Source organism: Armigeres subalbatus, chromosome 2 (genome assembly GCF_024139115.2).
Source record: "Armigeres subalbatus isolate Guangzhou_Male chromosome 2, GZ_Asu_2, whole genome shotgun sequence".
NCBI classification, from domain to species: domain Eukaryota; kingdom Metazoa; phylum Arthropoda; class Insecta; order Diptera; family Culicidae; genus Armigeres; species Armigeres subalbatus.
The window spans coordinates 137,394,683-137,466,771 of record NC_085140.1 but is presented as its reverse complement, the minus strand read 5'-3'; the positions used below and the strand labels follow the sequence as shown (position 1 = coordinate 137,466,771).

The 72,089-nt window shown below is 41.4% G+C and overlaps 2 protein-coding genes across 2 annotated transcripts; both read left to right on the top strand.

Annotated features, from left to right (window-relative positions):
- The first annotated feature begins 2,208 nt into the window (after positions 1-2,208).
- LOC134215172 (solute carrier organic anion transporter family member 74D-like) lies at positions 2,209-4,835 on the top strand. The gene is made up of 5 exons (XM_062694413.1): positions 2,209-3,163; positions 3,220-3,487; positions 3,547-3,744; positions 3,803-3,944; positions 4,003-4,835. Exons 1-5 carry the CDS (start codon positions 2,293-2,295, stop codon positions 4,648-4,650), a joined length of 2,127 nt encoding a protein of 708 aa, XP_062550397.1. The 5' UTR covers positions 2,209-2,292; the 3' UTR covers positions 4,651-4,835.
- An 8,638-nt stretch (positions 4,836-13,473) lies between these two features.
- Positions 13,474-45,547, top strand: LOC134215171 (protein G12-like). Its single transcript, XM_062694412.1, has 3 exons — positions 13,474-14,302; positions 44,195-44,367; positions 45,405-45,547. The coding sequence occupies exons 1-3, from the start codon at positions 13,846-13,848 to the stop codon at positions 45,510-45,512; spliced, it is 738 nt and encodes a 245-aa protein (XP_062550396.1). The 5' UTR covers positions 13,474-13,845; the 3' UTR covers positions 45,513-45,547.
- The last annotated feature ends 26,542 nt before the right edge of the window (positions 45,548-72,089 follow it).

The window sequence follows — 72,089 nt, the reverse complement described above, 5'->3', positions numbered from 1 at the left end:
CATTTTAATATTTATTTTACCTTGACCTTTCGGAGACCAGTAGGTCAAAATGTTAATTAAATATTTGTAACGGCCTAATTACCTGGTATACATTCGACGTAAACATAGTTACCAGTTCTATGGGCACTACATTTCAATTGGAACTTAGCCTCATTTTCAACTTCTATTAGCATTTCTTCAGTTATTAATTGAAATCTTTTCTATGCCCGGCCATTTGCATAAGTATGTATTTTGTGTGGTAAGTACAATAGATACACTATGCCCAGGGTGTCGAGAAAGTTTCCAACCCGAAGACATCCTAAGCCTGACCGAGAATCGAACTCGTCATCTCCGGATTGGCAATCCTACGCCTTTACTCGCAAGGCTAACTGGACACCTCGAGAAATAGTTGTTTATCCAAAATAAGTAAAATTGGAACTATGATCCGTTAACTATCATGAACATTTTATTGGGGTGAATGTTATAATAAGTTAATCTATGGATTGTGACAGCTATGTCGGCCCTCTGTTTGGATCACACTTTGACAACTCCATATACTTCTCATTGTAGGATCACTAATTTTGACCTCTTGTGAGCAGAAATACCGATAGGTAAATTAATAAGGGGTTTTCACTTGAAAGCCATATTTCTGAAATCTTCTAAATTTCGGGCAAAAAAAGGTGCAGTTGAATATTCAAATTGTTCTCTTATTGACACGATTTTCATATTTGTAAATGACGATTTCTTATCTACATATTGTAAACATTCATATTTCTTATCATTGTCCAAGCGCAATTTTTTGTTGTTGAATATTTTACATCTCCACTTTGGATTCTTGTTCCAAACACAAGTATTCATTAATCTCAAGGTCTGCTAAATTTGCTGGATTGCTGCCTCGGATAGTGATAATTTTCTTCAACGATTATGCCTTTTTGTTTATGAAATTTGCTAAAATTTGGAGCCAAATGGATGTAAATATACCAAACGTTGATGATGTTTAGTGATGTAATGTTTAGAGCTCTTAATCAAACATCAAACATGTATTCACCACACGTTCATTGAAAGAAACTTGCCAAATAATAAATAACACAAAACATTCAAGCTCCATGCAGTATACCATTCCAGTGTACCGCGCAAACAGCATTCTTATCGTTCATTTTGGAACAATTTTGTTAATATGTCGATCACTGCAACTGTTTTATGACTAAGGTGGTAAACCTTCGTTTACCGCACCTCAACTGTTGATCGAGACGAGACTCTGTCAAAAAATATAAATGCGGTCAAAATTTTTCTGCGCTTACGGATTTTATTGAAATTTTGGGTTGACTTTTAAAATAGCATTTGCTGGTTATATCACTTTAGATAAAATTTTCACAACTTTTCAAAAACTCGAAAAATGTTTTGTAAAATCTGAAGTCCTTAATCAACCAAAAACAAACCGTGCCGTCTACTAACCTGATTAGCGCAAACGATAGCAAAATGTGCGCAGTCAACTCTCATCGCGCCACCTTCAAACGATTGCCAATTGTGTTTTTCATGATGAGCTACCAGCTGAAATATGTCTTATCTATATGGCTCTACATGTGCGATTTTGTATGTGTATTGTACAATAAGTGAGCCTTCCCAGCTTTATATGAAATATAGTAAACTAAACTGTCTGTACTACCAAAAGTGAATTGAATCATTTCTATTGCAAAATGGCGTGGAGCGTTTTTGCGTGCTGTGTAATTTATCCCAACACATTTCAATTACCGATTTCAAAAATGAAAATTATGTAGATCGAAATAGAACTTTGAAGCGCGAAGAACTTTTTTATCTCTCAAAAAACACTTTTCTAAATTTACTTATCGAAAGATAAATTTTAAATTTTAGCTAATCACTCGTTTTCAGAACCTTTACTAAACCGTTGAAGATTATGTTCAGCATATAGCTCCAATTTCACTTGTCATGCTTACCGATCTATTTCACAATTATGGGTTTTATCCTCTTTCCCTTTGTTTTTCTTTAGCGCCAGATATTGCCACCGGATACCCATCATCACCAGATGCGCTATCAAAGAGCAAATCCAATCTCTCTACCGTGTTGCTGTACAATGACGAACTGATTTTAAGATTCTCATAAAAGGAAACACCAGATTGCACAAGTCACAATCAAGATTTATGCGCCAAGATAGCGCCACTGATAAACGAACGATGGTAATGATCTTCACCTGTCCAGGCCAGAGATCGCAGGATCAGTTCATCTTTTGATGTCACTCGAGGCGGAGGTGAACTCGAATGGTGGCTTAGCCGTTAGCAAAATAATATTGACAAAATGTTCGGCAGTGGAATCCTGGATACCGGGATAAACCAGGAAGAGGAGAGCCCGAAAAGGCCTACATTAGAGCGATCCGTTTCAGATTACAGTGAACGTGATGTGCAGTGCGGGTTTTGGATTTGCCGCGGGCGAATATGGCAGAAGCTGGCGAGTAAAAAGCTATACGTGTTCTTATTCGGGATAGTTGGATGTTTGTTCGGTTCCACGACAGCATATTTCTACGGTACTTTGACCACCGTCGAGAAGAGTATCCAAATTTCTTCCAAGAATGCAGGAATCATTACGGCCGGATCGGATCTGTCTTTTGTGTTGTCATCGTTCTTTCTGTCGTATTATGCGTCCAACAAGAGGAAGCCTCTGTGGATAGCGATGGGAATAACTAGTATGGGACTGTCGTGCTTCGTGAACGCGCTGCCGCATTTCATGTATGGACCCAGCATTGATGATCTTATGCAGCATAGTGGCAACACTACAGTGGGTGTGTCGAGAACGGCAGATAACTTGTGCAGCATGGATCGGCTGCCACCCGACTGCTCAACTGATATGGGAAACTTGAGACCGCAGCTGCTTCTGTTTTTGGGAAGCTTCCTCTCCGGTCTTGGAAGTTCACTGTATTTTACGTTGGGATTAACCTACCTGGATGACAATGTGAGGAAAGAGAAAGTTCCATTCTTGTCCAGCCTGTCGGCTTTCGGCAGGAGGCTGGGACCAATGTTGGGTTATTCGATGGCTGCTCTGTGTTTGAGGTATTTCGTGTTTCCAAACATTGATCCAGGTTATGGATCATCGGATCCAAGATGGATTGGTGCATGGTGGACGGGTTGGATTGCGCTTGGCGTATCATTACTCTTGGTGGCTCCTATTTTCGGTGAGCTATCCAATGGCAGCAAGATGAACCGTGAAAATAATTTTATGATATTTCAGCTGGATTCCCAAAGATTCTTCCGCGCGCTGCCGAGCGAAAGTCTTTGTCACGACAGGCTAGTCGAATAAGTGGAGCGACCGTCGAAGAACTCGAACCGGAAACATCATTCTCAGATCTTTTACTCACTGTAAAGCGGTTGATTACCAACAAAGCTTACGTGTTCAACAATACGGCGAGTATTTTCTACTTCTTTGGGTACATGCCGTATTTTTTGTTCCAAGCTAAATATATTGAAATTCAATACAGGCTAACCCCATCCGAAGCTAAGTAAGTTATTTTAAGTGATGATATGAATGTAGAGAATAATATTTGGATATTGATTCCAGCATGGTAACCGGAAGTACATCTTTGGTTTTCTCTGCTTTGGGAATTTTAATCGCTGGAGCAGTAATCCAAAAGATCAAACCAACGTCCAGGCAATTGACGGGGTGGAATATTTTCACCAGCATTTGCTCAGCAGGACTAATAGTAATGTACTCCGTGTTTGGTTGCAATGATATAAATAATTCATCAATTGTTAGCAAGTGAGTAATATATTCCTCGTGACTAAATAAACATTTTGAATAAATATTTTGATTTCAGCTCACAAGGAGTCAGCTGTAGCGTTGGATGCAACTGTGATTTTGTCAAATATGCCCCAATCTGTGGGAGTGATGGGAACACATATATGTCACCATGCCATGCTGGCTGTAAAGAACAAATTAAACAGCTCAATGGGACAATTGTAATTATTTCCTATCATAAGTCATATTCATAATTTGACATATCTCAATTCGTTGCAGCTATATTCAGATTGCTCCTGTATAGAAGGTTCCTTAAATTCTTCGTACGCTTTTCTAACATCAATGGATTTTGACAACAATACCTCATTCGACCCATCAGCCTTGGAAGGAACGGCAATTTCCGGAAGCTGTCCCGTAAACTGCATGACTCCGTTCTACATGTTCATAGTGATGGTCTGTCTGAACAAATTCATCGGTGGCACGGAATCGGCTGCCAACTTTTTGGTTGGTCTACGCTGCGTTGAAGAACGCGACAAGGCTATTTCGCTGGGTCTTTCGATGGCTATCAATACATTGTTTTCCTTCCTACCGGCACCGATCATATTCGGAATGATCATCGATCGGACGTGCGTTCTCTGGGGACGAACATGTTCCAGTCAAGGCAACTGCTGGTTGTATGACGGACAAACGCTGCGGACGTCTATGAACTACACATCGGCCGCACTGGTCATGGTGGGAACGTGCTTCGACCTTGGCACCTGGTGGCATTCCAAAAATTTCCGAATATTCGACGATAAGGAACAGAAAGAGAGCGATGAAAAACAAACGGACGCTCCGGATGCGGAAGCGGCAGAGCCGTTCGTAAAAAATGGAGTTGAGCAATCCGAAATGGTTGTTTTGATGAAAGAACAAACCGAGAGCAAATAAGATGTTGAACACGTTTTAGCTGTTAACGTAATGTAAAAAGGTATAATAAACCAGTTTTATTACAGTCGACGTCAAGGTTAGAATAGCTGTGCTTATCACAACGCACCATGGCGGATAATTTACATATTTGCTTTGATGGGATGTCCAAATTCAGTTATCTTTACAAAATAAAGTCTAGCCTACTATTTGAATTTTCAAATGCATGAGAAATTTCCCTTTCAATGTACACAATCATAATATTAAATATTAACACTAATATCAACGCATTTTATTATGTATGCAATTATTTCATAGTACCTGGAATTGACAAAATAAATATTCATCGACATATTCACATAAGCATCAGAAAACTAGTAGAACAGAGCTGGCTATGGTAGAAGTAGAGCTCATCAAAGTTTACGCTAGACCTGTACGCCGGTCACATCATCGGCGCCGGCGTCACGGCGCACAGTAGGACCAATCTTCAAAAAACGGTCAAAACCACTTTTTGAAATTGATATAAATTAATAACTTGGGTCACGGGTCGTTAGTAGAATACTTCAAGGTGATGCTAACACAGATTTGAGTCATATTAATCGGATGGATCTTACGTTTACAGTCAATACCAGTTGAGCATGTTGTCGATGTTTAATTCTGTCAAATCTTGTAACATGTATATTACTGATTCAATATAGTGGCCACAACATATACGTCACCCAAACCTATTATATTTGGCACCATTACAAAATGTAGTCCTAAAACTAATAAAGCCACACGTATCCAGTATTTTGCGCTCGATAATGGCGGCCGAATGGGTGCCTTTTTGACATTCAAGAGGTAGACAATATTTACATATTTTAATCAATGTAGGTCTTGATTCATTGAAAAACATTAGCACTCATCTGTCAACAAATATATGTCAAATGTGTTCCATTATTTAAGGAATTGGTAATTCTTCTATGGATTTTTGTTAAAAACATTATTTTATTTTCTAGCATAACTGCAAATTTACATGCATGTTTCTGCTTTATAAACCTACTTTAGCAGAACTTCGAACCTTCTGATTCACGTGAACGAGTCAACGGGGAGGAAGGTGATGTGGATATGATTCCGTATCGACGGCCATCAAATAATGCCGTAGGACGGAGGGCTCGATCGGTAATTCACTGGTGTCTATTTATGTTACTAGCCGCGGGGCTTTGTAAGCGTCGGGGCTTGTACATCGCAAATGGGAAGAACAAAGGTTCCTTGTGATGGCGTCTATTTGCGATGAAAATGGTGGCCGCATCGATGTTAGAAGGATAAATACGTTCAGCTGGGACTCGTGGCAGCAGATTTGATAATATCGGAGTGCATATGATTACGAACATGGAGGCGGTTCAGATCGTAGACTTCCGGGGGCTCCGTTTGATTGACCAACGTAGCTAGATACACCGTTCAAAGACACGTGAATGACTACGGAATGGCAACCTCCGGATACGCGTCCACTATAACCGTTTACCTATATACTTCAGCTGCACGGAAAAACTCGAGGCTAGTTTGGCATCAATAGTTCCGTTTTGAAACTTCCGAAACTTTCCAGTTGCTAATTTGGGAAAATAAAACCCACTACTGCTCAACTTAATCTTCACCGATATGTGCTTTTCTAAGTTAAAAAATGCCCATTCTACTATTTTGATGCTTCTCGATTCGCAGGTTCACATCATCTGTCTCACCAAGCATCCACCAACACCTTCCCGCTCAAACCAACAATTGCTTTTCTCTACTTGCATCCTTGAACTGGATCAAAGGATCTCGCCACCCACTCGGCAATCAAATAATGTAATCGAACATGGTTCGCCTGGCGCATATATCTACTGAACCATGCTCATCAATTGAAAACGATCGTTGGAGTTAACCAACTTTACAAGATGATATCTGTTGGGAATAGTCAACGACCTTCCCAACGTATTCTTTACTTCACCTTTATCAAAGTTAGCATTAGCATTGTTACGGTGTAATTCGTAGATTGGATACTAGTGATACTCATGTTTTACTTTTGAGATCCTTATCTAGAATGCTATCAGAAATCAAGAAGGGGAGTGGCCCTTGATTCCAGTCTTAGACAAACATAATAAAAGCATGAGGATTACTACTCCTGGCCACGTATATCTTCACCGTAACTAGGGAGAGGAAGGAAGTGTTGATGTGGTACTTACTTAATGCGAGAGTTGGATAATGAGGAAGGAATTCGTTGGGTCAGGATTTGCCTGTAGCTGGCAATGTAACTGGTAGATCTTACCCCGTAACACACCACGTAAAGGTGTCTACCCAGCGTTACGGGTCCCAGTCTTTACCAGTGTCTTTTTAAAATCATAAACTAAGTTCAACACAGGACTGAAAGAATTTCGGAAAGAACTCATGAAGGCATTTTCGAGGGAATTCCTGCAGGAAGCTCTGGAAGAATTCCCGGAGAATGTTTTAAAGTAATCGCTGGAAGAAGTTCTGAAGAAATTCCTTAGGGAAATTTAGAATAAATCTTTTATGCAATATCTGGAAGAACTTATTGAGGGAATTCATGGGATAATTGCCGAAGAAATTTCATAAGGAGAAATTTCCAAAGGAATTCTTAAAGAAATTTTCGAGGACATTGCTTAAAAAAATTAAAAAAAAACTCCTAATAGAATTTCTTGAGGAATTCCTTTGGAAATCCTGAGGAATTGCTAAAAAAACTTCCGAAGGAATTCCGTTAGGAATCTCCGAAGGAATTCCTAACGAAATTGTCCTAAAAAAAAAAATCATTCCATAAGCAATTTCCGAAAGAAAATCGTAAAGGATTTTCTGAAGAAATCCGTAATGGAAAATCTGAAGGAATTTTCGGAGAAATTTTGTAAGAAATTTCGGAAGAATTCCTAAAGTAAAGAGCTGATTCTGCTCCCATGGGAAAACTGACAAAACGTACGCAAACATATCTATTCTGTGCAGTTCCTAACTTTCTGTGATTTTGCTTAAGGAAAGGAGGAATAACTGGAGGAATTTACAAGGAAATATACCAAGTAGTCATATTCAAAAATTGTTTTCAAAATAAAAACTAGTTAGGGTAGATGTACTTTATTTCACCACCTTTTTTGACCCTTCCTTCGGAAGTGTCTATAATTTCACTTTGTATGCGTTACGCAGGCGTGTTGTGTATTAATCTATCAAAAAACCTCTTGGATTATGGAATAAAATGTATGGCAATTGAAACAAATTCACTTTAATATTGAAAATATAATTACAACAAGTGATATGATATGAAAATATGCTTATTTTTCGGATTTGTTTCAAGGAAACAATTGATTTTAATTGAGGAACAGATAGAAGCATGTACCACAAAACCTTCTCAGAAAAGCAAAAACGTAAAAATTTGAAGGGATTTCAAAAATTTCTTTAGTGGAAGCTAGGTAACAAATGTGAGCATGTTTTGAGATACTAATAGACAGGGTAGAAATATTTCACAGTCAATGCAGTGAAAAACATGGATCTCAGTATAATCTGAAGTCGCCTGCATCGCCGCCGTGGTGAGTGCGACTGGGTGCAGCCGAAAAATCATTTCCAACACCGACCATTCAATTTCGCATTCAGCCACTCACAAGTCGCTCTGACAGGCTGCTCAGTTTGCGCCTTACCGTATGACTGTGAGTGCCCCATTTAAACGCGTGGTGAATTTTTTCAATTTGCTGGGTGAATGTGTACATTTTGCTGTGGTAAACTTCATCTTCGCGGCGCAGTGGGTGATGTGAGTTCTGTTGTTTACTTTTCTGCCTCTCCGAGAATGTGAGGTTGATTTCAAAGCAGGAAGAAAATAGAAAAATGATATAAAAAACATCACCATCATCCAGTGCTGCCGAATATTTACAACCCTGCTAATAGACCACTTATATGCATGTATGTGTGCGTATGAGTGCAAATTCCAAAATTTACTACCATATAAATCTCGCTCATTTTTAATGTATTAAACATCATTAATTTTACAAAATTAGGCAGCCATATGGCAAAATATATGTTATTATTGAACGCTATTGAGTTTCGTTCAGATCAATGACTGATTAAATTAGTTCTGGATTAATTAATATCATGGTTTTTGGAAATTACGAGTATACATGCTGCCAGCGTTACGATAGTATCTAACCAACCATGTTACCACATGTTACAAGAGCTATTCAATCCGACGAGCGCCTGATAGATAGACAACCTGACGTAAGTACGGAATCATTTGTTTTGTTGTCACTCAACCCATGGAATCCGCCTTTTGGTAGGCAATTAATTTGTTTTACACTTTCAATCGCCGTGGGAGGTTGAGTAGTTTTATCTCGTTTTAATTGCAGGAGTCTGAAAATATTTCCTTTTATTTAAGGAAGGGTCAAAATTTCACTGTAGGTGGATTAATCTGGGTATGCTGCAGAACAATTTCACAGAACATTGCATGATGATTAAATGAACTTTTATATAGTTTTCGGCTGATTTATTAGGAGCTGATTTGTGTATTTTTGGATTTTTTGATCGAATCGCATCAGCCGAAACCTAAATAAAAGTTCATTTAATCATCATACAATGTTCTGTGAAATTGTTCTGTAGCATACCAGCTGCCGTTTTTGCAATTCTGAGGTCAATCGAGCAATCAGAACCAATTTCCAGATCGAATGAGTGACGGAGGTGTATTTTCCTATACATTTTGGCTGAAATCCCCATACAAACTTCAAATCAAATGCGCCAGCTTATGCAACAAGCGATTAAGCTGAAATTTTCAGAGATTGATTTTCTCACCCAAAGACGCAATCCTGGGGGGTGCCCCGTGGAATTACACAACTTTTTGTTTCCTGGGCCAGTCTAATGTACAGTGAGATGGAGATCGGAACAGTTACCCTAGATAAAGCCTCATTCAAGCTCACAAACTTATCACTCAACCTATTCATTACCCAAGACAATGTATGTTACCACACTGACTTAGAGACACCATCACTTGAGGAAGATTTGAAATTGAATTCTATCGCGTTCCACCTTAACAACATTTATGAACTATAATAAGACGATTTTAGTACTTTTCCAATTAAAGACCAGATCATTTAGAAATGGGGCACTTTTGAAAGCGTGTATTTTTTAGTTTGATCGAAAAACTTTCTAAGAATGGGACAAAAGTCATATTATTTTATTTCATATGAATGGCTGAAACGAACCATGCATCGTTTTTTCGAAGAAATTCTCGCAGTTTCCTGTTGATGCCGCTTGTCAGTCGGCGCACACCTTCTCTAGTCATAATTTTAGCTAGCTGATTCCACCAATTCTTCATAGGCCAATAATGTCAGTGGTGACTACTCCCTTCATCTTCAGTTTCTGGTTAATAATCACCCAAAATTACTCGATTGTATGGAACTAAGGACAATTTTATGGATTCAGATTTTTTGGGATGAACTGGACTCCAATATTGTAGTACCATTGTAGCACTTCCTTGCGTAAATGGGTCATCATGGGACTGAATGTAGGGTGAAATCCGGCTTTGACGAAGATTGATTTTGCAGGACTGTGCAGAATTATTTATCGTTTCTCTTCCTGAATGGTGAATATTTTGAAACCACGTTACATAGTTTCAAACTGTAAAAAATAGAATGGTATAGTAATTACGAAACGCTGTGAAAAACTTGCATATCAGACCACTAGGAACGCCACTGTCTCTGAAATAAAGTGCCCCATTTCTAAATGATCTAGGTTTTAGTTCCAACCACGTTGTATTGCTTTACAGATCCGTATTTCGTTCTCAACTGTAAGGCCTTCTTAGGTGTTTCATAATTTACTGGACTCGACTCAAGTTTTTTTTTGTTTTACTGCGATGAACCATCGTCGTGGCAAACTGACTGGCGACGGCGGCGCGGCGCTGTGAAGTGAAGATGGGTCGATACTTTGTCAACTCTTTTGTTCTCCGACAAAATAGTTTGCAGGAAGCTGGCTTTGATGAGCATGCAATCAACATTTTTGATTATCAACATCTTCTCAGAAAAAGTGCAGATCCCAACGCAAATAACGAACAGTCGCACTATACCAAATCATCCAAGAATATTAAGGCTCCATTTTTTTTAAACTTGGCAGTCAAGCTCCACTATTTGCACATTTCCTAGCACTGGCATTCAATCAATGGCGTTGAATAATCTATTTCCCTCACCCTGAAAGTCACCGAAACTCATCCTTATTCGGAAGGCTGGAAAGGATCCTGCTTTTTCTAGAAGCTACCGTCCCATCAGCTTTCTCTCAGGGTTAACCACGCGTTTTGAAAAGCAATCAAATCTTCTGCTGTGGAATCGCCTGACAACGTTTGGCATTAATGGGCTGGTGCACAAACTTCACTGCTATCTATCGAATATTACCAAAAACTATCTGTCGGCAAGTACATTCGAGGTCTGGGAAGAGCAACACCTCCATTATTCACTGCGGAAAAAAATATTTAGATCAATAAAAAAAGCTCCAACGGGACCTGTGTGCATTACTTCACCAGCTGGAAGGTTTGTAACAACAACGACGCGAATACAACACTCCTATAATAGAAGTCTTAATGCATTTCAAGGGACCCTCCTTAGCCGTGCGGTAAGACGCAGACGGTTAGAAATAGTCTCGACTTCCCTGGACATAAAAGTATCATCGTGCTAGCCTCATCACATACGAATACAAAAATGGTAACCTGGCTTAGAAACCACGCAGTAAATAACTGTGGAAGTGCTTAATGAACACTAAGCTGCGAGGCGGCTCTGTCCCAGTGTGAGGATGTAATGCCAATAAGAAGAAGAGGAGAATGCATTTCACTGTTCTCATAGACAAATATCTTCACACGTGAAAGTAATCAAAATTTTCCAAAAAGTCGGTCGGTCCACAATTCCGTTCCTGATTTATGAAAATCTGGTCACACACATGATCGATGTGAAGCAACAAAACTAAATTGAAAACGATGACCAGTTATAATACCTTCAGTCAGAAAACGCTTCGACGGCGTTGGCCAATTTAATTGCTCTCCTGTCGTTATCTCACATTGTGACGACGACAACACATGCCAGACAGAAAGTTCAGTAGGGCCTACCCAATGTAGTTGCATTTCCGTACCCCCCTTCTGTGCGATGCTGGGATCCCAGGCATCCCAAAAGTAATCCAATTAGGAAGTACTTTCAATTAGCACTGGCGATGAATTCTGTAGATTTGATTGCCCTTCGAAATTGCAGTCGGCCCAGTACAGAGGGCATGTTTCCGCTATTTATTTACACTCGGTAAGACACATAACTGCAACATCCGTACCCCCAAATTGCTACTTCTCATAAATTGGATAATCGAATCATCACGTCGTTGGTTGTCGTCGTCGCCGTCGACGTCATTGGTCGGTTGGGACGTAGTAGCGAGTGTCTATCCACCGACAACTATTCATTCAGTCCCTGTCGACGGTAACGTCTCGGTTACGACTTATTTACAAATTTAGCAGCCCGAGTGGATCACGCAGATCCAGACTATATCCGACCTGGGACCAATTTAAATTCAATCAACGACGCACTTGAGAGCGACAGGGTCCATTATGAATCATGTGGCAAGGGCACACTGGGGCAGATACAAGTTTTATTTGCCTCAAACGTTTGCACTTCCGAAGGGGTTATTAACCAATTGTATATCTGTATAAATTTCAGCCAAATCCATAAATATTTACTCCAATTATTTAGTTATTTAGTCTTCTTTACTCCAATCTGTTGCTATCATGGATCACACCGATGACAGTGCTTATTCTATGACTTTTTATTAACTAATTCAAGTTGATTTTTTTTGTTTGGAGAGATCTTTAGAGTCTATGAAGACTTTTCGTCAATAGCATTTAGTAACATTTGGACAGAAGGACATTATTTCGAATGGACATCTAGTCGAATATGAATGTTTAGTCCAGTCCAGAGACGTAGAACATTTAATCCTACGGACATTTAGTCGAAAACAGATTTTTAATTGTATCGTGATACATTTCATCGAATGACATTTCGTTGAATGAATATTTGAAAATAAGAAACTAGTAAATAATAATTAAAAACTAAATGATGCATGAATATCTCCAGAAGATTCTGTTTGTTCAATTGAAAAATCCTCATTAGCTCCCATATTTGTTTCTTCCGCTGCTGATTAAACTTTCACACGTCCTTGAATTCTTCCAATCAATTCGTCCATGTATCTTGGGATTATTTAATCGAGTTTATACGAAAATCTATTTGTCATAAAGCTAGTTAAAACTTAAATTCTAATTTAATTTGCTAGGTTTATAGTATTAGCAGAAAACAGTTTCTTCAATTCGAGTCAAGTTCGAGATACCGAAGACGATCAAAATACGTATCTGTAAAGTTACTATCAAGTGGTGGAATTAAATGGGATAGTACTAACTCGTCTTATGACAAGTGAAGAAATTCCACTAAAAACCTTAAAATAATTATCTACACACATTAAAAATCCATTGACCAATTATTCATTTTACTAAATTACCTATCATGCTAAAGTTTACTTTCAATATTTGACTAAATGTCCATTCAACTAAATATTCATTCGACAAAATGTCCTTTCGACTAAATGTACATTCGCCCAATTGTCCGTTCGACTATCTGTCCATTCGACTAAATGTCCCTTCGACTAAATATCCTTTCGCTTAAATGACATTTGACTAAACGCCATTCAATCAACTGTCCCAAAGCCATCCTACGCTATAGAAAGTTCACATTTTTCTTCGTTCTAAAAAGTGTTCTAACCCACTGTGAAGCGCAAATTTTGTATCAGATCCAATAAACTCTCGCGAGGGGGAATTTTCAGTCCGTTGATGGAGTCGTTCGCGAGAAGTTTATTTGATTTCAGGAGAAAGCGTTTTGAGCGGTGTGAAAATTCGTCCAAGTCCAGGTGTAGTCCTGCTTTAGTCGGACTGTGTTGAAAGATCAAATGAAATTGCAGTTTGGTGCTGTTTTCCTGGAGTTCACGCGGGTGTCCTGAAGGGTGACACCGAAGAAATAATCATTCTTAATCGACACTTGTTTTTATACTATGATCATCTCTAGTCAAGTTTGACAGACAGTGCAAACATGAATGACACGTGATTTCGTTAACCAAAGTATATTTTGAGAAAAGACCATCATCTCCAACGCCGCCAATTTCCACGAGTCTCAATTAGGGGACACGGCCTGTGTAAATTAATTACCCGAACTAATCATGAAGAGAAGGAGCACGTTCCTATCAACGGCCAGAACTTCATCGACCGTAGTGGTTGCAGCGCTCGCAACGCTATTGTCCTTCCTATCATCGTTGCCGGCAACGATGCAAATATTTGGCTATCAGTTGCCGACGATTCGGCACATCGAGGAGCAACCGCCGCACCACCTGCAGCAAGATATAATGGACTTTATCGACCTGATTCCGTTTGACGACGTGCAAACGCTGATGCAGTACTACTACCACTACGATGTTGAGGTGGAGAACGCCTTTGACTATGTTTCCAGCGAAGATTACTCGCAAATAAAGCTGGAAATTATGAACCTGAGCGAGGTGCAAAGTTTCCATCGGTATCTGGGCAGCATTGGTTTCAGCGCGGAACAAGTGTGGAAAGACCTGTGCCTGCGCTTCGACGTGGAGGATGTGTTTGTCGAACCGGATGACACTATACGCAATTGTGAGTAGCTACTATAGTAAAACATAGGTATTCCGCGTCCTTCTGTCGAAATGAAGTCCCTCTCCATAGATGCAATCAAATGTTCTATCAACAATACATTTTGATGAATTTAAAATTCTTTCAGTGAGAACATTCTCTTTTTGAAGAAAGTGTTAATAACCTGGCTCAAATATACTGAATGGATTTTTTTGCCTTTCTCGTATACAAAGTATACGTAAAGGCTATATGATCACTCCAAAACCAAACTTTTGATAGAAAGCTCGGAGACCCATAGTGTTATATACCAATCGACTCAGTTCGACGAATTGAGGTGATGTCTGTTTGTGTGTATGTGTACAAAATTTTGTAGACACACTTTTTGGAACTTAGCATTGGCTCGAAACAAGTTCCATTCGACTGAGAATCCTGTCCCAATGGTTGCTATTGAAAATTGGCCAGATTGGACTATGGGATCAGAAGTTAGGGCCAAAATACTATTTTCTATGCGCAAAACACGCTAAAAAACACTCACTCATATTTTTTAGTATTATTTTTACACGAGAAAGGCACCAACACCACTAGGTGGATTAATCAGGGTTTTTTTTTTTAATTATTGTTACGTTTCTAAGGTTGTTAAGTGTTGGGTTAGTAATGTTAATAAAATAAAAAAAAATGTTAGTAGCGTTAGTTTTTTTTTTGTAAATTTGAACTGTATAACAGTAGTGTGGGTACAAAGAGGAGACATGTTGAACATTAATGGGTGCAACAACACGACATGCAGGCGCGCGCAAATCGAGGAACAAAAGGGGGTGGTAATAAAAGAAAAATCCCATCTTGGGAGTGATTGAGGCGCAATCAGATTCCGCCATCCCTGACTTTAGTTCTGGCGTTCGTGTGCTTCGGATCGAAAGAAGTAAATTGTTAAAGTGTCCAAGTGATTAAGTGAGTGGTAGAAATATACGGGTGTGAGATTAAGTTCAATCAGTACGGCATTTGTTAAACGTTTTCCCCGGTACCCTAACAGGACCTTTTGTGGTACCTCACGGTACAACTCCATTTTGTGTGCCAGCCTACGGTTGGCGAAGCACACGATCGGCCTAGTGGTCCCTAGCTGGCCACTACGCCTTAACCGTAAAGCTATTAATTTCGACTCTAGTTTAATGCCTCGGAGATGGCTTTTCAGTCTTGACAAAATTAAAACACTGTTATTTAATCTTGTCCAACGTTTCGGTCCGTTTGGGACCTTCCTCAGGGACTCAATTCTGACAGGTTTATCCTCAACTGTGGTTCTGCTCAACCAATCAAACCTGTAAGAATTAAGTCCCTGAGGAAGGTCCCAACCGGACCGAAACGTTGGACAAGATTAAATAACAGTGTTTTGATATTGTCAAGACTGAAAAGACATCTCTGAAGCATTAAACCGTAAAGGACATCAAAACGTCGTGCGCGGCTATAATTCATCAAAGAGCGATTCCTCGTGCCCGAATCGGTGCCCTAACCGTAAAAGAGGACCCCTCTCGCCAGAGTCATTATGGTATCGTCCTGGGCTCTGTCGATGTAAGCCAAAGTGGGAAGACGCTTGCGTGAGAAGCAGATCGTACCGTCAAGCCAAGACGATCTGCTATCCGATCCACCAGATTCTCCTTCCGACTACTACCACCACCCCGCCGTATATTTAATAAACCCATAATTTTCATCCACAATAGAATTCATTTTCAACTAACACGAGAAAGGTGCCAATAAACTGCACGTTATTCGCGAAGCCCCTCCGATTGCCCAGTAGTAAGCCGGCCTTGAGACCCAGTTGGAGGGGTCACCTGCTATTGAAAAGTTTACCGCGAGCTAGAGAAGGGTAAAAATGTTTGTACCTGAAATAGGTGGTCTGGGTGATACTGCAGCGACCGAACGAGCAGCTGCAGCTCTCCCAGTGCTGGAAGAAGCACATGGATCAGGATTACCTAATCTAAAAGCTGTCGAATTTCCGAAAGTTCGGGTACCGTCGTGCAGGGCTTCTTTTGATTCCGGGGATTTTGGATTTTTGATTTTTTGAAAAAAATAAACGGAAAAAATACCAAATTTGAAACAGAAAGTTGCCATCCAACTATCAACAAGACACCCGATTCGTTAAAATTCTTGTTTTAAAATGTCCAAAGTAGCCCCTGATTTTTCAAAAGAAGCCCCGCACGACGGTATACGATGAGAATATTCTCGATGGGAAAAAATAATATTGATAGCAAAAGAGCTAAAGGAAATGACGATCAACCGAAAACTAAAATTATGCTGGTGAATCGTGTCGTAAGCTAGGTAGGGAACTAGGTTTAAAATGCGCCAGTCAGCTAATACGAGCCATTGCATTTTCTGGGTTATTAGGCTAAATTAAGTTACAAAACCGATGGCAGCTGGCGCCTAAACATGTTTTTAGATCAACAAATTAAAAATAATAGTCAAGACATTTATAATAAAATTTTTAAAAATAAATTTGTTTTTTTCCGCTTTTTGATAAAATTTAAGCTTCCGTTCCCTTAAGGATTTTCCAGTAGATAAAAACATTTTTTCAATAATCTTTGCACATGTCTGGAAAAACAAATTAGTAAAGATTGTGCCAACTTACTAAAAAGTTAACTTTACTACATTTTTCATAGAAAAACATACATTTTATTAAAACTTCTGCATGCAGGGTAAAACGCGCCCATCTAATGTGCTTGACTATGGATGTCATTGTTTGAGAAGGGCGTGTGCCGATAATAATTTATTTTTAAAATATTATCAATTAAAAAGTTAAAAAGTAAAAATTGAAAAGTGATAAAATAAAAGTGAAAAGTGATGAGTGAGAAGTTATGAGTGATGAGAAGTGAGAAACAACAAGTGAGAAGTAGGAATTCAGAATTCGACTAAAAAGCCCTAAATAGTTTTATAATCAATCATGAATTGTAAGCTGGATTTGGGATATGAGAACTGAGGAGTGAGGTGGGAGAAGCAAGAAAAAAGAATGAGAATTGAGAAGTGAGAAGCGAAAGGCAAGCAGCAAAAAGTGCGAAATAAGATGTGATCAGTGAAAAGCGAGAAGCAAGTAGTAGAAAGGGAGAAGTAGTAAGCGAGATACTTTGTGAGAAATGAGTAAAAAAGCATGAAGAGAAATATGACAATTGATAAATGGGATGTGAGAAGTGAAAAACGAGACGTGAGAGGTGCAAGGTGCAAGGAGTGAAATTGAAGAATAGAAAAAAAAGCAAGAATAGATGCGAGTTTTTTTCAGCATAGATTTTTGGGCATCCAATAAATCCTTTTGGATGTGTAGATGTAGAATATTATAAGTCAACGGCAGAGGTTTTCGGTCATCCAAGAAATCCATGGAGTTTCGTCCTCAGATCTACAAGCGTAACTAAAGATCAATCGGACTGTTTTAAATGTGGTACATGCCCTTTTGGATGTGAAGAATAGAATAAGTCAACGGCAGAGGTTTTCGGTCACCCAAGAAATCCCTGGAGTTAGGTCCTCTGATCTACACGCGTAACACCATCCTTTTGGATGGTTAGAATAGAATGAACCATCGTAAGAGATTCTGGGTCATTCAAGAAACCCCTGGAGTTAGGCCTTAAAATCTACACCCGTCACTTTAAGATTTATCGGACTATTTTAAATCTAGTACTGCAAAACCTCTTTTTGCGCCCAAAACGGGGGAGCGTAAATTGAATCAGAGCGTAAAAAGAGGGAGCGTTATTTCGAATTTAGGGCGTAAAAAGAGGGAGCGTTATTTGTGATTTTGAGCGTAAAAGGAGGGAGCGCTATTTGGAATTTGGAGCGTAAAAAAAGTTTGCAATCTTTAAGGTAAGCAAAGTTTGATATTTAACACACTTTTAGTCTTAAGATGTGTCTTTTACCTATTTCGGTATTAGGGTCGTCCAAATTGTTTTCGTTATCATGGTCGTCCCATTGTTTGAAGGCTGAGGCCTCAAGATGTTCTTGGTACGCCAAGAAATCAAGAAGTCATAAGTGGTAAAGATCCTTGATGACGCACAGTAAGACGTTCATTATTATTTTCAAGGCTTTAAAGTTTTTCGAGAACCTCCTGGAGCTTGGACCTTTGTTTTGTGATACATTGGATAAAATGCAACCATTGCATATGTTCATGGTCATCCAAGAAAACTCTGGAAAAGGCCTTAAAATATACACGCGTAACCAGAGCTCTTTCGGCTTGTTTCAAAAGTGGTACAACCCCTTTGTGGTACATAGAATAGAATGCGTCCATTGCATAGGTTCACAGTGATCCAAGAAAACTCTGAAAAAGGCCTTAAGACTACACGCGTAACCAGATCTCTTTCGGCTTGTTTCAAAAGTGGTACAACTCCTTTGAGGTACATAGAATAGAATGCGTCCGTTGCATAGGTTCACGGTGATCCAAGAAAACTATGGAATACGCCTTAAGATCTACACGCGTAACCAGAGCTCTTTCAGCTTGTTCTAAAAGTCGTACAACCCCTTTGTGGTACATAGGATAGAATGCGTCCATTGCATAGATTCACGGTCATCCAAGAAAACTCTGGAATATGCCTTAAGATCTACACGCGTAACCAGAGATCTTTCGACTTGTTTCAACAGTGGTACAACTCCTTTGTGGTACATAGAATGAATGCGTCCATTGCATAGGTTCACGGTGATCCAGGAAAACTCTGGAATAGACCCTAAGATCTACACGCGTAACCAGAGCTCTTTCGGCTTGTTTCAAAATTGGTACAACACCTTTGTGGTACATAGAATAGAATGCGTCCATTGCATAGGTTCACGGGGATCCAAGAAAACTCTGGAATACGCCTTAAGATCTACACGCGTAACCAGAGACCTTTCGACTTGTTTCAAAAGTGGTACAACCCCTTTGTGGTACAAATAATAGAATGTGTCCATTGCATAGTTTCAGGGTGATCCAGGAAAACTCTGGAATAGACCCTGAGATCTACATGTGTAACCAGAGCTCTTTCGGCTTGTTTCAAAATTGGTACAACATCTTTGTGGCACATAGAATAGAATGCGTCCATTGCATAGGTTCACAGTGATCCAAGAAAACTCTGAAAAAGGCCTTAAGACTACACGCGTAACCAGATCTCTTTCGGCTTGTTTCAAAAGTGGTACAACTCCTTTGAGGTACATAGAATAGAATGCGTCCGTTGCATAGGTTCACGGTGATCCAAGAAAACTATGGAATACGCCTTAAGATCTACACGCGTAACCAGAGCCCTTTCAGCTTGTTCTAAAAGTCGTACAACCCCTTTGTGGTACATAGGATAGAATGCGTCCATTGCATAGATTCACGGTCATCCAAGAAAACTCTGGAATATGCCTTAAGATCTACACGCGTAACCAGAGACCTTTCGACTTGTTTCAAAAGTGGTACAACCCCTTTGTGGTACAAATAATAGAATGTGTCCATTGCATAGTTTCAGGGTGATCCAGGAAAACTCTGGAATAGACCCTGAGATCTACACGCGTAACCAGAGCTCTTTCGGCTTGTTTCAAAATTGGTACAACCCCTTTGTGGTACATAGAACAGAATGCGTCCATTGCATAGGTTCACGGTGATCCAAGAAAACTCTGAAAAAGGCCTTAAGACTACACGCGTAACCAGATCTCTTTCGGCTTGTTTCAAAAGTGGTACAACTCCTTTGAGGTACATAGAATAGAATGCGTCCGTTGCATAGGTTCACGGTGATCCAAGAAAACTATGGAATACGCCTTAAGATCTACACGCGTAACCAGAGCTCTTTCAGCTTGTTCTAAAAGTCGTACAACCCCTTTGTGGTACATAGGATAGAATGCGTCCATTGCATAGATTCACGGTCATCCAAGAAAACTCTGGAATATGCCTTAAGATCTACACGCGTAACCAGAGATCTTTCGACTTGTTTCAACAGTGGTACAACTCCTTTGTGGTACATAGAATGAATGCGTCCATTGCATAGGTTCACGGTGATCCAGGAAAACTCTGGAATAGACCCTAAGATCTACACGCGTAACCAGAGCTCTTTCGGCTTGTTTCAAAATTGGTACAACACCTTTGTGGTACATAGAATAGAATGCGTCCATTGCATAGGTTCACGGTGATCCAAGAAAACTCTGGAATACGCCTTAAGATCTACACGCGTAACCAGAGACCTTTCGACTTGTTTCAAAAGTGGTACAACACCTTTGTGGTACATAGAATAGAATGCGTCCATTGCATAGGTTCACGGTGATCCAAGAAAACTCTGGAATACGCCTTAAGATCTACACGCGTAACCAGAGACCTTTCGACTTGTTTCAAAAGTGGTACAACCCCTTTGTGGTACAAATAATAGAATGTGTCCATTGCATAGTTTCAGGGTGATCCAGGAAAACTCTGGAATAGACCCTGAGATCTACACGCGTAACCAGAGCTCTTTCGGCTTGTTTCAAAATTGGTACAACCCCTTTGTGGCACATAGAATAGTATGCGTCCATTGCATAGGTTCATGGTCATCCGAGAAAACCCTGGAATAGGCCTTAAGATCTACACGCGTAACCAGAGCACTTTCGGATTGTTTCAAAAGTGGTACAACTCTTTTGTGATACATAGAATGAATGCGTCCATTTCATAGGTTCACGGTGATCCAAGAAAACTCTGGAATAGACCCTAAGATCTACACGCGTAACCAGAGCTCTTTCGGCTTGTTTCAAAATTGGTACAACCCCTTTGTGGCACATAGAATAGAATGCGTCCATTGCATAGGTTCATAGTAATCCAAGAAAACTTTGGAATACGCCTTAAGATCTACACGCGTAACCAGAGATCTTTCGGCTTGTTTCAAAAGTGGTACAACCCCTTTGTGGTACATAGAATGGAGTGCATCCATTGCATAGGTTCACGGTGATCCAAGAAAACTCTGGAATAGACCTTTAGATCTACACGCGTAACCAGAGCTCTTTCAGCTTGTTTCAAAATTGGTACAACCCCTTTGTGGCACATAGAATAGAATGCGTCCATTGCATAGGTTCATAGTCATCCAAGAAAACTTTGGAATACGCCTTAAGATCTACACGCGTAACCAGAGCACTTTCGGATTGTTTCAAAAGTGGTACAACTCCTTTGTGGTACATAGAATGAATGCGTCCATTTCATAGGTTCACGGTGATCCAAGAAAACTCTGGAATAGACCCTAAGATCTACACGCGTAACCAGAGCTTTTTCGGCTTGTTTTAAAATTGGTACAACCCCTTTGTGGCACATAGAATAGAATGCGTCCATTGCATAGGTTCATAGTCATCCAAGAAAACTTTGGAATACGCCTTAAGATCTACACGCGTAACCAGAGATCTTTCGACTTGTTTCAAAATTGGTACAACCCCTTTGTGGCACATAGAATAGAATGCGTCCATTGCATAGGTTCATAGTCACCCAAGAAAACTTTGGAATAGGCCTTGAGATCTACACGCGTAACCAGAGATCTTTCGACTTGTTTCAAAAGTGGTACAACCCCTTTGTGGTACATAGAATGGAATGCGTCCATTGCATAGGTTCACGGTGATCCAAGAAAACTCTAGAATAGACCTTTAGATCTACACGCGTAACCAGAGCTGTTTCGGCTTGTTTCAAAATTGGTACAACCCCTTTGTGGCACATAGAATAGAATGCGTCCATTGCATAGGTTCATAGTCATCCAAGAAAACTTTGGAATACGCCTTAAGATCTACACGCGTAACCAGAGATCTTTCGACTTGTTTTAAAAGTGGTACAACCCCTTTGTGGTACAAATAATAGAATGCGTCCATCCAAGGTCATCCAAGAAAACCCTGGAAAAGGCCTGCACGCTTAACTAGAGATCGTTTGGCCTGTTTGAAGAGTTGAACATGCCCTTTATGGTACGTAGAATAGAATGCGTTATTTCAAATTTTCATGGTCATCCAGGAAAACCCGGAAGTAAGACGTTTGGATCTACATGCTTAACCAGAGATATATCAATCTGTTTTAAATGTGGTACTTTTCCTTTGTGGTCCATAGAATAAAATGCGTTCATGGCATATGCTAATTGCCATCCTAGAAATTTATGGAGTAAGGCTTCTAGGCTTACACGCGGTAACATGGTAAGGTAAGGTAAGGCGGTAACACGGTACATGATCTAATATAGCGCCGTTTTTTCCTTACGTTTTTATCGTGAAATTATCTCGTTCCAATTTATACACATTTTGCATTTCCAAGGAGTAAACAGTTTCGTACGTGATATGAATGAAGTTAGTATACTACCTGGAACCCATGACAATAAGAACTACTTGGAATGCGAATATACCAAAATGAGGTTGCACACCTTGGCAATAACTGCCTAGAGCTAATGACACAAACTTTAACTATTTGGAATGCAAACGAATACCAACAGCCTCCCGTTCGGGGTTAATCTGCAAATCATAACTGTATCGAGTTCATACATAGTTCCTACTACACGGTGTGTTTGTCCGAAGAGGCTTATTTTCAAAAAATCAGTATCTCTAAAACACTTACTACACGAAAGTATAGGTTTTCCTCTTTCACGAAGGTGCATTTTTGAAATTTTCTTCGGGGGTCATTTTTCCATACATTTTTGAGGGGTTAAATCATTTGAGATTTCTATGGAATTTGCACCAAAAATAGTGAAAAAATAAAAATTGTTCTAGGTCCCCCGATAGAACATTTTAGTTTACCCACTATATGAAAGAGAAGAGCATCTACTTTCACGTGGTGGGTGTTTCAGAGATACTGATTTTTGAAAAATAATGTTTCCCCATAGAGACACCTTGACTACCATGGAAACAACTAAAGCTTCTTGGAATGCATACATTCACTCAGATGAGGTTGCACAGCTTGTTATTTTTTCGATAAATGCACTATAGGATTTCGGGCGGTCATTAATCGAAAATGTCATGTCTTCCGAATTATTTTAAAATATTTTCTCTCCATTGTCAATACTCTAATTAAGAGAAATTCTGAATTTGAAGTCTCTAGGTGCACTAGTTCCAAAGATATAAGGTGTCAAAGTCAGAAATGGGTAAAAAAGTTAACAAATTTCCTGAAAAAATATTTTACTTTCAACTATTTATTGAAATATTTTCTTAATGTTTTTCTTTAATGTTAATACATCATTACAAAGGTAATTGTATAAGCTTTAAAATGGTATGCAAAAACTAATGGTTACATTGTGAAAAAAATGAAAAAATGCGGAAACAATATTTTTTCCAAAACGACGCTATTTTCAACTTTGATAGTGAAGAACTTTTTTCCTCAGAAATCCCGGGTTCTTTTATGATGCACATCAAGGACGAAGCTTCGACTAAAATTTCCCGAAATAATTTCTTTGCCAGTATTTGCAATTAACAGGAGTTAAATCACTTTGATTTTTTTCATTTATTTTTTTACTGTGTTTTGCCTCTCTCGTACTCCAAGGTTAATGCTCATTCCAAAAACGAATGTTTGATAGAAGGCCCGGAGATCCGTAGTGGTATATATCAACTAACTCAGCTCGAAGAATTGAGGTGATGTCTGTATGTGTGTGCATGCGCGTCTGTATGTATGTGCGCAAATCGCCATTTAGACGCTTATTTGTGTACGATTTTCTCGCAACAAGTTTCATTCGACGGGAAATCTAGTCCCATCGTTTCCTATTGAAAATGGGCCAGACTGAACTATGGGCTCAAAGGGTATGGTCAAAATACATGTATTGGTAATAACTTCGACTTTATTTATAACAAGTTTTTGAACTTTTCAAAGGAGAGAATGAATACCACCCCCGAACCCATACATCACAACGGTAGCTGTAACGGAATTTATATATTTCCTGTCAAATTTTACTGGTTCCGTCGCCATTCCGCTGAATTGCGTTTGGGGCTTGAGTGGTTTGAGTCATTTCCCTAAACCTATTTTTCTGAGCTATTCATTAGCTACTGATGGAGAACTAAATATGAGGTTTCATAGTATGTAAATATTTATAAATCTCATGGAATCAATAATTCCTGACATGTTTATTGCAAAAGTAAAGACGAACAATATCTTAGTTAGTACGGAGAGTATGAAATTCTTGCTAGTGTTCATGAATGTCTGGCTAAAGGTAGGGAAATATTTATTCACTCATCTACACTTTGAGGTTCACTGGCTGAACAACCAGCGGAAAGTCAATATAAAAAAAGAAGAAATTTAGAACTCATAATGCAAGAAAATGATCAAGAGAGGCAAATGTTGACATTTTTCTTCGTGCCTTACATGAATCAGATCTATTTTAAGCTCGATTTGGATAACGAGGAGACATTGGAAAAAAATTCACTTAGTTATTCTTATGCCATGCGTAATTTTGTAATATTTGAAGATTTTTAAAAGTTCTTTATCCTCTGATACTTTAGATGAATTCATGTCATCTTCCATCGTTGATGGAATTGAAGAAAATATCATTAAAGATTTAAACCTTCACACAGAAAAGAATGATGCTATATATAACTTGTAGAAATCATGAAAACAAATCAAAAATAATTTAAATAGTGTTGTTATTCAAATTGAAAGAAATTTGCTTTTCGGAACAATGGAGCATTGTGGAATGAATGAATGTTCACATTTTTGAGAATATATTATTCTCATTTATTTTTGAATAACTTGTACAAATGTCATGGGATTGCGATTTCTAATTTGCTAATACCCTTTTTCAAAAGTTATTTCCAATTCTGATTCTTTAAGAAAATTGTTTAACTATTTTTTAGTGGAATGTTTTCACTGTCATAAGACGAGTTTAGTAAAATTCCATTTTATTCCACCAACTCGTATTAGTTCTACATATACGTATTTCGACCTGTTAGGACGTCTTCAGTGTCTCGTACTTTACTCGTTCTTGACTTCTGATTCTTTGATTAACATTTAATGCTTTAGGATCCTTCAGAACCTAGTACTTTGTCAAACAGATTGTTCTAAATACAAATTGTGAGGCATGAGAGTAAGAACAAAAAATATCACTGAATGTCATGAAATTAATGTCTTTTAACATTAATTCGGTTCTCTCGCCGCCAACTTCAGATTTAGAGCAATGAAAGTTATTAGATTTATTGGTAGGGGAGGCGTTTTGTTACTTTCTTCCCACAAAAATGATTACCTTCCGCAAAAAATATACAAAAATATATAGACGACAGTCCACAAATGAGGATGGAGAAGGGGAGGTTCCATGATGTCCATAAATTGCTGTACTTAGTTTTTGTACAACCCCTTCCTTCTCCTCAAGAAAACATATAAAATTAAACTTCCTAAATTGGATTGCTTTGTCACGTTAATCGAATTTATGAAAAAAATATTACGTAATTCATAGACGATCCCTAAAGGTGTTAGAAATTATATATTCATGCTATTTCGACCATACACAGCTAAAGCAAAGTGGAAAATCACTTGAAAAGTCCAATTTTATTTTTGACCGCTCGCTTGTATGGGGATCCCCCATAGTGAAATGGCTTCATCACGGAGGTTAATCAGCAGGCCCTAACTCTACGAATTTCGTAGATTACTTCGAACCCATGCCAATAACATGCACCACATGGAATGCGAACATATACAGTATTTACCCGATTTTGTCGACCCCGATTTTACCACGTTTTCGACCCGATTTTATCACCACAAAAGTTTTTAATTTTTTTTTGTCGTTTCTATTGTTTTCAAATAATACCGAAAACAATAAATTTCATGAAATAACTTTCACCACCTGTGGTTTATTATGGATCATTACAGAGAATCTGTCAACAATTTTGTAAGCCTGTTCGACAAGAAATTACAGGTTCCTTTCACGTATTTTGCCTTTTTCTATTTCATCCCCCCAAAATTTACTAGGATTGAAAAAATCGGGATATTACTGTACCAAAAAGGGGTCACAAAAAGTGTTTAATGCTCAATAACTACGTCTATTACGGAGCCCACGACAACAAAAAGAACTACTTTAAAGACAAACATATACCAAGAAGGGGCCACACAACTTATTTGTTTTCAAATAACTGCCTCCATTGAAGAGGTTGATACACCGACCTTAATTCTATGGAGTAGACTACCTGGAATTCACGACTACAACAAGAACTACTCGAAATACAAACATATATCAGAAAGAAGTCACACAATTTGTTTATTCTTCAATAACTGCCTCCGTTTCGGAAGGTGATCCACAGACCTTGACTCTATGGAGTTTGAAGATTACCTGGAGCCCACGACAACAACAAGAACTACTTGGAATACTAACATTTACCAAGAAGGGGTTACACAACTTGTTCATTTTTCAATAAATAACAATAAATAACTGCCTCCGTTACGGAGGTTGATCCACAGGCCTTGACTCAATGAAGTTCGTAGACTACCTGGCACCAATGACAAAAACAAAAACTACTTGGAATACAAACATTTACCAAAAAGGGGTTACACAACTTGTTTATTCTTCAATAGCTGCCTCCATTACGGAGGTTGACCCATGGACCTTGATTCTATGGAGTTCGTAGACTACCTGAAGCCCACGACAACATCAAGAACTACTTGGAATACAAACATATACCAATAAGGGGTCACACAACTTGTTTGTTTTTCAATAACTGCCTCCATTACGTTGGTTGATCCCCAGGCCTCGACTCTATGGAGTTCGTAGACTACCTGGAGCCCACGACAACAACAAAAACTACTTGGAATACAGTTATATACCAAGAAGGGGTCACACAACTTGTTTATTCTCCAATAGCTGCCTCCATTTCGGAGGTTGATCTACAAACTTTGACTCTATGGAGTTCGTACACTACCTGGAACCCACGACAACAACTCGGAATACAAATATATACTAACTAGGAGTCACACAACTTGTTTATTTTTCAATAGCTGCCTCCATAACGGAGGTTGATCCACGGATCTTGAAACTATGGAGTTCGTAGACTACCTGGAGCCCACGACAACAACAAGAACTACTTGGAATACAAACATATACCAAGAAGAGGTCACACAACTTGTTTATTCTCCGATAATTGCCTATATTACGTAGGTTGACCCATAGACCTTTACTTTCTGGAGTTCGTAGACTACCGTGCACCAATGACAAAAGCAAAAACTTACTTAGAATACAAACATATACCAAGAAGGGGTCACACAACTTGTTTATTCTCCAATAGCTGCCTCCATTACGGAGGTTGATCTATAGACCTTGACTCTATGGAGTTCGTAGACTACCTGAAGCCCACGACAACAACAAGAACTACTTGCAATACAAACATATACCAAGAAGGGATCACACAACTTGTTTATTTTTCAATAACTGCCTCCATTACGTAGGTTGATCCCCAGGCCTTGAATCTATGGATTTCGTAGACTACCTGGCATCAGTGACAACATCAAGAACTACTCGAAATACAAACATATACCTAGAAGGGGTCACACAACTTGTTTATTCTCTAATAGCTGCCTCCATTACGGAGGTTGATCTACATACCTTGACTCTATGGAGTTCGAAGACTTTCTGGAGCCAACGACAACAAAAAGAACTACTTGGAATACAAACATATTTCAAGAAGGGTCACACAACTTGTTTATTCTCCAATAACTGCCTCCATTGCGGAGGTTGACCCATGGACCTTGACTCCATGGAGTTCATAGACTATCTAGAGCCCACGACAACAACAAGAACTACTTGAAATACAAACATATACTAACTAGGGGTCATACAACTTGTTTATTTTTCAATAACTGCCTCCATTGCGGAGATTGATCCACTGGCCTTGACTCTATGGAGGTCGTCGACTACCTGGCACTAATGACAACAACAAGAACTACTTGGAATACAAACATATATCTAGAAGGGGTCACACAACTTGTTTATTCTCCAATAGCTGCCTCCATTACGGAGGTTGATCAACATACCTTGACTCCATGGAGCTCGTAGACTACCTGGAGCCCACGACAACAACAAGAGCTACTTGGAATACTAACAAATACCATGGAGGTGTCACACAACTTGTTTATTTTTCAATAACTGCCTCCATTATGTAGGTTGATCCCCAGGCCTTGAATCTATGGTGTTCGTAGACTACCTGTCTTCAGTGACAACATCAAGAACTACTTGGAATACAAACATATACCAAGAAGGGGTCACACAACTTGTATATTCTTCAATATCTGCCTCCAATACGAAGGTTAATCAACAGACGTTGAATGTATAGAGTTCGTAGACTACCTACAACCCATGACAACAGGTAATACCACTTCGCATCGTAATCTTTGGATCCGCATGTAGACCTAAAGGCCTATTCCAGGGATTTCTTGGATGACCAAGAACTCATACTTTGATCACATTATATTCTGTGCATCACAAAGGGCAAGTCCCATATTTGAAACAATCTAAGAAATCTTTGGTTTCGCGTGTAGACCGAAAGGCCTATTCCAGGGATTTCTTGGATGACCAAGATCCTATGCTGGGTACGCATTCTATTCTATGTGTCATAAAGGGCATGTACCATGTTTAAAACCGTCCGATCGATTTTTTGTTGCTTCTATAGACTTTATAGCCTTAATCCAGGGATTTCTTGGACTATCAAGAACCTATGATGTAAACACGTTCTATTCTACGTATCACAAAGGGCATATATCACATTCGAAGCAGTCCGATAGATCGTTGATTACTAATGTAGACCGTAAGATCTCACTTCTTGGAAGTGTGATACATGTACCATGCACAGAAAATCGTGATTTGGCTCCGTAATGCACAAGGTCACATGCGCCAACCAAATAAATTAAAGAATAAACATATCTTGTTTGCACACATCAACTAATTACACGAAAATTTTGCAAAAAAAATTAATTTACATTTCATTGCAGTGGAAACGAGAATAGGACTTTTCATACATTGATACTTGATTCTTCTGTCAGTTCACTGCTGTTTGTTTACATTTTTAGGCTGGCGCGTTTTAGCCTCGGGGTGGCGCGTTTCAACCCGCATAGTTTGAAATTGCACGAAAATGCAGCGCTTCAAAATAAAATCGTTTTCTCGGAATATAATTGGTTTTTCGTCCAAATTTTTATTCCGTATCATAGATGGTAAGTTAAATTAGTGGTTAACACATTGGAAGTACATAATTTCGACCATTATCATCGTTAAATTCGAAGATTTGCTTAGGGGGCGCATATTGAACGTCTCTCCCCTACTTGATTCTTCTGTCAGTTCACTGCTGTTTGTTTACATTTTTAGGCTGGCGCGTTTTAGCCTCGGGGTGGCGCGTTTCAACCCGCATAGTTTGAAATTGCACGAAAATGCAGCGCTTCAAAATAAAATCGTTTTCTCGGAATATAATTGGTTTTTCGTCCAAATTTTTATTCCGTATCATAGATGGTAAGTTAAATTAGTGGTTAACACATTGGAAGTACATAATTTCGACCATTATCATCGTTAAATTCGAAGATTTGCTTAGGGGGCGCATATTGAACGTCTCTCCCCTAACTTCGGACGATGTGGAAGAGCTTCTTCGAAACATGTATCCTAGACACGATAAGTTGCTCGAGAGGCCAACTGTGCCCAGATTTAATGAACGTGGAATAATGTTCTCCGCCAAACCGGCTGGCAAACGAACGAACATCGGCTCATCAAGTTATTTCTCGTTTGGATGGTCTAAATCCCGCCCTAAGAGTAAGCCGTTGGCGTCTGTTCAAGGCGACAAAACCATGGAAAGGAAAGTGTCTCTTCATATTCAGATTAGATAATGAATCTTTATCTTTTCTAGAAGGTGAATCGAATTCATTATTCTACACTTTTGATAAGATTACGGCGTTCCAACACACAGGAAAGTCATTAAAATCTTACTTTGTTGAAATGGAAATAAAATCTGCCCTAAATAAGTGTTGATGCAAAATGTTCAGTTATTCCGCTTCAAGCGCGTGTGATACACTGATGTGTGTTTAAGCACTACTCTGATAAGTGTATGTTCTCCAATTCACAATAACTTTGCATTATAATGGATTGTTGATCTTTCATTTTGATTAAACTTTTAAATAGTAATGAAAGTCAACATTTGTTCGTCACAATTATTATGATTTTTTGGAGGTCTACCCGAGTAGACGAAAATAACTCAATAATATCAAATGTTGATTGGATAGCAAAATGAGATATGGTTATGATTGATATAAGAGATAAAATATCAGACGACAATATCAATTTTCTTCTTCTTCTTATTCTCATTACATCTCCCACTGGGACATTGCCGCCTCCCTGCTTAGTGTTCATTCAGCACTTCCACAGTTATTAACCGCGAGGTTTCTTAGCCAAGTTACCATTTTTGCATTCGTATATCTTGAGGCCAACACGATTATACTTTTATGCCCAAGGAAGTCGAAACAATTTCCAAACCGAAAATTGCCTAGACCGGCACCGGGAATTGAACCCAGCCACCCTCAGCATGATCTTGCTTTGTAGCCGCGTATCTTATTATTATTATTTATTCAAACTGAGGCCGAAGTGGTCTGCGCGGTATATAAGAATCTTCTCCATTCGGCTTGGTCCATGGCTACACGTCGCCAACCACGAAGTCTACGGAGGGTGCACCCACCTTGCTAGCTGCGCACCTCGCCTTCTTGTGCCCGTCGGATCGTTGTCGAGAACCATTTTTACCGGGTTACTGTCCCCCACCGCAGTTTTCCGATTTTCGCGGTGTGGACGATGGATGGTTCTCTCAGCAGCTCATGCAACTCGTGGTTCATTATCCTCTTCCACGTACCGTCCGCCATCTGCACTCCACCATAGATGGTACGCAGCACTTTCCTTTTGAAAACTCCAAGTGCGCGTTGGTCTTCCACGAGTATCGTCCAGGCCTCGTGCCCGTAGAGGACTACCGGTCTAATGAGCGTTTTGTAGATAGTCAGTTTGGTACGGCGGCGAACTCTATTCGATCGTAGCGCCACCTTTGGATCACCTCACGCTCGTTCGTAACGAGGTTCCCGTTTTTGTCCTTTAACATATCAGACTGTGGCACATGGACATTACGTGAACGGTTCAACTTCTCATAGAACTTTCGTGTGTTATTAGCGCGGTACAGTTGCTCCGTCTTGTGGGGTTTGAGTAAAATGCCTTCAGCGTGTATTGATAGATTCACAAATCAGCGTGTCAATCGGCGAACAGCAAGCCATGACTTTTCCTCTTCTAGTCAGACCTCCGCGGCGTGCACACGCACGGAGAGTCGCTGCCATAACTTTGTTCCGGCCATTTATAGCCACACATATTGGCGATCCTGCCGGTCTATTTTTTTGATCCTGTCGCTGATTTCATGTGGTGAGTTAAATTCAAGTGGTTAAATTGTGACGAGTGATATATTTCAGTTTGCTAAATCACAAGACGCGTCTCGAAGACCGTCGGAATATGGTTTGTGGTTTGAAGAACATCATAGCCTCGCCTGGGAGACCGTAAGAAATTGGTTTGTGGTTTGCAAAATTACAATGCTCGTCTGGAAGATCGGTGGAAATGGTTTGTGGTTTACACGTCTCTTCACGGTCTCGATCTTTCTGCTGGCGCTTTTCCTCCGGAAAATCGAGTTTTGTCTGTTCCGCACCCGTTTATATATTGCCTTGTTCGCCTTCGTGCGGTGTTGCAGCAATCTCGCCCATGCTGCATTCTTCCCTTTTACTAACTGCTCACATTCGCCGTCATACCAGTCGTTTCTCTGATCCGGGGGCACCGTGCCAAGCGCAGCGGTTGCAGTGCTACCAATGACAGATTGAATATTTCTCCAGCCATCTTCAATAGAAGCTGCGTCTATCTGCTGTTCTGTTGGAAGTACCACTTCCAGCTGCTGCGCGTATCCTTGGGTGAGTCCACCGTCTTGTAGCCGCCCAATGTTTAGCCGCGGCGTTCGACAACGACGCGTGTTGTACACTGTCGAGAGTTTTGAGCGGCAGACATACTGCAACGAGGTAGTGGTCGGATTCAATGTTCGCACTACGGTAAGTGCGTACGTTCATGATGTCGAAGAAGAATTTACCGTCGATTAGAACGTAATCGATTTGGTTTTACGTTTCTTGGTTAGGTGATCTCCATGTGGCCTTGTGGATATTTTTGCGGGGAAAGAAGGTGCTTCGGACTACCATTCCGCTGGAGGTTGCGAAGTTTATGCATCGTTGGCCTTTATCATTCGATACGTTGTACAGACTATCTGGTCCGATGACGGATCTATACATTTCCTCCCTACCTGTGCGTTCATGTCGCCGATGACGATTTCGATGTCCCGCAGTGGGCATCCATCATATGTCTGTTTTAGCCGAGCGTAGAACGCTTCTATCTCGTCGTCGGGTCTCCTTTCATGTCATTCCTGATACCAGGACTTGGGCTTGTGCGCTTTGAGCGGCAGACGGTCGCTTTGGTGAGGCCTACTTGTGGATACAAGCAACACTTCCAAGGAGTTGATGAAATAATGCACCATGCGTCTCCATATGCCTGTATGCTTATATGATGAACATGTTTAAAATTTTTAGGCATAAATAGTAATACATCTCCAAAAGAAATGAAATCGCTTAGCCGTGCCCCAGCAAACATGTTTTTTGCCGAGATTTCTGTCAAAATTGCTGAAAATCAGCAAATTATTTGCCGAAAATCAGCTAACAAACGCCATTTTTGCCGGAATATCATTTTTTTATTTTGCTGGCGCACGCCTGAGCGGATTTTTGCCGAGCTGCAGAAATAAAAACTAAGTGTGTAAGAAGCGCATTAACTTACTGATGAAATATCTGGAGAAAACCATTAAACTAAAAAGTATAATAAATGTATTATAGAATAAACGCGCTGAAAAACGATTATCGCCACTGAGTCGTGGTGTGTTATGCACTGTTTCCTATTTCGACAACTGCTTTAGGTTACCGTCCACCTTGTTGATATATCCTATTATAATGCAATATCAATTGCTGATGCGCACATTATGTCTAATTTTGAGCAGCATATTGACAAGTTGAATGAAGGTCGATACGTCGCAAGCAAATGTTACGGAGATTCCTGCGTCCAAGCAAATGTGAGCGTGGTGAAACTCGTTTGTATGTTCGTTACTTACTTCATAATGGAAAGAAATGAGCGAACGTAAACAGCTACAAATATTTTATATTAACAATATAGTCCACTCTTGCCAAAAACTGGCGAACACGACGACGCTACAACGGATGGCGGTCGAACTATTTCATGAAATCAACGCGTGGCGGCGCATCGTTGCCTTCCATATCAACGCGTAGAAGCTCATCGTTGCTTCCGAAACAATCAAAACAAAATGAAATGCTAAACGTCATTATCTTTTCGGTTTATTGGAATCAAAGTGCTACCCTCCGGCGATTTTTCATTTTTTGCCGTTTTTTATTTGTGATCAAATAATCTAATGGAAATATAATAGTTTTTACGCAGAGCCAATGTACCGATTTAGAACATATAAAAAATAAGTGCTTCTGGTGGCTTGTTTCCCAGAAACCTCAAATGGCTAATTTCCTTAAAATCTAAAGTTTTTCATATTTTCTTTCTTGGTTCGTGATTGTTCTTGTTCTTATTTTTAACATCCTTCCTTTCAAAAACATCGCGCCATCGCCTATACTATTGCCCCTTTCTCCAACAAACATGATGGATCCCTAATCATCCGGCAGCCTTCACCGAAAAAAAAACTACTACATATCTAATCATGGAACCTAATCAGAATCGTTGGCAAATTTTTATGTACATATTTGAGTTCTGTCAACAATCAACATGTTTGTTGTTGACAATAGAACAGTGACAATTCTAGGATACTTTGATCATTTTTACTAAAATAGTTTGACTTCTATTCACCAGTTGGGGCTGCACTACAGGAAAGTTGTTCTGCAACGACTTGTATGGGAAAATAAAGAGTGGACTATCTTGTACTTTAAAATCTTTGACAGCTAGGTCTCCAGATTTTTTCGTAGTTATACACTCTATGATGGTTTTAGGTGATGCGTCGTGCTATAAATATGCTGTTCAATTTACCTTTTCTTTATATTCCCTAACCTCGACCCTCCTTAGCCGTGCGGTAAGACGCGCGGCTACAAAGCAAGACCATGCTGAGGGTGGCTGGGTTCGAATCCCGGTGCCGGTCTAGGCAATTTTCGGATTGGAAATTGTCCCGACTTCCCTGGGCATAAAAGTATCATCGTGTTAGCCTCATGATATACGAATGCGAAAATGGTAACTTGGCTTAGAAACCTCGCAGTTAATAACTGTGGAAGTGCTTAATGAACTCTAAGCTGCGAGGCGGCTCTGTCCCAGTGTTGGGGATGTAACGCCAATAAGAAGAAGAAGAACCTCGACCAAACCGCGAGTCTTTCAGTTCCCCAATACTAACATTAGTGTATAAGAATCATGAAAAACTGTATGATTTCGGCTCCGTAGCGCTTCACGGCAAATGAGCCTCCCAAATAAAAGTTAGATAAAAAAAAATTACCTTTTCCCAAAATTTTGCTGGAAAAACTATTGAAAACAATAATTTTCCTTAATCCAGCTTTCCACGCTAGCCATAATGGCGACTGCTATAAATAAATCTGACAGTAACTGCTTCCGACGCTGAACTGTTTTCGACGCTGGTCGTAACTCAGAGCAACCATTTTCCATTGTTTATTTATCGGTAAATGGAACAACTTGAAGCAATATGATTATTTTTGTGTAACAAGCTTTCAATGTTCAAAACCTATTTTAAACCTACAAATATAATACGCAGCTTTATGTTTTAGGCCGAAGTATTCTTCCAGGAGTCAACAATTCCAGTACACACTTGGAGACCCATATATACTATTGATGTGAAGCTTTATTGCATGATGATTTCCAGCCAAGATGTCTGAACGACGTCAGCGTATAGGAATAATATTTAGATTGAGGGCAGGAGTTTCGCTTTCATGCTCAAATCCCGTAAATCCCGCCCTTCAGAAATTCATGGGGGACCAAATCCCGTGACACGTTTTCCGAGCTGTAAACCATCCTTTAATTACAATGCTTTTTATAAATCAACTTAGTTCCTGCACTCCAAGGTGTAAGTTCCACTTCATTCGACAATGATTTTCCACATATTTCATGCAATAACTAATTAGCCTTCACTGGGCCAAAGTGTAAAATTGAATGCTAGTTTGTTTTTCCGATAATAAATATATTCAGAAGAAGCCTTGTGAGAAGCACGATGTAAAGATGTCCATGATACCCAGGTAACAAAAACCTGGCGCTAACTCGTTCATTGGGTTGCGAATTGAGCATGAAAGTGTCTGTGCTGGTTTAAACTCAATAGTATTTATTTTTCTAATTGGTTATGTCTCCTACGCAGCGTTTCCGCACTTAACTTACATTCATTCTACTTTTGCGACAATTATTAACATTGGAAAGTGGGAGCTCACGACTCCAGTTCATATGTTCACGCACCATCCAGAGCAGAACGTGCTCGACCTGCAGCGAGTAGCCGGCAGGTTCTCCACATCGGCACGCCGCCGCTCAACAATACATTCAGACGATGATTTCGATCACAAGCCTCCAATTCCGATTGATAAGTTCCAGAAAGTAAGACATTGTCAACCTCGACCTAGCCGGCGGAACTAATCAACATAGGAAAAATAAACATACACAGAAGATTTGGTTGTGATTAATCGTAAGAATAAGCTTTAATTAGTCAGTGTTGTTCAATTTATATTTTTTTGCGAAAAAAAATACGATTTAGGGCCGATTTCTTCACCTCCGCTTAGTGCTTAAACCCGGTTTAAACGTATGGGTAAGCACCGCTTAAGAGTTAAGCGGAGGTGAAGAAACGGCCCTTAGGCACATAATTCTGAGCTTAGAGCTTTTTTTTTCATTTCGTTAGCAATTATAATAAAATATACACTAAATATGAATGAAACACCCCAGGCTTTGCCACAAAGATTTACTTGGATTTCCGATTTCAGAACCTTGGATTGAACACTGTTGTAACTGTATAAAGTGCCTCTCCTAGATTTTTAGTGAAACCAGCTAGTATTCGTCTCTAGTCATCGGTTCAATTTTAGCGCCAATTTTGAGGAACTATAACACACAGCTCGCACAAGTTTAATTTGAATATCTCGGAGCTATTGGGATCTGATTATTTAAATGTTTAAAAAAACTTTCTCTTACACTGCGTATTGTTTGGGAATCATCATGTTAAATAGAACATCAACTGAGTGCGGGTGCTAGAATTATTGTTGCCGGAAAACATGACTTCGACCTAAAATATAAAAATTGTAGTTTTATTTGTATTTTATCATTAATAATAAGTATTTAATTGTTAAAAACTTGTTACAGAAATTGTTCTCCGTTTCCTTCGAGTAATTCCAGTTTTCACAATAAATAAACAATGTGAAAATGGTTGCTCTGAGTTACGACCAGCGTCGGAAACAGTTCAGCGTCGGAAGCAGTTACTGTCAGATTTTTTATAGCAGTCGCCATTATGGCTAGCGTGGAAAGCTGGATAAAACAGGCTCCCTTGTACCTACAGTTGAGCAACTGTACCAATATATTGCAATTTGAAAATTTGTATCACCACTAAAGGAATAGTGTACCCATTAGTGGTGCAAGCATTTTTTAGTAGTTGTTGATGTTAAATGGTGGGCCCTCCTTAGCCGTGCGGTAAAACGCGCGGCTACAAAGCAAGACCATGCTGAGGGTGGCTGGGTTCGATTCCCGGTGCCGGTCTAGGCAATTTTCGGATTGGAAATTGTCTCGACTTCCCTGGGCATAAAAGTATCATCGTGTTAGCCTCATGATATTCGAATGCAAAAATGGTAACCTGGCTTAGAAACCTCGCAGTTAATAACTGTGGAAGTGCTTAATGAACACTAAGCTGCGAGGCGGCTCTGTCCCAGTGTGGGGATGTAATGCCAATAAGAAGAAGAAGATGATGTTTTTTTTTTTTAATTATAGACTCTTTAAAATTTTATTCGAGTCTGTCAAGAGTTTACAGAGTTTATTGACACTGCTTAAATTACTACGTTGTATGACATCGTTCGTTTTCTCCTTGAGAGTTATTGCAGCGATTTCATCTTCATCAAGGTGTTTCCATCTTCTTCTTCAAGGTTTCACTTTTGGGTCAAATCGCGTCGATCAGCGATATTTCTTTAAAGAACTCCAGTACTCTTTTTGCTTGACTGTTGTCGTCGGCTAATGCTTCCCTCATGTTTGGTTGGAGTCCGATTTTCTTTCTTGCGTCATCGTATCCAGGGCACTGAACGATAATGTGTTTAATGGTGAGTGGGTGGTTACATTTTACGCACTTTGGTGGGTCTTCTTTTTCCAGTAAGTATGCATGTGTTAGCCGGGTGTGGCCTATTCGTAGTCTGCTGAGTATGACATCTTCTTTGCGATTTCCTGTTAGCGCCTCTTTGAATGGTTTGGTAGTGTTTTTTATCTCTCTCTAAGTTTGTTGTGGGGTGTTGAATTCCATTCAGATTCCCATTTTTAGTCATACTATTTTAAGGATGGTTTTATTTCGCAATGATCAACTGTTTTCCGCGTAATTGTGCTCATCGCAAGCGCACTCTTTGCTTCTTTGTCCGCTTGCTCGTTTCCCGGGATGCCTATGTGACTAGGGACCCACATGAATGCTACTGATGTACCTTTTTTCCCTATGCTGGTGTACAGTTGAACTATCCCGTTTTTCAAGCTGGTTTTGGTTTTTTTTCTTTTCTAGTGATGTGACTACACTTAAAGGATCGGTGCGAATAATATATGCGCCCACGCTTTCCTGGTTTATCCTATTATTGCAAGGCTCTCCATACTATAAATACTGAGTAGACTGTGGGTCCGCTTGCGTATGATTCCTTCTGTCGGTTTACTATGCTGTATCCCGTTTTAGAGTCGTTTTTTGATCCGTCCGTGTATATCAGCTTGCAGAACTTATATTTGGTGTGGATTCTTTCAGCAAACAGTTTTTTAAGTTCATTTGGGTTTTTTTCGTTTCTACTAGCCGACATCATTGTTTTGTCTATTAGAATGTCTTTTCTTATCCATGGCGGAGTTTTTGGTATATTTAGGGATTTGCTTGGTGGTAGAGGAATTCCAATATTTTCGATAATATTCTTGCTTCTTGTTCTGATATTGTTTGGCTCTGATGCTGGGCCTTGGGCCCACAATTCTCCTGAGCTGTTGTTATTCTCTTCGTTTGTAGCACTATTTGTTAAAGCCTGTTCATTGTTTGTTTGCTTTGTTGCGAAGATAGCGAGTCTTTGATTGAAGAAACTTCTAAGACTTGGTATACCCGATTCGGCTTGTAGGCTTTCTATTGGGCTGGTTTGAAAAGCTCCTGTTATTATTCGCAGTCCTTGGTTATGGATGCTCTCTAGCTGCTTCATTGTAGATTCACAGGTTGAGGAGGTGATTGGCGCGCCGTACAGCATTTTCTCTAGTACAGCTGATTTGTATATTTTTGATAAAGTTTGCCGGTCTGCACCCCATTGTTTGGTGGTTGTGCAACGTAAAAACTGTATTCTTTGCTGGCATGCTGCCTTTATTTCTTCGATGTGTATTTTGAATGTTAGGTGTTGGTCTAGTGTTACTCCAAGACATTTATGACTGAGCTTGTATGGTATTCTGTCGTTGTTAATTTTAAGGTTCACGTTGGCTTGTTTTTTTGATCTCGCTTTTTTGAATACTACGGTTGCACATTTTTCGGCTGAGATCTTGAATCCAGTGTGGGTTTCCCAAGCTTCAATTTTTTTCAAAGCAAGTTGCAGGTTTTAGCTAATTTCTTCTGGTTGCTGGCGCTGGACTACTAAAACTACGTCATCTGCATAAAGTAAGACTTGGACGTTTGGTGGTGGTAGGTCTGAGCATATGGTGTCTATAGCTATCAAGAACAGGGTCACGCTTATAACTGATCCTTGACACAAACTATTTTCCATTAGCGTGTCGCGGGAGTATGTGCCGTTCACCTTAACTTTGAAGCTCCTTTTCATCAGCATTTGTTGAAGATATTTGATGAGGTGTCCTCCTATTTTCCATTCGCTTATTCTATTCTCAGAACTAATCTGCGCCAGGTTGTGTCGTAGGCTTTTTTAATATCCAGAAAAACTGCTTGTGTTAGCCGCTTTTTATGCATTGCTTCTCTCACGATGTTGTCAAAATGGCCCAGATAATCGGTAGTAGATCTACCTTTCCTAAAGGCATACTGGTGTTGATTGATTAGATTTTTTTCTTCTAAGATGAACATTAGCCTGTTGTTGATCATTCTTTCCATGATCTTTCCAAGACAACTGTTTAGGTAAATAGGTCTATAGTTTCCAGGGTTGTTTCTTTCCCCTTTTCCTTTGTAAATAGGTACTACGAATGATTTGGTCCAACTAACTGGATACATGGATTCATTCCACAACCAGTTGTATGTTTTCAGTAAGAGGTTCTTATATTCTACTGGCAAATGAGTGATCATGGCATAGTGTATGTTGTCTGGACCAGGAGATGACCCTTTTAATCCTTCCATTGCCTCTGCTAGTTCGTTTTTGGAGAATGGTGCGTTGTACTCTGCTGTATCCTCATTTCTTATTTCGAGAGGTGTTTGCTCGATCCTGTTCTTCAATGGTATAAAGTTTTGATTGTACTCTTTATCGCTTGATATTTTTCCACAGTGGTCGGCTAGGCTGTTTGCTATTTCAATGTTTGTGTTCATGCGTTGGCCGTTAAAGTTGATTTCTCTGATAGCTGATGATTGGTATTTTCCCTGAATTTTCCTAAAATTGCTCCACATCTCTTTGGCCGAAGTATGAACGTTGAATTTGCTGACGAATTCTTTCCAAGAGCTAGTTTTTGCTTCTGTGATGATTTTTTGTGCTCTGTCATTGGCGTCTTGATATTCGTATATTAGTTGCGGACTTGGAGGTTTGTTCTTGTTATTTTTAAGTTTACGTAGAGCTTTTCTTCTAGTTTTTACAGCTGTGGCTACTTCTTGCTCCACCATGGCACACGTTTTCCAGCAGTTGTTGGTTTAGTTTTTGGAATTGATTGTTCTGCTGCTATTATTATTTGTTTAGTTATTTCTTCTACTTGATCGATGACATCATTTTTTCGTCTCAATGTTAATGCGATTTTGGACGTCTTCCCAAACCGCATCTTCCATTTTCCATCTTGGAGTACGATCAAATTCTGGCGATATCGACGTTGTCGACATAAATAGTGGAATATGATCGCTTCCGTGTGAATCCTTACAGACGGTAAGTTCCAATATTCCTGCTAGTTGATTAATAGGAGCAGAGGCAAATGTCGATGCAAGATCCGATTCCTGTGCCGCTGTTTATGTAGGTTTTCTCACCGTTGTTCAGAACTACCAGGTTCTTTTCGTTTATTATTGACTCTATTGTTGTACCTCTAGTGCTGATATTTTCCGATCCCCATAAGGGATGATGGGCATTTATGTCACCTACCAGGATGAAAGGTTCAGGAATTTGTTCTATTAAAGCCATAATATCCTCTTTTGTGATCTGTTCTCGGAGGAGGTATACGTTTAGTAAGTTTGCGTTCAGTGGTGCTCCGATGTTAACTGCAATTGCTTCTAGATCTGTATCAATATCTATGATTTGACTATCGATGTCGTTTTTTACTGCGATTATTACACCGCCTGCTGCTCTTGCTCCATTTGTTCTTGGACGATGGTATGTTGAATATCCTGATTTCTGATTGGTTGTCATTTTGGCACATAGTTTCTTGAAGGCAAATAGCTATTGTATTGTAAGTGCTTGCAAGGATGTTGACGTCAGGCCTTCTTCCTCTTAAGCCTCTTACATTCCATGAAATTATATGGTGTTCACTGCTGATTGTACTTGAGTGGTCTTGTGTTGTTTGTGCTATTTTGTAATGCTTTTTGGTTTTGCTATTATTTTCTAGGATTTAATTTTCTCGTTTCCGTCATCTGAGTTATTTTCTGGGTCTGTGGAAATATATCCTACTTCTTCGGTGACTGCTTTCATTTTGTTTCCTTTTTTCCTTGGAGGTGAACTTGGCTGCTTCTCTTGACTTCTTGTGTGCTTAGTTGGGTTCTTCTGTCCGCTATGGGAGGGTGCGTACAAATTTAATGTTGCTTGTAGTTTACTGTTGTCTTTTTTCAGGCTTTCAAGTTCATTCTCGGCTGCTTTTCTTCTTGTTTTCTCCTCTTTGTAAACTAATACCAGATGTTCGAATTTGTGGTTCAGTGCTTTGTATTTTTCCTCCATGGATTCCATCTTTTTCTCGTTTTCATTTGTGATTTTTTTGATTTCTTCTTTGTATTCCTTCAGCTTCACTTCGAACTGATTTTTGATGTCAGCTCTGATCTTTTCTTCAAGGGTTTTCTTTTCTTCGTTTAGTTGTTTCACTTGGTCGGCGTAAGTTTTCGAGCTTTGATCTTCTATCATTTTTCTGGCTTCCCAGAAAGACAAGTTTTTATCCGCTTTGATTTTTATTATTTCCTTTTCTCTTTTTAAGACGGGGCATCCATTAAAGAACGCTCCGTGCTCGTTTCCACAATTTATACACTTTTCTCGGTTTTCACATTCTTCATGATAGTTATTTCCACATTTCCCGCACTTTTTCTCACTTGAACAGTTTCTTCCAATGTGGCCAAACTTTAGGCACTTAAAGCAACGCATCGGATTTGGATACCATGGTCTTGTTTCCAGCACAGTGTATCCAATTTTAACTTCTTTGGGGGGTGTTTTTCCTTTAAGCGTAAGTACGAAAACTCCCATCGGAGTTTTAACATTGTCGCGCATTTTCATCAACTGTTTGACTTCCGTAACTCTTTGGGAGGATAGGTTTTCCAGAAGCTCGTCGTCACTCACTTCCTTCAAGTCTCGGCAGACTATCACTACTTTGCTCGAATTTAAAGTTTTGTGCTCGTACACTTTGACGGTAATTTCGTCACACAATTTTTCAATTTTAGCCAGGTTTTTTGCCTGGTGTTCGTTCCTCACCTTACTTATGGATCCTGTACACCTCCGGTGGTGCAAATGGCCGACTTGAAAGATCTCCATCCTGAGCGATGCCCGGCTATCGCTTTAACCTGTTGCCAGGTTAGATTTCGGTCGACTTCTTTTATTTCTTTATTGAGGCTTCTCCGCCATGAGCCTCTGGGTCTGCCTCTGCTGCGATGTCCTGCTGGGTTCCAGTCTAATGCTTGTTTACAGATTTCGTTTCCGCCCCTACGTAGAGTGTGGCCGACCCAGCCCCACTTCTGATCCCGAATTTCTGTTGTTATCGGCCTCTGGTGACAACGACGATGGAGCTCGTTGTTTGAGATCCAGTTGTGAGGCCACCAGGCCCGAATTATATACCGCAGGCATCTGTTAATGAACACCTGCAGCCGTTGAGTGTTCTCCACTGATACACACCATGTTTCGCTAGCGTATAACAGCACAGATTTCACGTTAGAGTTGAAAATTCGTTCCTCACCGTCACTAGAATTTTTCCATCCTTCGTTTTCTTTGCGCTGGTTCCGCTTCCACAGTAACTTTGGATTGTGTTTTCCACAAGTATCGGGGACACTCCGTGGAAATTTTTATCCTCTTCCATCCTTTCCATCACCATTATCATTTCTCTGGGGTTTCCCCCAGAGGTTTCCCCCAGTCGGGGGAAATTGGATGCACTCATCCGGCAAGTTGGTGTCCCGGTGGCGCAGGGTTTATTCAAGTTCAGAGCCTTATGTATGTTGTTTACGCTTCGGTCGACGGCACTAGTAATTGGTGATTCGACACTTTCACGGTCTTGGTCGGGGGTAATATGATACTTTCGCGATCGCGGTAGTTGGTTTAATTAATTGCCAGTAAGCGTCTATACTCGACCGGGGCAGAACTCGGACTGAAGATGATGTTAAATAGCAACAATCTTATTTTTAACAGTAGATGTATTAGTTTTTATATCACCTGAGGTCTTGATGTTGTAAATTTCACTTAATTACCGGTTTAAAACATATTTCCTCTTGTGAATTTACTAATACCTCCATTATTGGTACCGTTACCCTAGTAAGCAAATAAAATAATTTAAAAAAATCGTTTATGACAATTAGTGTTCTTTTTAATAGTTGAACGAACGTGCCTAGACGACTGATGTCGAAATCTGCACAGGTGTAAAAATGTTTTAAATTCATTATATGTTCAGAATACACTTTTCCTAGGGCATCTTACACTTATTTATTAATTTGGCGTTCATCGGCTAATTAACGAAACAATTATCTTACTGCCTATAGCACTGCTAGGATTGCAAAAGATCAATACTCATTAGGTTTCTCTCACACTTTCAATGTTTGAAACATATAATCAGTACAATTTTAATCCTTACTTGAGCATCACTTCATCCGTACGGTAGCAAATGATCTACTTCAAGCAACAAAGCACTTCGCCGATGAAGCGATATGTCAAATCAGGATTGAAGGCTTTGCGGTTCCCCGTATCGGATCAATGCAATGGGAACATTCTTTTGAAATACATTCCGAATGCAGGCGGACATTTGTTTGCATTTATGGAATGCTGCCCTGATTGCGGTGATTGCAAGCTCTCCTGGCAAGAGCGTGGTGCATGTTCGACATAGAAAAGCTTTGGGTTATGATTGAGCTTACGCATCGAGGCGCGTCAGTCCGTACGCATCGAGTGCGGTATTTTCGAATTAGAGTCTTCATCCTCTAAATCGAAACGGGTGCTTGCGAGCTTGATTGAATTATTAATCAATTTTGCAGCCCGGAGGCACCCTATCCGGAACCAATTTCGCACCGAAGAAGCCGTCTTCTGTCACATGATTCATTGTATGTATGTGCGTGTATGTGTGCTGTTGCTACAAATGATCCAAAGTCAACATGTTGATGAATTTATATCCCTTTGCTCTTTTCTCTTCCCCCTTGGCCCCGGTGCCTTGCCTACATCAACACGAAACCCGCATCTGCTACCATCCATCCATCCATCCCGGATGACGACGATATTGATTGCAGTAAATCTAACCACCCGGGGACTGAACGGATTAGTCGATGACATATTAGCACTGCTGCCACAGGACGAGATAATCCTGCTATTCTTCGATAAGCTGGAGACCAGCAATGATTTCTCCTACTTTTTCGAGCAGATTGGCAGCGGGGACTTCGAGAATGTGCTTAGTATGCTGCAGGTAAGTGTTACAGTAAGGGTTTCAGTGGAGCGTTCGTTGACATTTTATTTTCTAATCAAACTAAGGTCAAAAGGACAAAGGCGACGTGCTGCCCTCTCCATTTCATTTGGTCCACAAATACGCATTCTAAAGAAAGGACAGTGTGGACACAGCCAATATTCTTTTACTTGAATGATACATGTTAATCACGTATTGTTTGTTTGTTTACCTTGATTGAGTATCTATTTCTATCGTTTTTTTTGTTCAGAACTTGCTGTAAAGGCTCCCCCAGACCTAAGCGATTTAATCGCCGCGACGGCGACAACTAGTCGCCGCGATTCTATCGTTTGGTCGCTGCAGGCAATGTTCTATTTACGCTTCCATACCAACGGCGACAGAATCGCTGTCGCCAAGCGATAGAATCGCGTCGCGACTGTCACGTCGCGTGTGTTTGGGGGAACCTTAATTCATTCAAATGACCAGAAATAGGTATGAATTGATATAAATAGTGGAATCTATCCCTTAAAGTGCAATTTTGACCTTTCTTATGTATTTTTCTCATTTTTATAATTCGTAAAAACGGCACCACCAACGCTAGGTGGATAAACCTCTTTTTATGGGAGATTTTTTTTTATGTTTTCCTTAAATTATTGCTAATATTTCCTCAGTTTTTGGATAAATGTGATACGTTTATGAAAATTTCCTGTCATTTATTGAATTTCAGTTTTGTATGGAAAATATTTCGTTTTCTTTCTACTCTGCGATAAACATGAACCATGATGGTCTTGGCTAATTACGAGTAAGGCGCTGTCACCAGTAGGTGTTTTGCTCGTTGCTCGTTTTTCGCGAACATTTATTTGGGCATACCAATTCCGCATAGTATTGGTTTGAACTGTAGCCGCTAGTTTATGATAAGATTTAGGCAAGCGAAATTCGTACATCTGTCGTTGCCCTGGGAGCTGGATTAGCAAAGTGAAATTGATTCTGAAAAGTTTTTCTTTTTTCTCGCCAAAACTGTCGGAGATACTTACGGTATGGATTTTTGTGATTCGTTACAGAGCTCCCAACAGCTGAGGACCCTTCTTTGGCGGTTGCAACGACATGGCTTTGATATTCCCGGCTGGATTCAACAGATACAAGGATACTTCAGCTTCAGTAGTTTCTAGCGATGACGGTCAATATAGGGGGATTAAAACGTGAATTGCGGGTTATTCTGTTCTTGAAAGAAATATCACACTTTATCACAAACAACTATCGGAATTGAATCGACAACCACGAGAAGGTGTTTAGACTTGAACTATTTTCACCCTTTAAAGGGAAAAAAGTTTTAATGATCCATTATATCATAAGATACACAAGGATCATTATTTACAGGGTTTGCTAGAAAATCTGATGACAAATTTACAAAAGCGAAAAAACAGGAGGAAACAAATCATTAGGTTCACATTTATGACATCATTTTGATATCGTGTTGCTATAAGGTAAACGGTAACAATAGTGGAGGTATTAGAACAAAATATTTGAAAAAAAAAGCATTTATGCGAAATTTAAAACATTAATATCTTAGCTTAGAAAATAAATCGTCTAGCTCAGAGGTTCCCAAACTGTGGGTCGCGACCCCCAGGGGGGTCGTGGGCTGTCCAGTGGTGGGTCGCGAAAGACAAATCTTAATTCATAATTTTGTAACTGTTAAGAAAATTATTTTGAGATTTTTAGTGGAATGTCTTTACTTATCATAAGGCGAGTTTGTATCATCCCATTTAATTCCACCACTTGATTGTATCTTGACAGATACGTATTTCGACCTCAACAGTTAGGTTGAAATACGTATCTGTCAATATACACTCAAATGGTGGAATTAAATGGGATGGTACAAACAAAATATATTTTAGTTACAAGATAAACATTGACGCTTTCGTCGCGGTCCGAAACATCTTTTGCTGGCGAGGATAGGGGATCTAATGAAGGAAAAATACATACGATTTGACAGTTAGGTACCACACATGTTTCGGACAGCAGAACAAAGGGAACCGAAGCGACAATCTTTATCTGGTAACTAAAATATCTTTTGAACAAACTCGTCTTATGACAGATGATTTTGTTACTATTTTGTCCCGCAAATCTATTCCATATTTAGAATTAGGATTTAAGTAATGATTGGATGGAGCCCTCCTTAGCCGTGCGGTAAGACGCGTGGCTACAAAGCAAGATCATGCTGAGGGTGGCTGGGTTCGATTCCCGATCCCGGTCTAGGAAATTTTCGGATTGGAAATTGTCTCGACTTCCCTGGGCATAAAAGTATCATCGTGCAAGCCTCATGATATACGAATGCAAAAATGGTAACCTGGCTTAGAAACCTCGCAGTTAATAACTGTGGAAGTGCTTAATGAATACTAAGCTACGAGGCGGCTCTGTCCCAGTGTGGGGATGTAATGCCAATAAGAAAGAAGAAAGAAAGAAAATTTGAGCAAGTAAAACGAAGTCCTATACAATCCAAATCTAAACCTCGAACCCAATCCAAAACCAATCCTAAACCAATTCGAATCCAATCTAAATCAAATCCAAATCTATTTAAAATCCTAATCCTAATCTAATTCAAATCCAATCCAAATCCAATCCTTATCAAATCGAAATCTGAATAAATTTCAAATCCAATCCAAATCCAACCCAAATTCAATTCAAATCCCAACCAAATCCAATCCACATCCAGTCCAAAACCTTGACGTAATTTTGACAAAGACAATGATGGGGTATAAAGCAATGAATCATGATTTGTCCAATCTAACGTGATCTCATTTTTATCTAATTTCACAAAATCAATGCATTTGGTACCTGATGGGTCGCAAGCAATAATGGATTCGGCTAGGTGGGTCGCATATCCAAAAGTTAGGGAACCTCTGGTCTAGCTCAAACCTTTGTAGGGGTTTGTGGCGGGACCATCATCATCATCATGATGAATATCACCATTTATTGCAGGATTCATAGTTTTGGCCAAAAATACCTCCTTTTTCCTATTGTGCCCCGATGCAAAACGCCTTTTGGATATTCCCTCATATTTATTTTGTTTGATATGTTCGAAACCAAACTGGACATAAAATTATGTAGGCAAGATGAAACAAAAGCCTCTTCCACGGCACGGCGATCAATCCCGATAATTCGATATCGTCCGCAAATCCCAGTAGCATATACGATCTTGTGACAATGGTACCGCTTCCTTGCACACCAGCTCTCCTAATCGCTCCCTCGAACGCTATATTGAACAGTAGATACGAGAGTGCATCACCCTGCTTCAATCCATCTAAGGTAAGAAATGATGTCGATATTTCATTCGCAACCCTTACACTTGATTTCAATCCGTCCAACGTTATACGAATCAGCCGTATCAGTTTCGCCGGAAAACCATGTTCAAGCATAAATTGCCATAATTCATTCCGTTTCACTGAATCGTACGCCGCCTTGAAATCAATAAACAGATGATGTGTCTGCAAGTTGTACTCCTGGAATTTTTCAAGGATTTGTCTCAGGGTAAACATTTGATCCGTTGTTGACCGGCCCTCATGAAAAACTGCTTGGTATTCGCCGACGAAGGACTCTTCAAGCGGTCTCAATCTGTTGAACAGAACACGGAACATAATTTTGTACGCCGAATTAAGGAGGGTTATTCCTCGGTAATTGGCGCACTCCAGTCTGTGCCCTTTCTTAAAGAGAGAGCAAATGAGGCCGTCCAACCAGCTAGCAGGCATTTCCTCGTCTTCCCATATTTTCGACATAATATGGTGCAGAACTTCATAAAGCTGCTCACTGCCATGTTTGAGTAGTTCAGCCGGAGCTGGCCCTTCCCCGCAGCCTTATTGTTTTTCAGCTCTTTGACAGCTTTTTCAACCTCATCTAGTGTGGGTGACTCCACAGCTTGTCCATAGTCGCCAATATTTATTCTTTTCACCGATGCACCGTCACTTCCACTATTCAACAAAGTCTCGAAGTGTTGCTTCCACCTGGCAGCCACTTCGGTTTTATCTGTCAGAAAATTCCCTTGTTGGTCGTTGCACATGAAGGAAGATGGAGATGTCTTTCTCCACATGCCATTGACTGACTCATAAAACCTCCGCATATTGTTTTGCTCCAATTTTTTCCTGCGCCTTACTAATAACTTGTTGACCACCATTTTCGAGAATGTCGAAAACGTATACTTTCACTTCACCATCCTCACATTTCACAGCCGCACACACAATAAAGTCCCAGAAATATAGAATAATGCCCCTGCTACAATATACACTACGAAACTTGCCAAAAAATCATGTTTCGCAAGCTCATGGCCTCTGCCATTTAGGGGGTCGGTTTGGGAACATTCTCCCTAACAATTTTTTACAGTCACCCCGGACAATGAAGTGTTTTTTCGGCGGAAACTGTTGCATATTTCATCACCGCATCCACTTTCACCGATAAACCGATCCTAATTCTTGTGTTCTCCGTCAGTGCCATCGCTGCGCTGCTAAGCGACCATCCGAAGCATTCATAAATCCAAGTCATGCACGCCAACTTCAGTCCATCACATTTGCCTGGATCCCAGGGCAGAGTAGGGTGCCAAGAAACGTTAGCTGGGGTTGGTTATTGAGGCCGACACTACACTTCATCGGTCCCCCCGGCTGATGTCAAAGCCTGGTTAAGAAAGATTGTCAGCCAGGACTGGAAGAGGCAATGCGCTGCATACAACACCACCCAACTCCGATAAACTAAAGAAACCACGACTCCCGGGAATGGCCTACCCAGTCTTAAGGTAAATGTTTCCTGCCTCCGTACCGGCCACACCAGATTCTCGCACAATTTTGAAGGGAGATCCTTCTGGCCAGTTTACGAAGTCTGTGCAAGTCTGTCAAGTCTCCGTTGAACACGTAATTTGCTGGTGCCCTCAATACGAATTTTCCCGATCCAACTACGCTATACCATCCATCCGTGATGCACTACTACAGTCGCCTCTCCATATCTCGATATTGAAGGGACCATCGAGATAAGAAGAGATCGAGGAATGGAAGGAAAACTTAAATGGGTACTAGATTGAAAAAAGCTCGTTGCTATTAAAAACGACAACAAAACAAATGTCTTCACTTGTTGTTCATGTGTTTGTTATTGTCCAAAAATGGTCTAGTAGCCTAGAAATATGAATATATCGACATAAGGAGAGAGAATCCTGAACAAAATATGTATCACCAGAACACATCGAGATACAGAGATATCGAGATAGGGAGGTTCTCGAATGCTCAAATGTATGTAGATGGAAGAGACCGAGAAAACCATCGACATAGGGAGAGATATCGAGATATAGAATATCGAGATGTGGAGAGTCGACTGTAGTACTAGTGTAGCTGCCCTCATCATTTTCTAGAAACATGGAGGGCTATACCATCAGATTTAGATGGGTATCCCGAAGTCAATCCCGGGAGTAAGTCCCTCAAAACGAGGCTTTCTTTTCAAGGTTGTAAGTCCCACCTCCACAGTAACCGGGCATCCCTGGAACCTTGACCCGGAATCTAAGTCCCTTTCAACATCATTCATGCCCTCAAGCTGAAACGCACCGTTCTAAAGATGACCGTTCTTTGGTTGGGTAACCGGCAATCTGTATAGATTGGGTCTGCTGTCGGATAAATTTGCACTGCTTCGGAAGCTTTTCTGACCAGAGGGAATTATAGGCTTATTTGCGACTCTTGGGTTTATGTTTTGCCTTAAGCCAAACCCAAGCACCTCCATAGGGCAATGCATTTCTACGTCATCGGGTCCTACATCAAGGCCACCAATGGATACCTGCAGTTGAGTTTTTACCGAACCACAATTGGATCAAATTATTCCCAAATCGTCTGTTTATGTTATAACATAATACCATTAGTGGACCATTATTATCCTCTAACCATATTGTATTCCAGTTTTGAAGAATAAGTTGGTATTAATTTCGTTAGGATTTATTTCGCCCCTCCTCCTACAAAGTGCCTCTGACCTTGGCAATTCCGATGTGTGAGCAGCTGATGCAATTTTAAATTAGCGTAAATGAAAAATATTCTCAACCAGCTCGACAGATGGGTCGAATCAAACCGTTTTCTATCAGATAATCAATTTGGATTCCGCAGAGGCAAGGGAACGAACGACTGTCTTGCGTTGCTTACTACAGAAATCGAACTGGCCTATTCTCAAAAAGAACAAATGGGTTCAGTTTTCTTGGACATTAAGTTTGCGTTGACGTCCTTTCAGACAAACTCCACGAGTGTGGGCTTTCACCAATACTAAATAACTATTTGTACAACTTGTTGTCTGAGAAACATATGAGTTTTTCTCATGGAAACTCAAAAACTTCAAGAATTAGTTACATACATGGGTCTCCCACAGGGCTCATGTTTAAGTCCCCTTCTTTACAATTTTTATGTTAGAGGCATCGATGGATGACTTGTGGAAAATTGCTCGTTAATACAGCTTGCGGATGACGCTGTTGTCTCCTTTACAGGAACAGGGGCGGGCGATCTGCAAGGACCATTGCAAGATACTCTGGACAATTTGTCTACTTGGGCTTTGAAGCTGGGTATCGAATTCTCTCCGGAGAAAACTGAGCTGATTGTCTTTTCTAGGAAGCATGCGCCAGCAAAATCAAAGCTTCATCTTAGGGGTAAGAAAATCTCTCAAGGAATTTCACATAAATACTTAGGGGTCTGGTTCAACTCGAAAGGCACCTGGGGAATGCACATTAGACATCTGTATCAGAAATGCCAACAAAGAATCAACTTCATGCGGACAGTTACCGGTACGTGGTGGGGAGCCCACCCGGAAGATCTGATAAAGCTATATCGTACAACGATCTTGTCGGTTATCGAATACGGTAGTTTTTGTTTTCAAGCCGCCGCGAAAACTCATATATTGAAGCTCGAACGCATTCAATATCGTTGTCTCCGCATCGCGTTAGGCTGTATGAACTCGACTCATACAATGAGTTTGGAGGTACTCGCGGGAGTACTTCCTTTATCAGATCGCATCGCGGAAATATCGTTCAGATTCCTCATTCGGTGTGAGGTTTTAAATCCATTGGTAATGGAGAATTTTGAGAAGCTAATCGAACGAAACTTCTAATCAAAATTTATGACACTGTACTACTGGTACTCCAGGCTCCAGGAGATTGGCCCTTCTTCGAATGTTCCCAATCGTGGTTGCTTCTTAGACTCCTCCAGTTCTTCTGTAGTTTTTGATCTGATCGTGAGAAAAGAGATCCATGGAATTCCAGATCCTCTCCGAATGGAGTGTATACCACCAATTTTCAAAAGTAACTACAGCCATGTCAGTTGCGTCAAAAAGTTTTTCACCGACGGGTCAAAAATAAATGAATCCACTGGATTTGTTGTCTTCAACGAATTGCATAGCGCCGCTCGAAAACTTCAAAATCTTTGTTCCGTATATGTTGCAGAATTAGCAGCTATACACTACGCATTAGAGCGAATTGCCTCTCTTCCCTGTGATCAATACTTCATTTTTACGGATCGTCTCAGCTCAATAGAGGCTATACGTTCAATGAGGTCGGTACAGCAATCATCGTATTTCCTAAGCGAAATACGATCCATATTGAGTGCTCTATCGAATCGCTATTACACTATCACTTTGGAATGGGTCCCTTCACATTGCTCGATCCCAGATAATGAGAGAGCGGACTCACTTGCCAAGGTGGGCGCTATGGAAGGTGATATATACGAGCGTCAAATCGCCTTTAACGATTTTTTTCAATTTCTCGTCAACAGGCCTTGCTCAGTTGGCAACGAAAATGGGATGAAGGAGATTTGGGTAGGTGGTTACATTCCATTCTCCCGCAGGTTTCGAAAAGATCTTGGTTCAAGGGGTTGGACCTTAGCCGAGACTTTAACTCACTAAACGAGCATTCCTATCGAGTAGGGCTCGCAGACAGCAATCGATGCGGTTGTGGGGCAGGCTATCAGGACATCAATCACGTTGTCTGGAACTGTCCCGAATACGGTATTGCCAGGTCCGATTTATATGTATCCCTCCGGGCCTGAGGGAAACCAGAAAATGAGGACATTAGAGATGTGTTGGGAAAGCTTGATCTTGACTACATGGCCCTTGTTCACAATTTATTGAAGCGCATCAACGTCATTGTTTGATTCCATCTCCCCCCATTCGTAGGGCCATGTCCACCTTGTATTCTCCCACTCCGCTCGGTAGAAACGTTTTGCTTGTATCGTTGCAGTTTGTCCCTGTTCTATACCACACCAATCATCATTGGAAGACTGCATCAACGCTACCTACACACTTCGAAAAAGCCATGTAATTTTAGATGCTTCGAAATCGACACCTACGAGCATCATTATTGATGCAAAACTGTGTCATGATAAATGTGAAACTAGGTTCACTTTTAAATTTACACGACTGTATTATTGTAACAAAAATGATAAAGTACCAGACGGGAATCGAACATTGGTTCGTTGCGTGAGCGCCACTCACGTTACCACCTAGCCATCACCGCTTCATGAGGGAGCAGAGATCAAAGTGAAACAAGTTCTACATTCTTCCGCGTATGCTATGTTCGTTCATTGCATCAACCCGTCGGCTGCTTGGGTGTTGTCATTTCATTCGTTCATCGCACCGGTTGCTGTGCTTTGGATTCGATGGATGTAAATTTCAGCTTGTTTTTAATTGAAACTATGGCAATCGGACTGAAACTTTCGTGTGCATCCAAATTGACTGAAAAACACATCTCAATTCATATTACGTCTTGCATTATTGTGTCAGTTTTTTCAATCACGTCACCTGTAACATTAATAATTTTTTGGTGTGTACGGACACTAATATGATCCCAAGCCCCTATTCCATCCCATTTTTTTATATGTACTCCTTAACCTCGACCAAGCCGCGACTTTTTCGGCTCCCCAACACTAACATACGAATATAAGAAGCAAGCGATGAAATTGTAATAAAATTTCAATTGACTTTCGGCTCCGTTATGCCTTTGAGCGCTTGAGCCTTCAAATAAACGCTAAGTAAAAAAAAAATGAAAAATAAATAAATTGTAACTACCTTTGTTAGGAAAACCGTTGAACTCAGTATAACAATATGATAGAAAAAAATCCATCAGCCGTTTTTCATACGAAAATGATCAAATTTGGATCTCTATTGTTTGTGGCCTGAGATTTGTATTGAATTTTGTAATATAAAATTTTAGACCACATTCATTCACAAGGTAAATGAAATGCGTGAATGTCGAAATGATTTTTTTGGCATGAATTTTATATCTTGAAAACTAAAGCTTTAGGAGTAAATGTACGTACAGAACATTTGTTTGCATTGCAATAATAGGATTGAAGACATTTCAATCTACAAGCCTATCACCTAAAACAAGCTGATGCATACAAAGTATAAAAATATTACAGCGTATATGATGTAACAAAAATGATCCGTTCGATTCGACTCACTTTTCCATCACTTTTCAAAATTAGAAGTCGTCGTTATTATGGAGCTTGTATTCAATATTGCGTGCAAGAAAAAAAATGGATGTAAAATTAAAGGCTATTGACACAAACATATGAGTTCAAAAAATTCCATAGCGTGTAATTTTCAAAATTTTAACTGTGTACATCACTCTGCCTATGAGTGTTATTCTGTTGTTTTCTTCTCCTCGGGATGAGACTAACCGTTTACTTATAATTCACGAATATTATTACCATAATACTATATATGTAACAGTACCCAGGCAGAAGCCATGGACAGAATATTTAGTGTGTAGGAGCCGGACAATACTAAATACTCATCCTACTTGGTTGGCACCTGATTACAATTAATTGCATATTATTCGGCAACTCGGCCGTACGAAAACTTGTTAAATGTCTTGGCGAAACATATGCACAGCACATGTTTCGAAATGAACAAATTGATATGAAATTTGCAAAAAAGAATCCACGTGTCTTGGAGGGACTCGAACCCTCAACCTCCTACTCTCTAGATAGACGTGATAACCCCTGCACAACAAGACCACTTAAAGGTCACGTTTGCGGAAAAGCCAGGTTGAGGCTGAGGGTTCGAGTCCCTCCAAGACACGTGGATTCTTTTTCGCAGATTTCATATAAATTTGTCCATTTCGAAACATGTGCTGTGCATATGCACAGCCAAGATATTTAACACCATGTGATGGTTAGCCAGGATTGAATTTAAGTTTGCTTTTCCTCAAAGTGCAGATGAGCATCTATTTCATTTCATTTATTTAGTTAACATCTAAACAGATAACACTGAATCAACAATTTGACGCCACAATGCACGGTTCGAGGCCGCATCTCTCCATCCTCGGATACGCCCCACGCTCGCCAAGACGTTCTGCACCTGGTCTGCCCATCTCGCTCGCTGCGCTCTACGCCGTCTCGTACCTGCCGGATCGGAAGCGAACACCATCTTTGATGAGCATCTAAGATGATTTAATTAAAGATGAGATCCAGCAAATCGGTTAATTTTTTTGGGAGTTAAATACCGATATACAGCCTAAAACATTTTTTGTATTATTTTGTTATATATTTATGTACAAAAACAACTTTCCTACAAGCTCAAATTGTCATATACCAATGAATACAACACCTGATCCCTGCTTTCGCCGAATATTCTCCGAAGGAAATTGAAACCCGCCGAAAAACGTAGCCATTAGTGCAATATGTGCGCTTTCGTAAATCCCTTTATTAGCAATTTATACCAATCTCGCCCAAGTGCTTACCGAGATGGGAGCTCCGCTCATATTCACGAAGGTGCAGAACAGGGACCCTACATTTCTCTATCCCAACCACAGCTGCCTGTTTGCGGATTTTGCGGTTATGTTTCGAGGTTTACATATCGAATAATTCATCCTGGAACCACACACACGAAGCAATGGGTCGCCACATAAACGCATCACGTGCAGCGTTCATATTTCAGAAGTGATAAATTTATAACTTACTAACATAGCGAGGTACGATTCACGTCGATGAATTTTGGTTGAGAAATTTATCACTGTTTGATTGGTTAGATGAAGCCAGCAGTTCTTTACTTTTCTTTCGGTTGGAACCCTCACCTTCACGTTTATTTTATGCGCGATGCGCCTCGTGCATCATTTACAATATGTACATACATGGGGATGCCTTAGCCGCCACCCACCTACGGTGATCATAAGTTTTGACGTGTTGTTTATGCATGTAAGAACATTTCTATCTCGAATGGACCGTAGAAAGTGTAGGTAAGTGGTTTTCCTTGTTTGAAAGTCAGGTCTTATTTCCCAGTGAAAGCTGTCATAATTTTGCGGATATTTTTCTGCTTGGATATTCTCGACGAATTCCATCTGTGAATGGCATTCACCGTAGTAAACAGGTAAAAGTATGTTATGGAACTTATGTGACTCTGTGGGTTTATACTAGGAACAGCCCATTCTCAGATTCCATCATAACATCTGGTCCGCTTAAAATCCGGAGCTAAGAAACCAGCTCTAGCTTTGAATTGATTTGACATTTGCAACCTACTTACTTGAAAAAAGCGTATGTAGCGTATGTGTTCCATTCAATATCGATTGCTACATTAACTGGTACATGAATCACTAATAAGTGGAAATTCAGTTGCCATTTGTTTCTATAATAGCGAAATTCAGTTGAACTCTTCGTCTCGTTAGTGTGTATTACTGCATTGAGAGTTCTATAGAAGTCACTGTACACCCGATTCTGTTTCTACACGGATTTTTTTTACACGGCCGTGTAAAAAAATCCCATACAAAATTTTTGCAAAGTTGCTCCATTTTGCATGATTCGTCAAGAAATCATAAAACTTTTTTTACACGGATTTTCAAATTTTGAACTGAAAACTTTTTTTACACGGAACGCATCCCCCGTGTAAAAAAAGAATCGGGTGTACAAGGTTGGTAATGTTTACGAAATTGATTCTACGTAAAATCAAATCATATTGCCATTAAGCAGTACAAGAACTTGTCGAATTTGATCAAGCAAATGACATCATGAATACCGCTCAAATTATCGTGAATCCTTTCATCGGATGTTTCAGATGTCGATTGAAAAATCCTTCCACCCTTAAATTGGTCTTGCCAAAAAATAAATAGATTTTTGATCTGGTGTACATCGTTTTCGAGTGAAAAAAAATCTAGAATCCCTGCATTATTTTTCAGGCCACACAAAATACTAGATTTCAGTTGGAAACTAGAGCAAGGAAACAAGATTTCTAACACTCTGACAGGCTATGTGGCAACATTAACGTCCATCAATTATCGTTACAACCGCACTAGAATGCACTCAAGCTGTGTTGAGGCAGCATAGAGCCAACGATGGGCAGCAAGCGCTATAAATTGTCCACCCTGCAGGTATTGGATCATCAATCATATCATCGTCAATTGGCCGTCCGTTTCGAATCGAATAATAGCAATCAATTTTGATCCTACTTGAGGAAGATAACTGCATTATCCACTGTCTTTGCTGCTGTACTAATCTCGATGGCCGCCAGTGGTGAGCGCTCCCTGGAGCGAAATTTCATCGAATTGGACGGACCACTTCCGTTTGATGAAATCAAGCCGATAAGCGCTGCCGAACAGATGACTATGTATGACTTATTTGCTAGAAGTACATCTGCTTAGGCTCGATTTTGATACTGAAAGAAGTGAGTTAGTAACAAGCTGAACTGTTTGCTCCCTGCAATAGTTGTGGTGATTTCCCGAAGATCACTTTTGGCAGATATAATGATCAGTTCATTGAAAGTTAATTGCCTATATGTATTCCAGGTACCTGGAGTGGTTATTAATTGAATCATACATAAGGTACGTTCACAACATTGGTTAAATGAAGAGCACAACCATCGTTCCAATAGAAAAGATGTTCAGTTCATTCCCAACCGAACTGAATGTATAGTAGTAGTAAAAGTAGTAAAATTCATTTTTGTTTTGCGGTCGTACATGTAAAGTCGTACATGTAAAGTGTTTGGCCGACTTGACTTTTTATCTTAAGTTTCTTTTAAATATTTTTTGTTATTTGATTATCATTTTTACATCCAGATTAAATTTTGCAGGATGGCCTTGAAGAGGCGTTAGTTTATTGTTTTAAATTTGATAACTTAACTACTATGTACACTAATATTTACATTGAAACTTTGATAAACGCGAATTATGATGAATTGGAACTAATGGTGAACGCTCGAAAGTTCTCACACTCCAGCTTGTACGGGCAGCAGGGACTATGTCCAAGGGCTTTACGACCCCTCCCCACTGCGAGTTAGGGGACCTGCCTAGGATGTGGTGGGGTTTGACAGTGGGCTCTGTTAAACTTCTACAAAAAGCTGCATGTATCCGTAAGCAGGTCCTATCAAAGCGACCGTGCGCCGCTCAAAGCACACTAGCCCAACCCAGTGGCATCGACAACGGCAACGTCAACGGACACGAGCGGAAATCGAGATATACAACGAATCTAGGGCTGACAGTTGTGTCATTCCACTCCTTGAGTAAAGCCGGGTGACACCGTCTTGAAATGGCGGGTGGGCTAATGCCACAGCTGCCTTCCGTCCCGTAAAACCGTGGCAGGCCTTGGGGCACGCCGTCCCAATCCAGCCGTCTGGCTTAACCAACCAGATGGGAGTAGGACCAGTTGATTCCTTCCTGGCTTACGCCGATCCGGCTCTGAACACCGAGGTGTCAACCCGCATGGCCTCACTGCATCTGCAAAGATAACCATGGGATCAAGAAGGCGACTATTCCAGTTGGGTTCGAGGGCAGCCCTAAGGGGGACCCAACAAACATGAATAAAGCTAAAGTAAACAAACAAGCATCGGAAGTGAACCCCTTCGCAAGGAGAGGTTTGGAGAGATCTCCACCCAACGCATCGGGTGCGAGAGAAATGGAGACGAAGGACACGAGTAGCGAAGTAGTCGTCGTGGAGAGCGATAACGATACGCCAATAGTCGATAAGCAGCAGCACAATGCAGTGGAGATAGGGTCGAGTGGCATCCTGCCGAGCTTGACCGTCGTCATGGTGCAACTCGATGACATTATCGACTTCCCCAATGAACGGGGCAATATGTCGAGGGAGCTGAAGCTGAAATTGCTTAAGCTTCGCAATTTGGTTCTTGCTGCCAAGCAAGAACAGGAAGTGCTTGCGGCCAGACTGGAAGGCTGTGGTAAAGCGGAGAAGAGTGCACAGACTGCTCCCTTCTCCTTCCATAGTACCACAACCATGGCACAGGAGGCGTTAGATTTTGCCCTCAGAGACAGAGTGGTAGAGAGGAGAACAGATAAGCGAGCCAGGGACTCGCCTGGCATTAAGCGCTTTAAACAGAACGCAAAAAGGCGTCGGGAGAGCGCAAATCAGAAGAGCGGGCCCACGGAAGTTGCAAACATGGGAGAACGGCGTAAGAAGAAAGCGAGGACGAAACGAGCCAGTCGGCCACCGGAGGAGGGAAGCCAACCTGACCAAGACAACCTGCGGTCGGACGGTCCCTGGCAAACGGTAGTAAATAAACCGAAGGTGAAAGCGGCAATCACGCGCCCGGCGAGAGCCAGACAGAAGGGTGAAGCACTTCTCATTAAAACAGAGAAAGAGCGCTACGCCGACGTGCTCAAGGCGATGCGCAGCGCCGAGAAACTGGCGGACCTTGGTAAAGAGGTTTGTAGCATAAGGCGGACGAGAGCGGGCGAGATGATCCTTGTCTTAAGGAAGGGCTCACAGGCGAACGGTACCTCATATGGAGCGCTAGCCCAGGAAGTCCTAGGCGAGAGCGTAGAAGTGAGGGCTCTACACGACGAAGTGACTCTCCAATGCAAGCAGCTGGACGAGGTCACGACATCGGAAGAGATCGCCTCGGCCATCAAGGACCAAGGTGGAGTGGTGGTAGCAAATGCGTCCATCCGTCTGCGAAGAGGACCGCAGGGGACGCAGATTGCCACGGTGAAGTTACCGGCCATCGACGCTAACAAGGTGATCAAAGTTGGTAAGCTGAAAGTTGGCTGGTCAGTATGTCCAGTCAGCCTCTACCAACCACCGGTAGTCGACAAGTGCTTCCGCTGCCTCGAACCGGGACACAAATCGTGGGCGTGCAAAGGGCCGGATAGGAGTAACCTATGTAGGCGATGCGGCGAAGAGGGGTCATAAGGCGCTCACATGCGAGAAAGCACCATCGTGTACGCTATGCGCGAGCAGGAAGCAGGAACATAACCACGCTATGGGTGGACCTGCGTGCCCGTTGAGTGGTTATACGAGGAAGCCGTGCAAGTAACGCAGCTCAACCTCAACCATTGTGCGGCCGCCCAGCAGTTGCTGTGGCAGTCGGTAGTAGAAGCGAGAACGGACGTCGCTATCTTGTCGGACCCGTACCGCATCCCCGCGGATAATGGGAACTGGGTAGCGGATAGATCCAAATCAGCGGCGATTTGTACGACGGGAAGATACCCGATCCAGGAAGTGCTGAACATAAGAGCGGAGGGTACTGTTATAGCGAAAATAAATGGAGTGTACTACTGCAGCTGCTACGCCCCACCAAGGTGGCCGATAGAACAATTCACCGAGATGGTCGATCGGCTAACATCAGACCTAGTGGGTAGCAAGCCAGTAGTAATTGCAGGAGACTTCAATGCGTGGGCGATAGAGTTGGGAAGTCGCTTTACTAACCGGAGAGGGCAAACGCTGCTAGAGGCTTTCGCCAAGCTGGATGTCGTGCTGTGCAACGAAGGCTCCAAAAGTACCTTCCAGCGAAACGGAGTGGAATCGATAATAGACGTAACGTTCTGCAGTCCAAGTTTGGTCGGTGATATGCAGTGGATGGTCGACGACGGTTACACCCACAGTGACCATCTAGCTATCCGGTACAGGATAGGCAGCGAGGCAAGAAGAGAAAGCCGGAGAGCTACTCCCACAACCCGGTCGTGGAAGGTCGCCCACTTCGACGGTGGGACCTTCAGTGAAGCTATGGGTCTGGAAGAAAACACGGGAAGTTTAAGCGGCGACGAACTGGTTGCGGTCCTGTCTCGAGCTTGTGACGCGACCATGCCGAGGAAGGTGCGACCACGGAACTGCAGGCCACAGGTATACTGGTGGAGCGATGAAATTGCAGCCCTTCGAGCAGCCTGTCTCCGGGCTAGAAGAAAACGCAAAGGACACGCTTGGCGGAAGTGAGGAGGAACGCATCGAGCAATTCAAAGCAGCGAGACTGGCTCTAAACAAGGCCATCAAAGAAAGCAAGAAAGCCTGCTTCGACAGACTGTGCCAGAGCGCCAACTCGAACCCATGGGGAGACGCCTATCGGGTGGTGATGGCCAAAACAAGAGGAGCACTGGCTCCTCCCGAGCGATGTCCAACGAGGCTGAAGACTATAATCGAGGCACTATTCCCGCACCACGGCCCAACCCACTGGCCGCCAGCAGCGAGGGTAGCAAATGATGAAGCGGTGGAGAGGGTGACGGTAGAAGAGATATTGACGGTGGCAAAGTCCCTCGACCCGAGTAAAGCACCTGGTCCGGACGGGATCCCGAATATGGCATTGAAGGCAGCCATAACGACTAACCCGAACATGTTTAGGTTGACCATGCAGAAGTGTTTGGACGAGAGGACATTCCCGGATATATGGAAGAGACAGCGTTTGGTCCTGTTACCGAAACCTGGCAAGCCACCAGGAGACCCCTCAGCGTACAGACCAATCTGTCTTATAGACACGGTAGGGAAGCTACTGGAGAAGTTGATCCTGAACAGACTGTCGCCGTACGTCGAGGAGGTAGGAGGATTATCGAGCGAGCAATTCGGCTTTCGGAGAGGAAGGTCTACTCTGGATGCCATTAAATCGGTGGTTGACACTGCAAAGGTCGCCATCGAATGCAAGCGGCGCGGTATACGTTACTGCGCAGTAATAACACTCGACGTGCGGAATGCATTCAACAGTGCGTGCTGGATGCAGATCGCGAACTCGTTGCTTCGGCTGGGAGTACCGGTAGGGCTGTATAAGATTCTGGGAAGCTACTTTCAGAATCGATTATTGATCTACGAGACAGACGAAGGCTTGGCTACCGCCCCCATCACGGCAGGTGTCCCACAGGGATCAATTTTGGGTCCATTGCTGTGGAACGTGATGTACGACGGCGTGCTGCGGTTGAAGCTCCCGCCAGGAGTCAAGTTAGTGGGATTCGCCGATGACGTAACCATGACCGTGTACGGAGAATCCGTCGAAGAGGTCGAATTGACTGCAGCCTATTCGATCAGCCTAGTGGAGGAATGGTTGCGCAGCAAGAAGCTACAGTTGGCGCATCATAAAACGGAGATGATAGTCGTTAACAATCGGAAATCGGTTCAGGAGGCGACAATTAGAGTCGGCGGCTGTGACATCACCTCCAAGAGATCTCTGAAACAATTGTGGGTGATGCTCGACGATAAGTTGAGCTTTAAAAGTCATGTCGACTACGCCTGCCAGCGCGCGTCGACGGCGATAGCGGCACTATCGAGGATGATGGCGAACAACTCTAGGGTGTGCTCCAGCAAGCGCAAGCTGCTGGCAAGCGTGGCGGTTTCAATACTACGATACGGAGGACCAGCTTGGGTGTCAGCGTTGAGCGTAAACTGCAACGTGCGAAAGCTGGAGAGTACTCATAGGCTAATGTGCCTGAGAGTTATCAGCGCATATCGCACTGTATCTCGCGAAGCGGCATGTGTACTCGCGGGCATGATGCCTATCAAACTGGTGGTAGAGGAAGACGAGGAGTGCTACGCCCTCAGGGGCACCGATAACGCTCGAAGGAATATAAAGGCAGCAACGGTTGCCAAATGGCAGAGAGAGTGGGACAACTCGCCTAAGGGAAGGTGGACCCATCGCTTAGTCCCAAGTGTGTCGGCATGGATTAGCAGACCTCATGGGGAGCTAAACTTTGGCTTGACCCAGTTCTTAACAGGCCATGGATGCTTCAAGTGGTACCTACACAGGTTTGGTCACGCGGCTTCTCCCACCTGTCCGCAATGCCCAGACGTGACAGAAACGGCTGAACACATCCTGTTCACATGTCCTCGGTTCGAAACGGAGAGGAGTGCGATGTTGGGGGCATGCGGAACGGACACCAACACCGATAACATCGTCATAAAAATGTGCCAGAACCCAGAACAGTGGAGAGCGGTTGCAAGAGCGACGTCCAGGATAGCCGACATCCTGCAACGAAGTTGGCGCATAGAGCAGCAGCAGGCAGCCGTTACGGATAGCGGACCATGAGTCGTGGAAGTCGCAACTGTATTCAGCTTGCGGCGAGCGCGTAGCCGCAGAACGTGGCGAAACGGCCGGGTTCGGAGGAGCTCCCGCTTTCGGGGAACTTCTCGTCGGAGTAGGTTAGATCCGCCGTCGGGGACTATCCGAGTCGTTCGCGATCGCGACCGAGGCGGGAGCTAAATGGCTCAATGAATAAGGTGAGAGCTGAATGGCTCAAGGCAAATGAAACTCGGTTATCGGAGTAGGCTAGGTCCACCGCCGGGGATCAGCTGAGTAGACCGTGGCGTGCGAATGTACCGGCTTCGGGTCGTCGGGGCACCATTGAACTGGAAGTTATCTCCACCCGGAATCTTTGGATTGACCTCGGCACTCGCCCGGTCACCCGTTGAGACGGGTCGTCGGTTACGTGGAGCTTCCGACGTCGGGGAACTCCCTGTCGGAGTAGGATTGATCCACCGCCGAGGACTATCCGAGTAGTCCGCGACCAAGGTGAGAGCTGAATGGCTCATCGGTTAAGCAAGAAGCTGAAAGGCGCAGTTCATGGGAAATCGGTTAATCGGAGTAGGCTAGGTCCACCGCCGGGACCAGTTGAGTAGATCGTGCCGCGTGAATGCACCTGCTTCGGGTCGTCGGGGCACCACTGAACCGGAAGCTATCTCCACCCGGAATCTTTGGCCTGACCTCGGCACTCGTCCGGTCACCCGTTGAAGTGAGAATGTGCGTAGGACTTGAGCGGATCTATGAACATGCATACCAGGTGAATGTGTAGTGTTGGTAATGTAACAGCCATCCACGAATGCGGGTCGTCGGTATCGGGGGAACTTCCGCCGCCGGGGACTCCCCTGTCGGAGTAGGGTAGATCCGCCGGGGGACTATCTGAGTAGCTTGCGAGCACGTTGAGAGCTAAATGGCTCTAAAAATAAAAAGGAAAGTAGATGCGTTGCTGAATGGCACAAGGAAAAAAAAAGTAAAGGGCTTAAGGGCCCACGCTTTTGTGTGCTTGCTGGCACCAATAAGGGAGCCAAAGGGCTCAGACGTATGACAAAACATCGAAGAGAGGCACTGTGAAAGGTGTTGTTTTGGGAGGAGTACTTTTAGTACTGCTTTTCCCCACAGAAGTAATACTGAAAGGTAGTCCCGGGGGGAATTGTGCATTAGAAGAGAGGGTAACTCAAGTAACCTTCTGTTGCTTGGGTGGGTTTAATGGGTAGGCCTTCTGCCAACCGCGCCAACCCCACTCCCTGAGTGATAATTTCAGGTGTCTGTATGCAGATTTGCCTTCATCCCTCTAAAAAAAAAAAAAAAAAAAAAAAACACACTCCAGCTTGTCGCCTTTCTTGTAGATGGGACATATAACCCCTTCCTTCCACTCATCCGGCAGCTGTTCAGTTTCCCAGATTCTGACTATCAGTTTGTGGAGATAACTGGCCAGCTTTTCCGACCCATCTTGATGAGCTCAGCTCCGATCCGCTGTTGGATGGCATCCTTATCCCTCAAGCTGGGGGCTGGTTGGCTTCCATCGTCCGCTGAACTGACGTAGTCATCTCCTCCGCTGACTTGACTTTCACTGCCTGTACTCTCAGCGCCATTTAAATGTTCTTCGTAGTGCTGCTTCCATCTTTCGATCACCACACGTTCGTCCGTCAAGATGCTCCCATCCTTATCCCTGCGATTTCACCCAGTACCCCGAATGCCATTAGCCCGAAGACCACTACCCTGAATGGAGCAGTACCCTGAAATCCATTAACCCGAAAGGCCAGTACCCCTAAAACATTTCGAATCTGTAGCTTTCCAGTATCATTTTTCACACTTACAGATATCGATGATTCCAAAACGACCATCCCATTATTACCAGGAAAACTACTATTCTACGAAATATAGTAAGGGGTGATAATGTCTCTTTCAATAAGACGTGTTGTTCGTTCACTCACTCAATCTAACTCACGCACTCACTCTTACTCATTCGTTCACTCACTCTTACTCACTCACTCATTCTTACTCACTCACTCTTACTCACTCACTCACTCTTACTCACTCACTCGCTCTTACTCAATCACTCACTCTTACCCATTCGCTAGGTTACTCAGTTACTCATTCACTCTCTACTACTTCCTCGCTCCACTCAGTCACTCTGACTCACTCACTCACTCGCTCTTACTCATTCATTCACTGTGTTACTCACTCACTCTCACTCACTCACTCACTCTTACTCACTCACTCACTCTCACGCACTCACTCACTCTTACTCACTCACTCTTACTCATTTACTCACTCCTTTTGAGCATTTTTTTTAGCATTATTGACCGCCCACGGTTGCTACTCCGTTTTTGCCAGGTCAGCTGTAATTACACAGAGAACCAACAGATGGCGTTTGGGACTAACATCATCCTCAATGCGTAAGAACTGGTGACCCAAAATTAAGCAATACCAGCGCCGGCCGTGTCCGAATGCAGGTCAATTGTGAATAGTATAATTGATTATAGAGGAACTGTTTTGTTTTCAATCTCACTGAACGTACATTCATCCCATCGCAAAACAAAGAAATACAGCACCAATCTTGTCGCATCTCCCTGCCGCATGTTGCCCACTGCTAAAAAAGTCACAAAAATAAGATACAAACCAAACTCCCTTTCACTGCCTTGTATTTGGGCAGGTTTCCCTTTCACATAATTTAAATTTGGTCTAATGCAGTGGTCTAAATATGCAAAACACAAAGAAATTCAAAGAAGAGGAATTCAATGACAAGTGTAAGGATATAAAAGCTAAAAAGTGATAGGTAGGAGGATAAAATGATGTTGAAAATTTGGAAACTTGACCTAACTTATCCTTTTAAAACGCGCGCACGTTTACGCCCCAAGATCCGCTATTACGGTTCCGCACTAGAGAACAAAATATTTATTGAATTCTGGTTGCTTGCATTTATATACACATTCTGTTTCAAAACTTTGATGATTATTGATGATTAAATATTTGGAAACTACAGTTTACTTTACAATTTCATAATTATGAAATCAAGAAAACTTATCAAACAAACCTCGCGCTAAAGACCACAGGAGCACAACTGCACCGATCGATACTTCTTCATGAATAATTTCTTCTCATGGTTGAATGAATTTCAACAATTTACCTTTAATTCTGTGGCTCGGGCGATAAAGGATAGTTGTAGCTTGCACCAGAAGCAACAATCACTGTTGTAACTTTTAATTCAGTTGAGTAATTACCGAAAATAGATACATTTATACCTCACAGAATGAAAGGACTGAGCTTTCGAATATCTAAAATCTGGATACAGCAATTGCCAAGGAGCTTATGTAGGAGAACTGCTCCCGGATTTCGTCTCATGGCTCCGATGTTGATCCCATCATAAACAAAGCAATGGAAAGGTATTTTGATTTACTACTCATTCCCGTGATCCCTCTCAGCAGTGAGCACGCATGTTGACATAAAGAAGCGACGAAACCTGTGTCACATTTCCCTGCTTTGCGATGAGATGGATATATGTTCAGTGAGATGGAGATCGGGACAGTTCCCCTATAAGGATAGAAGCAGATGGTGCTATATTGCTATAAAATTATTTCTCGTGAAAGTAGTTGAAAAATGATCAAACTATTCCTACATATGAAGCTAATACGGATATTACTTCCATCGAACTCAAATGTTTGTCAAATTGTACAAAAGGAAAGAACTTACAAGACTCTTGTTGGTATAGAACCGTCCCTTATTTCTAATGCAGTGGTCTAATGCAGTGGTCTAAATATGCAAAACACAAAGAAATTCAAAGAAGAGGAATTTAATGACAAGTGTAAGGATATAAAAGCTACAAAGTGATAGGTAGGAGGATAAAATGATGTTGAAAATTTGGAAACTTGACCTAACTTATCCTTTTAAAACGCGCGCACGTTTACGCCCCAAGATCCGCTATTACGGTTCCGCACTAGAGAACAAAATATTTATTGAATTCTGGTTGCTTGCATTTATATACACAATCTGTTTCAAAACTTTGAAGATTATTGATGATTAAATATTTGGAAACTACAGTTTACTTTACCATTTCACAATTATGAAATCAAGAAAACTTATCAAACAAACCTCGCGCTAAAGACCACAGGGGCACAACTGCACCGATCGACCCCTCCTCATGAATAATTTCTTCTCATGGTTGCAATGAATTTCAACAATTTACCTTTGATTTTGTGGTTCGGGCGATAAAGGATAGTTGCAGCTTGCACCAGAAGCAACAATCACTGTTGTAACTTTTAATTCAGTTGAGTTATTACCGAAAATAGATGCACTTATACCTCACAGAATGAAAGGACTGAGCTTTCGAATATCTAAAATCTGGATACAGCAATTGCCAAGGAGCTTATGTAGGAGAACTGCTCCCGGATTTCATCTCATGGCTCCGATGTTGATCCCATCATAAACAAAGCAATGGAAAGGTATTTTGATTTATTACTCATTCCCGTGATCCCTCTCAGCAGTGAGCACGCATGTTGACATAAAGAAGCGACGAAACCTGTGTCACATTTCCCTGCTTTGCGATGAGATGGATATATGTTCAGTGAGATGGAGATCGGGACAGTTCCCCTATAAGGATAGAAGCAGATGGTGCTATATTGCTATAAAATTATTTCTCGTGAAAGTAGTTGAAAAATGATCAAACTATTCCTACATATGAAGCTAATACGGATATTACTTCCATCGAACTCAAATGTTTGTCAAATTGTACAAAAGGAAAGAACTTACAAGACTCTTGTTGGTATAGAACCGTCCCTTATTTCTTGATTCAACTTCAAATCACTGCTTGTAGCAACGCTACAATGTTGGAATATTCTCACTAAATAGTGCACCGGAAAGTTACGCACGAAATCAAAAGAAAACGAACGGGAGTCACATAGCACTATTATTGAAAAATAAAAAGTCACCAGCCGATTCACATAAAATACCGCGTGTAAAAAAAACTAAAAAAGCTCTTAACGGAAGAAAACTTTTCATGACGCAAAAACACGTCCACCAGACGACATGGCTTACTTCGATTCTCTTTTCTCTTACTCATTTACTCACTCCTACTCACTAACTCTTACTCACTTACTCTTACTCATCCGTTCACTCACTCACTCTAACTCACTCATTCGTTCACTCACTCTTACTCACTCACTCATTCTAACTCACTCACTCACTCGCTGTCTATTACTCACTCGCTCCACTCAGTCACTCTGACTCACTCACCCACTCTTACTTATTCGCTCCCGCACTATTACTCTCACCCACTCCAAATCACTCACTCACTCTTACTCATTCCTACTCATTCACTCACTATTATTCATTGCTAACTCACTTACTCACTCTTACTCACTCACTCTCTCTTACTCACTCATTCAATCGTAGATTCTAAGAATTAGATCACGCTTCATCCGGAAACCGGTGGTTTTACTATAGCGACCAAGAAGCAACCTTGCTGCCTTTGTAGTCTTGCTGGCGTGGACCGTAGTTAACCGCATTGGGTGCAGTTGACCTTCTCAATCGTCAAATCTGAAACACATGCAAGTTGGCGGCCATTACCGCTCGCGGAAAATTGGATACTCAGTTCTATACTGCGTTGAAACAGTTCCAGATGAAGGGCAAACTATTGTTGATTCATATGAGTTCTGAATAAACTTTTATTGAGTAAAATTTGTTTCACCGAAATGAAGTATAAACTTGAAATAAGGACTTATTCGGAGAACTGGCTCATTCGGGGTAGTGTCCTATTCGGGGTAGTGACTCATTCGGGGTAATGGCATTTAGGGTAGTGGCCTTCGGGGTAATGGCATTATGGGTAATGGAATTACGGGTAGTGCCATAAAATCATCCCTGAACATTCCGGCTCGTGGCACGAAGGCACTCTTCGTCGAACCAATTGTTCCGTCGACTTCGTCCCACATACCAGACGTTGTTCTCCGCTGTGTCGTTAACGGCTGCTTTAACTGTATTACCGCAGTCTCGAGATGCTGCGCGTATGCGGTGGTGACATCAGGTTGCTTCAGTCGCTCTAGGTCGTACCGCGGCGGTCGTCGGTACCGAACATTGTTGATCACGGATAGTTTTGGGCGCAGTTCAACCATCACCAGATAGTGGTCAGAGTCGATGTTAGCGCCACGATGGGTCCTGACGTCGATAATGTCGGAGAAGTGCCGTCCATCAATCAGAACGTGGTCTATTTGTGATTCTATCTGCAGTGGTGAACTCTAGGTTTACCGATACGGAAGGCTGAGTTGGAAGTAGGTGCTGTGAATGGCAATATTCTTGGAGGTGGCGAAATCAATTAGTCGTAGGCCGTTTTCGTTCATCAGTCTGTGAGCGCTGAGCCTCCCAATAGTCGGTCTAACCTCCTCCTCTTGGCCAACCTGAGCGCTCAAATCTCCTATGATGATTTTGACGTCGTGGCTTGGGCAGTTGTCGTATTTACGTTCCTCCAGCTGCGCGTAGAATGAGTCCTTATCATCATCAGTGCTTCCGGAGTGTGGGTTATGGACGTTGATTATGCTGAAGTTGAAGAACCGACGTTCGATCCTCAACCTGCACATTCATTGATCGGCCACCTTCCAATCACGCGCCTATGCATTGCATATCGTCCATCAATATGAAAGATGTTCACAGCTCGTGTGTGTTGCCGCAGCTCTGGTAGATAGTATGATTACCTCTAAACGTTTGCACCATTGATCCCTTCCAACAAACCTCCTGCAGCGCTACGATGCCGAATCCTTGAGCACATCGGCGAGTATGCGTGTGCTCCCGATGAAGTTGAGATATTTGAAGCTCAACGAACCGAGTTTTCAATCGCTAGTCCCTTTTCGTCGCGGTGGTCTTCGCCGATGGCTCCGGTCCGTCCTCTCTTGTTGATTGTTCGTTGCTTATGTTTTTTTAAGGCTGGCTTGCAGGGCCTGGCACCAAGCCCCCTAAATTTCCGGAGGACCATTCCTCCTTGTTCCCGGTGGACCATGGTGCTCAGTTTCACTTAGAGTCCCTCGCTGGCACTCGGACGATGGGGTTGGTTACCCGATCTTCCCTAAGGTTGCTCGTATCCCGACCAGCACCACGAGGAGGTAGGGATAGGAGTTGCTGGGTAAGAGGCTAAGGACCGCGAGATGGAGTCTATTTTATTCCTTCAGGTACGCGAAGTACCAATGGTACTCTGTGGAAAAAGGTTTATTTCGTTTATTGAACTTTCAAAACAGATGGGACCTCACTTCCATTCTGTTTAGAACCAACGGTTGGCATCGATGAACCAACTAAACACGCAGTGACAATCATACTTTCTATATGACCCCCTTTTGCCCGCCCAGAGAACCAAACGACCTCCTTTCAAACATTTTGATCTGGTAAGCCTAACCAAGCCTAGCATTCACCAATAAGAATAAGATTGGTTCTATATTCTTTTCTTAGTTATTGTAGCACACATTTATTATAATCTCAATAATTTAAGGTTGTTTTAAATTAGTCAGTGGCGTGAGTGCATGATTTCTTCTTCTCCGTGCAACCTTTATTCACCAAAATGTTTCTGATGGTCTTTATAGTTTCAACTAAGAATCATTACAATTTCTACACTCAAATTCTAAGCTCCTATTTCGAACAGATGGCTATATTCAATAATTATGCCTCTCTCTTATTCTCTCTTATAATCAAAAACAGTATTGCAATAAAATTTTAATATCATTTTTAATTGCTTCGGGATATGAACTGACATGTTAATTTTGCTAATAAGGAGTCTTTCTCTCAATGGCAGAAATGCTTCACCGATATGTACCTTGCCGAAAACATCACAGCGCACTTCTAGACAGGAAATTGGGGGCTGTTTATTTCTAAACAACGCCCGGATTTTCTTTTACGTCTCATCTGAGTTAATTGTTGTTGGCGGGCGGGAAAAAAGGAGCATCTGTTCCCAACAGCCGGAACTTGCAGCGAGGAGAACACGTTCTTTAAATTTCATATTCCCATAAACGAAAGAAAATACCTACCTTATGTTTGCTTGGAAGTGTTCTGCGTTGTCGATACCCTCATTTATTGCGAGATGATGGAGAAAACCGAAAATCTCACTGACGATCATAGGTGGCATTAGTTATTCAATAAGAAGGGGGGATGAGGATATATTTTAAGGAAAATTGAATGCTAAGCTATTGTTTTGTACCGTAGAGTAGATTTATTTTCTTTTGTTCTTTGGGTAGCCCATGTAGCTCGGATTTCGTTCCAACATTTGTCGCATCAGTATTAATTAATTCTACAATCTCGGCATGAAATCGTTCGAGCAACTGGGTACATGTGCAGCATTTTCAAGTATTGGAGAGCTGTGGTCAAAATATCCATTAAAGCATAACTACCTCTTGTAGATCGGAAATTAATACAACATGCAATAGTTATGATTGCAACGACAGAAGAGGTCTTATTCTATTCGTTCGATCTATAAACAGATACCGCACAGTTCCACAAAGCTGCTCCCTCCAAATAGTGACACCCTGGAACACGCTTGTATTTCTTACTAAGACCGTGCGACTGCCGGAGTGCTCTTGAAAGCAAATAATATCAACGTTAATTGAACACGATTCACATTTTAATTCTTTGCATGATGCTTGGGGAGCGCAAACGTTAATCACCGTGTTTTTCATCATTTTGAAAATTCCACTAAGTTAATTAGTCGTCGTCGCTCCAATGTGTGAGGATTCGCAGCATAGAGATTTTCTGTTTGTCCCTGACAGCAGCCCACATCCCAACAGACAGGTAAGCATATTAATTACTTTTCATTTTGTCCTCGAGCATTCATCGTAAACCAGCACTCATCAAACGACTTCGTAGTATTCCAACCAATTGATCACCGGTGCTCAATTAATTATATTTTTCATTCAAGTTAATGCTCGCACTAACATGAATTCTCAAATTAAATTTTGTTTTCCTTGAATTGACTATAAATGAACGATTTAATTACCTCACCCGAGTCTATTGGAAACGAATCGAAAATTAAAAGCACAAACCTCATCTGGTGTTACTGTTTGCTTCCATGCCCGGAGTTGATTGGATTCCAGTCGGCATTCGAAAGAATGTGCCCTCATGAGGCTGAGAATCTTGCAGTCTATAGGCTGGCTGTGGCCGGACCGAGCAAGAGAACCGACTGTGTTTGTGTTAGTATTTCGTGCAAACAATTCGATAAGGGTTCAACGCAAACAGCCGGTTAACAATGGGCTTCCGCATGAGGACTCTTTGGAATTTGCATATGTAGAACTCTGAGCGAGAAGGACTTTCCCATCAAGTGACCAAACAAATAGAATCTTGATTGTATTGTTGTTATCAAATAGAAGGTGGGCTGCCGTGTGAATGCATGTTGCACCGGCACCGAACGGGTACCTTAATTCCTGTGTTTGTGCCTTGCCGAATAAATATTTGACCGGCCAAATTGTGGATGACCCACTGTAAAAAAATCTGTTGGCTGAAAAAATACTTTAGTTTGAATGATTCGTATTTTTGTCCAACCAAACAAAATTGATATTCTCCTATAAATAAAA

What these genes read in the sequence shown, in the direction of transcription:
- LOC134215172 (XM_062694413.1), top strand. Translation starts at nt 2,293, where the DNA reads ATGTTCGGCAGTGGAATCCTGGATACCGGGATAAACCAGGAAGAGGAG. An exon ending in CTTGGTGGCTCCTATTTTCG is followed by an intron (nt 3,164 to 3,219) that starts GTGAGCTATCCA and finishes ATGATATTTCAG; the next exon opens with CTGGATTCCCAAAGATTCTT. An exon ending in AACAGCTCAATGGGACAATT is followed by an intron (nt 3,945 to 4,002) that starts GTAATTATTTCC and finishes AATTCGTTGCAG; the next exon opens with CTATATTCAGATTGCTCCTG.
- LOC134215171 (XM_062694412.1), top strand. Translation starts at nt 13,846, where the DNA reads ATGAAGAGAAGGAGCACGTTCCTATCAACGGCCAGAACTTCATCGACC. An exon ending in GGATGACACTATACGCAATT is followed by an intron (nt 14,303 to 44,194) that starts GTGAGTAGCTAC and finishes TATTGATTGCAG; the next exon opens with TAAATCTAACCACCCGGGGA. An exon ending in ATGTGCTTAGTATGCTGCAG is followed by an intron (nt 44,368 to 45,404) that starts GTAAGTGTTACA and finishes GATTCGTTACAG; the next exon opens with AGCTCCCAACAGCTGAGGAC.